We start from the raw sequence: 72089 nt of genomic DNA on the forward strand, positions 1-72089 counted from the left end.
ATGAGTGACAATTTACAATGTTGCTTTTGCGGTGTATCTGTTTTATATCTGCACAGTTTTTCTGAATTATTCTGGAAAGTAAAACATGTTTTAGTAGTAACTTTTGTGGTATAGCTACAAGGAGACAGCCTTTTCCGTAGCACAACAAAACGTTACAGCACAGTACTTTCTTCATCACAACAATAAGCGTAATAACTAAGATATCTATACGCAAAGCATTTCACTTTTGTTTATCATGAGGTAAGTACATTGACTTCTGCAGAACTTAGCTTTCGGAGGACGATAACTACGAGACTTCCACAGGGATTATCTTACAATATGACGCACAGTTTAGCGCAACAGTACACGTATTTGAGTGATTAATTTTGTACTTAAAACATTTATTTTTAAAGATATTTGAAGTACAATGATACAAGGGTTTTCCGTGATACATTTCATTCCATTGCTGTAATCTGTAACACCTGAGGGTATAATTACATTAATCCTCAGGGGGGTACACGTTTACTTTGTGTACCATGTGTTTGGCAAGCACAAGGAGCCCTAGCTAATATGGTATTTGCTTATACAACTTTACATATCGGTACCATATTTCTCTAACACACAAATTACACAGCTATCTCATCATTTAACTGAGAGATAAACATTTTTTTTACTACATCAGTGACACATGTTTACGCAATTACACAATTGGGTAACTTCACACTTATGAAATTGCATTTTGTCTGTACTTTGTGAACTGTTCATATTTTTCGGAACCATTGTGATACTATGAGAGCTTTGTATTTGGTAAGGGACCGTGATTTTAAAGTAAGTTTGAGGTAGATGACAATACTGAAATGAGCAGAGAATTTTTTTTAGGTTTTGAAGTTATTGCAGAAATCTACAACGATTTTGAGATTTGACTGAGGTGTTATGATGTTATTTTTACGACGACGATGTGTATTACGCTGTTGGGGTATGTTTATGATCATTAAGCTGATGCTATATGAGGAACCTGATTATGCTACGTATTTATTATGATGAAATATTGAAGTGTCGATGCAAGATTGACATGTCGACGAATATGTATATGTGTAATAAGGTAAGGAATAATGAGTAGTGGTTAGGGACTCTGGTTTGTGAAAAAGGTTGTTGGAAACCAAGAATCGTACTTTAAGAGTTATGAAATGTATGTAAATGCGTGAATGTATTACAATGCAGACGAAAATTTTTTGGGCACTGTTATATCAATAGAATTTGGTTTCTACAGATTTGTAACGCAAATTCAAAATTTTTTGGACACTGTTATATCAATAGGATTTTGTTTCTACAGATTTGTAACGCAAATTCTTGACCTGTGAAATATTTTTATATGAGACTGTCACTGAAGCGGAAACTGCTGTCCTAAATATTTCGGTAAGAAAGTTAAGTGACCACCTTCACGTAATGCGTCATGGGCACCCAGCTGCGCGACAGACGCCTGGAAAAAAAGCCACTAGTGTGTGCCTTTCAGAGGCACAGGTGGAAAAAAAAGAGAGACTATTAACCTCGCTAATGACAGTTCTTTGTGGAAAGCGTCGCAAATACGACACGCTCAAACTTGAAAACATGATTACACTGTGGAGCTCGTAATTTATTATATTTACTAAAATGCCTCATGAAATGATGAGAAACATTTCACATCTATTGTCTTGCTAGTTGAAAGATTGTTTACTGCATTATGAAATGCCATATGGCTAGTGAATGACGTTTCACGCCTTGCTTTGCCTATTTTGTTTAATATCTAGTTTCTAGCTGCACTGCAGCATTAGTTAAAATAAAATTTTATAGTTGTACTAATATAAATATTTTCTGTCTACAGATCTAGTATATAATAATTTTGTGATATACTTCCAAAAAAAATGAGGGAGCACAAAAAGACATTTCCCTTCACAGGAACTACATATATAATTTTATTTTCAAGTACTTGGTAATTTTTTGTAGAATTAGTTTTTGTGGTGTACCACTTTAATTACATAGACATTACGATGTGAATATACATTTCCATTGTCTGCATTGTTGTCTTTAGTGTCATATTTTTTTCTGCTTGAGCTATGTCATGTTTAGATATAAGTTATTGTATTTGCTGCTGCTGTTTGCCAGGCATAGTGCTACTAAATTTCACTTTACATTACTCTGTTAAGCCAGTTTTACTACTGATTTATTTTTCTTGTTTGCTGCTCATTGCCTTATATTAGTTGTAATATTGCAGCTTGCTTTGCCAATTTCCATTTTTTTTGTCATTGCTGTTTGTGTTAATTGTTTTGTGCTGCTGCATTGCCTCGTCCCTTAGTTTAGCAGCTCAGTAGATTTAAGTTAGCTTAAGATGGGGTAGGCTATATAAGAGAACGAGTTGTGATGAATTGGAAGAAATGCATTGAGAAGCTATAAGAAAATGGTTTGGCCAAAAAAGTATTTTGAAAGAGGATAAGAACAAAAAAGTAGGGTTTAGGGACAACAGGTTTAGGTAGGATTTTCTTGGAAGTAAATGATGAGGTAAGATAAAAGGAAAATAAATAATGAGGTAAGAAATATGTGAACATATAAATACAGAAAGCATGTTTGGATAGCATTTTTTTGGTGGAAACAAATGTTGAAATAAGACGAAAGATCTATGGAATGAAGTTTTGGGTTGGACTGCAGTACCAAATGTTACACTGAAAACAAACCCTGTCCTTTCCTCATGTGTTATTCTGGTATGTATTTGTTTACTCTTGTGTATTTGTGTTTTTCCTGTCTTTATGTGTTTATCTGATAAGAAATATGTTGTAGAATTTTTCTAATACTATGTTATTTACTTTGTAAAGATGTTTAGACATTATTTATTCTGTTTTGTTGCTCATATGTGAAGGTGATGCTTCAAAAGTTCTTCTGATCTTTATGGATGTACTTATGTCATTATTTTTGTAACACTGATCTGCATGTTAATTTCTATTCTTTTGTAAAGCCTGTGTTACTACAAATGTTATCTGTATTATTATGTTCTTTAATGATGTATTTTATACCTGTGTAATTGTATTCTTATGTTATAAAATTGTAATTGACATCAGTTCATCATATTATTAACTTTTAAGTTCCATTTCACTGCATACGCTTCTGTTGGTCATACTATATGGACAATATGTGAGAAGTAGGGACTGTTAGTGTTTGCACGTGTGTTAATATTTCAGCAAGTGACTGGATAACAGCATTGCTGGTTCTAAGGACAATTCCAAAAACTTTGTGAGTGCACAAGTGGTGGTTATGGACTTGCTATATAGTACAAGACTCTTTGATGGTGATTGTGCACCTGCACAGTCGCAACAGATGGCTGCTAGCCATCTCTACAAGGACTACAGTGGGTCTACACCTTTGATCACTCACCAACACCATTATTTCTACAATGACTGCACTGGGTCTGCACCTCTGGTGGCCCACCAATACCGCAATCTCTAACAAGACTACAGTGGGTCTACTCTGTGATGACCTACCTATCTATATTCTTCAAAACTTCCACTGACTCTGCGGTGGGTTTGCTCTGTTGTGGTCCATTACCTGTCTGAGTGTCAAGAGTCAGCACTGTCTTTCGGTTGGAGGGTCAACACTACTTCTTCAAGACTGCATGGAAATCCACTAATTCCATGTGCATTTTCTTTTACTGCTCAGACTTTGAGAAAAACACTGCTATTTTACTGTGATGAACGATCAGGACTGTCTTTATGGACTGTGAGAAAATTTTAGATTTGACCAACATTGTATCAATAAGTGTGTGCATTTGATTTCTTTGTTATTGTAATTGTGAAAAAAATTTTAACAAATATGTATTGGCCAGTGCCCAAAAAAAACTGTAAAATTTTTTGTGGCGAGAATGGGGGTAATGTAAGTAGGCTGTTTAGGTTTTCTAATTGGTAACGTCACGTAGCGCTCTGTATGAAAATCACTGGCTGTGCTGTGTGCAGTCTGTGGCTAGTTTGCATTGCTGTCAGCCACTGTAGTGTTGGGCAGCTGGATGTTAACAGCGCATAGCGTTCGGCAGTTGGAGGTGAGCCGCCAGCAGTGGTGGATGTGGGGAGAGAGATGGCGGAGTTATGAAATTTGTTAGACTGGCTGTCATGAACTGCTATATACATTATGACTTTTGAACACTATTGAGGTAAATACATTGTTTGTTCTCTATCAAAATCTTTCATTTGCTAACTATGCCTATTCGTAGTTAGTGCCTTCAGTAGTTTGAATCTTTTATTTAGCTGGCAGTAGTGGCGCTCGCTGTATTGCAGTAAAAATGGTTCAAATGGCTCTGAGCACTATGGGACTTAACATCTGTGGTCACCAGTCCCCTAGAACTTAGAACTACTTCAACCTAACTAACCTAAGGACATCACACACATCCATGCCCAAGGCAGGATTCGAACCTGCGACCGTAGCAGTCGCGCGGTTCCGGACTGAGCGCCTAGAACCGCTAGACCACCGCGGCCGGCTGTATTGCAGTAGTTCGAGTAACGAAGATTTTTGGTGAGGTAAGTGATTTGTGAAAGGTATAGGTTAATGTCAGTCAGGGCCATTCTTTTGTAGGGATTTTTGAATGTCAGATTGCGTTGCGTTAAAAACATTGTGTGTCAGTTTAAGCCCAGTCACGTATATAATTTTTCTAAGGGGACGTTTCATCTTGCCTCCTATGCAGAAATGCTAACCACTACGCCACCATAGAACAATGGTCAACACTGCTGCACTAACTACCCAAGTTCAGTGCCCTCCCCACCACAAACTTCAATTCATATCTTCTGCTTATTTTATTTATTTATTTATTTTCGACCTACATGGTCACTGGATAATTGAATGTAGTCGAATTAAATCGGGTGATGCTGTCGGAATTAGATTAGGAAATGAGACACTTAAAGTAGTAAAGGAGTTTTGCTATTTGGGGAGGAAAATAACTGATGATGGTCGAAGTAGAGAGGATATAAAATGCAGACTGGCAATGACAAGGAAAGCGTTTCTGAACAAGAGAAATTTGTTAACATCGAATTTAGATTTAAATGTCAGGAAGTCGTTTCTGAAAGTATTTGTGTGGAGTGTAGCCATGTATGGAAGTGAAACGTGGACGATAAATAGTTTAGACAAGAAGAGAATAGAAGCTTTCGAAATGTGCTACAGAAGAATGCTGAAGATTAGGTGGGTAGATCACATAACTAATGAGGAGGTATTGAATAGAATTGGAGAGAAGAGAAATTTGTGGCACAACTTGACTAGAAGAAGGGATCGGTTGGTAGGGCATATTCTGAGGCATCAAGCGATCACCAATTTAGTATTGGAGGGCAGCGTGGAGGGTAAAAATCGTAGAGGGAGACCAAGGGATGAGGACGCTAAACAGATTCAGAAGTATGTAGATTGCAGTAGGTACTGGGAGATGAAGAAGCGTGCACAGGATGGAGTAACATGGAGAGCTGCATCAAACCAGTCTCTGGACTGAAGACCACAACAACAACAACATTGTCAATACATTAATTATAAAATCCGTCACAGTTATACGCTTACTGACCATGGTCCTACACGACGGAAGTGGTTTTGGGGTCTTAGCCCTGTCATCAGGCGTATCTGACACCTGGAATTAAACAACGGCAACAATCTACTCTTTTAAACAATTAATAAATGTGCTTAAAATAAAAGATTAACAGTTGGCAACCGTTACCGTGGTTTTGGGGTCTTAGCCCTGTCATCAGGCGTATCTGACAACTGGAATAAAACAACAGCTAATATCTACTCCCTTAAACAATTAAGAAATTTTCAAAAAATTAAAGGTTAATAGTTACCAACTAAAAAATCGGATGAAATGATTGGAAAAAGTTTGCCTTCCTAGCAGTAATAGGACGTCATGTCCATAACCAAACAACTAATAGGCAAACATCTACAGTAGATGGACCATCAAACAATATCCCAAACTGTGGCTGCAATGAACCCTCTCATTCCATCGCGACATGGGAAATGCCTGTTGTTACAATATTGCCACCGGGAGTGCATATGGAAATATAGCCATCGTAGGACATTAGGTGGAAGTCACACGCTAGATCAAAGTTATGATTAGTATTGACCTTGTGCAACAGAAAAGGCATATCAGCTTTCAACATGATATGTCGAACCACAAGTTATGATTAGTAACGAGCTTGTGCTACAAAAAAGGCAAATCAGCTTTCAACCTGATATGTCGAACCACAAGCAAACGCCTACATTCGAGGCCAACACTTACGAAACGCCGGTGTTCAAAAATGGCTCTGAGCACTATGGGACTTAACTTCTGAGGTCATCAGTCCCCTAGAACTTAGAACTACCTAAACCTAACTAACCTAAGGACATCACACACATCCATGCCCGAGGCAGGATTCGAACCTGCGACCGCAGCAGTCTCTCGGTTCCAGACTGTAGCGCCTAGAACAAACGCCGATGTGACTCAGGCTACGGCAAGTGAATTGAGCAGTATCGATGCGGCCCATATTCAAATGGTGAGCACTGCAGAGGGGCGCGTAACACGGCACGGAGACAAACCAAGGTCCACGCACGTAGGATTTCCGAATAACTCCAGAAGACATGTAGGTAATAACCGAAAGTAGTAGCAGTCGAATACGAGAGGTCTACATTACCAGGCATACACTGATGAGCGCAACATTATGACCATCTTCTTTATAACTTGTTTGTCCGTCTTTGGAACGAAACACAACACCGATTCTGCGTATCAGCCATCCGACAGTTTTTTGGTAGGTTCGTGGAAGTATGGGGGATAGGTCATGTTAATAACGGGGCACTGATCTGCGTACGAGATGATGGCGCGTGATCGCGGCCCAGATAGGTTGCACAGGATTTACATCAGGTGAATTTGGTCGTCGAGACATCAACGTGAGTGCACTGTAAAGCGCCTCGAACCACTGTAGCACGGCCCTGGCTCCGAAACACGGGCAACTGTACTGCTGGAAGCTGACATCGCTTTAGGGGAAGACATCAAGCTTGACGTGATGGAGGTGGTTCGCGGCTGTCGGTGTGCTTTTGATTACTAGCACACGCACCATGCCAGCGCAGGAGAATGTCTCCCGTAGCATAATACTGCTCCCAGCAGCCTGCGTCCGTGGCGCGCTGCACGTTTCGAGCCGCCGTTCGCGTGAATGACGGGACTTATGGAGACGGCCATCGACCTCGTGCACCAAAAACGTGGTTCATTCGGCGAAGCGAGACGTTTCCGTTCATGCAAGGTCCAATCTCGACGATCCAGCGAGCACTGCAATCTTAATTGACGATGTCGTTGGCCCAACATGCGAACACGTAGGGGTCATCTGCTGTGGAGCTCCATGCACCAGCACTGTGCTCTTTCGGCAGAGATGTACAGGTTACCATCTATCTTACTTCACAAAACAGACAAGTCTCCAAACTCGTTTTGTGAAGAGTCGTGGACGTCCAACCATTTAGCGCCTAGTGGTAGTTTCACTGTCCTCCTACCTCTTTCCGTAGATGCTCACGACAGTAGCACGTGAACATTCGACTAGCTCCGCCGTTTGCGAGGTACTCATTCACAGGCCCCGTGTAATAATAACCTTCCCTTTCTCGGGTACATTTCCCAATCTGCAGCCCATGTCTTGGCTAGGGTGATCTCCCGTCCGTGTCTGCTCCGCTTATGCACTTTTGTCTCGGCGTCACGTGCCCGAAACGCCACCAAGCGACATCCACTGTCGCGGTGGGCAGTGGTCACAATATTTTGCTTATCAGTGTATAAGAAAAAGCAGCACGACTAATAGCAGAATAAGCACAACAAAGCAACTCACACGTGACATGGAATGCTAACATAAATTATAGCACAAGCCAAAGGCCAAAACACATAAAATTGCCAGAATCTGTATCTATTACCAGAAAACTCCAAACAAAGAAAAATGACAGATCTTGGACAAGTGAAATTAGAACCACAAAAGAGTGATAACGTGTGACGACTTCTGTCGTGTAAGACTTCGAATAAAAGTATTTTACAACTGTGGCGGATTTGTTTACAATGAAATTCAGTTTTTCCAGAAATAAAGTTTGTAAGCACCTTTCTCTGGCCTCCAAAATGTAGATGTTTGATGCTCCATAAGGCGATTCCAGGATGAAGATCTATACAGAGACGTCGGAACGTCAGAATACTGTAGTGAACTAAAGAAATACCTGCAGACGATCTTCGCTTTGTGCAGGAACAGACAAGTGACCTTCAGTTCCCTCTGCACTGCTTCAGACATTGGTCGAGTCCGTGCCACGTCTTGCTGTGGCACTTCTGCGTGCTTGCGGGGGTCCTACACGATATTAGGCAGCTGTAAAAGTTTCTTTGGATCTCTAGTGTACATTATTGATATAAACGTCTGGTCGTCGTTATTCCTTGACATCGTGGGTGTCGCCTTTGGCTACTTTGCCAGTCAGGACTCAGGACTCTCTTGGAACGACACGGAGATCACACGAAATACCTAATGCAAAAAATAAAATACGCAAAACATTACTTGTCCTCTAATAAATCCTCTTACCTAATAATTAAAACTTTGTATTCTGAACGATTATTGTAGATAAAGAAAAATGCTTATAATTGCACTAACAACGGTTGACAGCCGCGCGGAGTGGCCGCGCGGTTCGTGGCGTAACGTCACGGATTGCGCGGCCCCTCCCGCCGGAGGTTCGAGTCCTCCCTCGCGCATGGGTGTGTGTGTTGTCCTTACAGTAAGTTACTTTAAGTTAGTTTAAGTAGTGTCTAAGTCAGGGACCGATGACCTCAGCAGTTTGACCCCTTAGGAATTCACACATTTGAATATGTGAACTTTCAACAAATCTAAAATGTTGCGCACATGTCGGCGTAAACCGCACTTATTGTGGTACTGGCTTAGCACTCGCTGCTTGGTTCGCGTAGACGTATGACGCGCAGAGATTTATTTTTTTTTATTTAATCGAATTTTTATGTTGTTCGCATACTATAAGACCTTCTAAGCTTTTCATACTAATGAAGTCCATAGAGGCATGGTTTCTTCCGAATGTACTTTTGACCAAAAAGCGATTCTGGAGTCAAAAGTTTTTGTTAATAATGCCTTTTGCATTCTTGAGGAGATATTTCCCTAGCAACTTTCGTCCCCTAACAAATACATCTTTTTACCTAACAGAGAAGTGAAATACCAATTTTCATAAATGTATTTTTAAAAATGCTGTAATAGTTCTTTAGAAATGATTTACTTTCAAAAAAATTTTCACCCCTATTTTACCCCCTTAGTGGTTGAATTTCTAAAAATTTGTTTCTGACTGAGACACTAAATACCAGTTTCTGTAGTTCTAGCTTAAAAATTGCCTTCATAGCGACATACTTTCAAACAGCCTTTCATCCTCTTTTACACCTCTTTAGGAAGGGAATTTCGGATAGTCCTTTCTTAAACGACGTCTAAAGTATAAGATCTACATCCTCTCCAAATTTCAGATTTCAGTTCTTAGCTGTTTCGGCTGGTCAGTGATGAGTCACTGAATCAGTCTGGCCCTATATGAATTTCCAAAAGCAGTGAAACATATTTTTTCATCTCCAAATAAGAAGCCAAATATAAATGTTCATAGATTTAGCTTCAAAATGCATTCATAATAGAATATTTTCATAAAATCTCATTCCCTATTTCACCCCTTAGGTGACGAATTTCCAAAAACAGTGAAACATGAATTTTTTTATTTGGAGCTGAGAAGTCAAACACCAATGTTCACAGATGTAGCGTTAAACATACTTTGTTAGTTATAATAATAATGTTGTTGTTGTGTTCTTCATTACAGAGACTGGTTTGATGCAGCTCTCCATGCCACCCTATCCTGTGTAAGCCTCTTCATCTCCCACTACCTACTGCAACCGACATTCTTCTGAATCTGCTTAGTGTATTCATCTCTTGGTCTCCCTATACGATTTTTCCCCTCCACGCAGCCCTCCAGTGCTAAATTGGTGATCCCTTGGTTCCTCAGAACACGTCCTACCAACCGGTTCCTCCTTCCAGTCAAGTTGAGCCACAAATTCTTCTCCCCAATTCAATTCAATACCTCCTCATTAGTTACGTGATCTACCCATCTAATCTTCATTATTCTTCTTCTATTCTCTTCTTGTCCAAACTATCTATCGTCCATGTTTTACTTTCGTCATGGCTACACTCCGTTCAAATACTTTCAGAAAAGACTTCCTAACACTTAAATCTATTCTCGAAATCTTTTCTTCAGAAACGCTTCCTTGCCATCACCAGTCTACATTTTATACCCTCTTTACTTCGATCGCCATTGGTTATTTTGCTGCCCAAATAGCAAAACTCAGCTATTACTTTAAGCGTCTCATTTCCTAACCTAATTCCCTCAGTACCACCTGATTTAAATCAACTACATTCCATAATACTCGTTTCGCTTTTGTTGATGTTCATCTTATATCCTCCTTTCAAGACTGTCCATTCCGTTCAACTGGTCTTCCAGGTCCTTTGCTGTCTGTGACAGAATTATTTATTTCTACTCCATGGATTTTAATTCCTACTCCAAATTTTTCTTTTGTTTCCTTTACTGCTTGCTCAATATGCAGTATGAATAACATTGGGGATAGGCTAAAACCCTGTCTCACTCCCTTCCCAGCCACTGCTTCCCTTTCATGCCCCTCGACTCAGTCGCCATGTGCTTTCTGTAGAAATTGAAAATAGCCTTTCGCTCCCTGTGTTTGACTCCTGCCACCTTCAGAATTTGAAACACAGTATTCCAGTCGACGTTGTCAAAAGTTTCCTCTTAGTCTACAAATGAAAGAAACGAGGGTTTGCCTTTCCTTAATCTATCTACTAAGATAAGTCGTAGGGTCAGTATTGTGTCACGTGTTCCAAGATTTCAATGTAACTCAAATTGATCTTCCCCAAGGTTGGCTTCCACCAGTTTTTTCATTCACCTGTAAAGAATTCGTGTTAGTATTTTGCTGCCGTGACTTATTAAACTGATAGTTCGGTAATTTTCACACCTGTCAACACCCGCTTTCTTTGGGATTGGAATTATTTATTCTTCTTGAAGTCTGAAGGTATTTGGCCTGTCTCATATATCTTGCTCACCAGATGGTAGAGTTTTGTCATGGCTGGCTCTCCCAAGACTATCAGTGGTTCTGATGGAACATTGTCTACTCCCGGAGGCCTTTTTTGACTTCGGTCTTTCAGTGCTCTGTCAAACTCTTCACAATCATATCTCCCATATCAACTACGTCCTCTTCCATTTCCATAATATTGCCCTTGTATAGACCCTCTATATACTCCTTCCACCTTTCTGCTTTCCCTTCTTTGCTTAGTACTGGTTTTCCAGCTGAGCTCTTGAGATTCATACAAGTGGTTCTCTTTCCTCCAATGCTCTCTTTAATTTTCCTGTAGGCAGTATCTATCTTACCCCTAGTGATATACGCCTATAAATTCTTACATTTGTCCTCTAGCCATCCCTGCTTAGCCATTTTGCACTCCCTGTACATTTCATTTTTGAGACGTTTGTATTCCTTTTTTGCCTGTTTGATTTACTGCAGTTTATATTTTCTGCTTTCATCAATTCTTCAATTTCAATCTTTTTTTTCCCAAGGATTTCTACTAGCCCTCGTCTTTTTACCTACTTGATCCTCTGCTGCCTTCACTATTTAATCTCTCAAAACTGCCCATTCTTCTTCTACTGTATTTCTTTCCCCCGTTCTTGTTAACTGTTCCCCAATGCTCTCACTGAAACTCTCTACAGCCTCTGGCTCTTTCAGTTTATCCAGGTTCCCTCTCCTTAAATTACCAACTTTTTGCTGTTTCTTCAGCTTCAGTCTACAGGTCATAACCAACAGATTGTGGTCAGAGTCCATACTGCCCCTGAAAATGTCTTACAATTTAAAACCTGTTTCCTAAATCTCTGTCTTACCATTATATAATCTATCTGAAACGTTCCAGTGTCTCCAGGCCTCTTCCACGTATACAACCTTCTTTCATGATTCTTTATAATGTATTGTCAAAAAGAGATTTTACCAACTAATTCACTGCATAGGGTCAAATTTTGAAAAATGCTGAAACCCATATTTCTTTATTTCTAACCGAGAAACCAAATTACAAGTTTCGTAGGTTTAGCTTTAAAATTGTCGTAATAGCGACATATTTTGGAAAAGTCTTTCATTCCCATTACACACTCTTAGAGGTGTAATTTCGTAAAATCCCTTCGTAAACGACGCTTACAGTATAAGATCAGCACCTTATCCAAATTTCAAATTTCTGTCCTTAGCGGTTTGGGCTGGGCGATGATGAATCAATCAGTCAGTCAGTCATTCAGTCAGTCAGTCAGGACACCGCCTTTTATATTTATTTTATTGTGAGGTTACAGTGTAGCCGAACGAGCAATGAAACAAGTGACGTTCATCAAATACCGGGGACTAAGCATCCGAGCGATCTGTAGTTTAATGACCTCATTAGGCTAATCAGATGTAAGAGACATACCAGACTGAAATTCGCTGGATGAATCCTTAGGTAGCGTAGTCCTCCCACGATTGAGGTACCTTACTAAAAACTCGTTCCACAGGGACATGAACACCGCTTGTTAATCTGACAGCTGTAACAGAACAGATTGACAGAGGAAGTAGAAAGTTGTAAATAAGAGCTGCATGTTTCATCAGACTGTTGGTCACAAACAATTTGATATGCATGGCATCCGAAGCTGCTGAAGGTCATGACCTCTGGCAGCTGGTAGAACTTGCTTTTAATTGACCACAATAGTGGATTCACAGCTTAGAGCCCCAGCTACAGGTGCAATTTAAGAATCGAAATATACTTATAAACTGAATAACAATTATTTGTGCTATTGTAGAAAGAATATTTGAAGACTAGCAGTCACAACAATTATTACATTAATCCATCATAGGTTAGCCAAGATTTTCAGTCAAGATATTGCTATTCTGATAATACTGGTAGTATTTGAAAAATTAGAGGAACGAAGGATGATTGAGAAGATGGTCGATGTAATATCCTCTAATAATGTTGCCAGATAGATCGATTTATTGGCCATTTATTGCGTGTACTATAAGAGCAAGAAAATGGCGGAAATAGTGCAAGACCATGGTAGAGTCTGCAAAGAACACTGTAACTAGTAGCTGTGCAGACGGCAGGGAACACCTGGGGAGAGCGGGAGTGGTGGGGGCTAGGGGCAGGCGCTTTGGGGGAAATGCCGAGCGCTGGAGGGGAGGTCCCGCTCTAAACGGAAGCCTACATTCACATTTCTGTAAATACGACACTTCAAAAAAATTTGTCAGCTCTGCTTTGGTTAGTATCTAAAAAGAAGTCCATCAAAAATGCAGTCATTTATTTTCACCTACCTTCTTAACCATTTGCAACTTTCATAGAAGCGTCATGAGTGACGAAATTTGAGTGAAACGTACACATTTCTCTTGTTTTATGACAAAATTTGCTTGTTTTGCAGAAAAACAGCGCAATTTACGCAGTTTCATGTCACTAACATGTTGTGCAGGTGTAGTTATGTGAGAATTCTGAAAGAGTGGTGTATTAAGTTTATGAGGAACAGAGGAAAATTAAGGTCAGTATCCTACAAAAAAGCACATCCTCAGTACGAAATAAATAGGTATATTTTTCACTTACGTCCCAAAACGTTATACACTCCTCGATTCACTAGCTATTGACAGCCCTTAAAAATCATATTGTTTCATTAAAAAAGTCTCTACTTAGTGGATAACGCTTTAGATAACAACCACGTGGAAAAATACTCTCCTCTTTGCATTCTATCATCTGCCAAAATCTCATTTCGATATCTCAAACCGTTTATGACATATCAGGAGCGTTTCAAATATTTCACTCCGGCTTTATCGTTGGCGCGGCGCGATCGCAAATGAGTGTGCCACGTGAGATCAATTTTCTCGAGATCGGTGACAGATAGGGAACCCCACCCAAATCTAAAGAAGAATTTGATATGTTAGCTAAATGTCACATGCAGCATCATATTATGTAATCTGCACTAAATGCTAAATCATAGCGACCCCTGTTTTTCACTGAAAACTTTTTCGAATTTCGAGCAGGGCCTTACTTCCACGTAAATCTCACAGTAATTATGACCATTAACGAAATGATAAATACGTAATCATGAACCTAAAAGATAAAGCAACAGGTAAAACAGAAATGAAATTTTTTACAGAATAGTTTGTCTAAATTCGTGTGATTAAGACTGCGCGGCGTGAGCCTCGGTTCTGTCATCGCCGACCGATCGAGAGGTGGCGGACACTGCCGGCCTCCCCTTCCGAGCGAATGAATCTGGTTACTGTGCATCGTCCGCTGTGTCCTGCGTGGACAAGCACACCTCTTGACAACTGCTAAGGATCAATTGACACTTGCTAACGAACAACTCCCAAGTGCTGCGTAACTACCGGCAACTGCTACAGAACACCAAATCAATGGTAATAAAGAGATATATACGGGCAGCGATGCCTGTACACGAACGCTATTCGGCAGCTGATGCAGTACAATTTTTGACGAAAGCTGTTGTAGAACCAATTAGACCGACGTTGTTTATGGTACAGCAGCATATCTGCAAGACATCATTTCAGTACTTACGATCGTGTAACAGCAGCTGGAAGGCTTAAAGCCGGTCAAAGTGTCACTAATGTGGCCACAGTAATGGGTGTGTACAAAAGTGTCACCTCGCAAATAAACAACGCTGCTGAAGGCGTGTAAGTAGGCTGTTTAAGTTTTTGTGTTGGTGACGTCACGTAGCACTCTGTATGAAAATTACTGGCTGTGCTGTGTGCAGTATGTGGTTGGTTGGCATTGTTGGAATATTCTCTATTGTAGTGTTGGGCAGTTGGATGTGAACAGCGCATAGCGTTGTGCAGTTGGAGGTGAGCCGCCAGCAGTGGTGGATGTGGGGAGAGAGATGGCAGAGTTTTGAAAGCGGCCGATCTGGACATGTGTCCGTCAGAGAAAGGAAATTTGTAAGACTGGATGTTATGAATTGATATATATATATATATATATATATATATATATATATATATATATATATATATATATATATATATATATATATGACTTTTGAACACTATTAAGGTAAATACATTGTTTGTTCTCCATCAAAATCTTTCATTTGCTAACTATGCCCATCAGTAGTTAGTGCCCTCAGTAGTTAGAATCTTTTATTTAGCTGGCAGCATTAGCGCTCACTATATTGCAGTGGTTCGAGTAACCAAGATTTTTGTGAGGTTAGTGATTCATGAAAGGTATAGGTTTTGTAGGGATTATTGAAAGTCAGATTGCATTGCGCTAAGAATATTGTGTCAGTTTAGTGTTGATCAGAAAATGTAAAGAGAGAAATGTCTGAGTACGTTCAGTTTTGCTCAGCTGTTTGAAAATCATATAACGTAGAGGTTCAAAATGGCTCTGAGCACTATGGGACTTAACTTCTGAGGTCATCAGTCCGCTAGAACTTAGAACTACATACACCTAACTAACCTAAGGACATCACACACATCTATGCCCGAGGCAGGATTCGAAACTGCGACCGTAGCGGTCGCGCGGTTCCAGACTGTAGCGCCCAGAACCACTCGGCCACCCCGGCAGGCAAATAACGTAGAGGTTTTCCAGTACTGTCATTTATAAATTTTTCTAAGGGGATGTTTCAGGCGGAGGCGGCCGGTGTGGCCGAGCTGTACTAGGCGCTTCAGTCTGGAACCACGCGACCACTACGGTCGCAGGTTCGAATCCTGCCTCGAGCATGGATGTGTGTGATGTCCTTATGTTAGTTAGGTTTAAGCAGTTCTAAGTTCTAGGGGCTGATGACCTCAGATGTTAAGTGTCATAGTGCTTAGAACCATTTTTGCTGAAGGCGGAAATACTATGTGAAGCCATGGCGGTGGTCGCAGAAGGCAAGAGGATCGATACGTAGCTCTAATGCGAAAAGGAACAGACATCTCACTTCTAGCAAGATCGCTGCAGATTTTGCAACAGCTATCGATCGATACACGTCTCTCTGCCAGAACCATTTTGCAGCGATTAAATCAGGGTGATTTTCTATGCTCCAAAGCTTGTTAAACGTATCCCACTTCAACGACGCCATCATCGAGAAACAGTTTGTTGATGTGGGGAGCATGTTGCTTTGGATCAGCAATAGTGGTACAGAGTGTTCTCCGATGACTCCCGTTTCACTGTGTCAACTGATTCTGGCCACACGTTAGTGTGTAGAGAGAGAGAAGCATGTTACAGACCACAGAATGTTCATGAACGTCATCGGTATGGGCTAAGCGTTATGATGGGGGCAGGCATAATGTAAAAAACCCGAACACCGCTCCACATTTTTGCGTGAGGTGCCGTTACAGTACAGCTGTCTTGCCGGGAGTTTATGTGGGTCATGTACGTTGTTTACGGGCGCGGTAGACCCTGAATTTCCGTTGCTTGCCCACAAGGATCGCTGAGGTGTCGGACACATTGAAATGTGAAGTGTGGAATGGTCTTCAAACTCCCCGGACCTGAATCCTATAGGACATGCTTGGAATGCGCTAGGTAAACGTGTTTGACAATGAACATCCTCCCCAAATCCTCCCCAAACCATGTAAGAACTGAAAACTGCCTTGAGGGAGGAGTGGGACAACATCTCCCAAAAAGCATGAATTACGGGTCCAAAATGTGCATTAGTGCCCGAGGAGAGCATATTCCTTAATGAGATTTCGATATGGACCTTCATGTTGTGAGTCTGACCTTTGTCAAACTTGATCGTTATTTATCAGTGTTATCCCGCTTTTCCATGTGGTGAAATCTGTACCATTTGTCGTTATAAATATAGCACTACACATGTATTACGTATGTACCGCATTTCATGTCGTCCGTCATTACCTTTATTATCCCTGTCAAACGATGTCTCTGTTCCTTAACAACTGCCAAGCAGCAAGATAGGCACGCCGCTTTCTTACCATATCAAACCAGACATGGAATGTGCAGCTTGCTCAAATTGGTCCTGGTTTCACTGGTCATTAGAAAGTACTAGCTGCTATGGTAAAAGATAGCTACCAAGTGGACGCGGTGTCACAATGTAGGTGATGAAGAGCGCTGGGTAGCTCCTTTACACTAAAATTATAAGAGTGAATATTCTTTCTTGAATATTGTTAACAGTTTAAGCAATCAAATTTGTCAAAATATTATGATGCTTCGTCCAACTGACTATTCAACGTGGTTTGTATGCTATCTCTTTGTATCTAAAAAAATTCCAATTCGTCAAACAGATTCAAAACCTGACATTTTTCTTTTCTATCGAGGCTTACGAGATTTTCAACAAGACTTTGCCCCTCTTCCCGTGGGTGCGAGGTTAATGCAGGCCTCTAATTTGTTAAATTAAATTAAATGAATTCGCAGTCGCTAATACGGACAACAGTAAGGTGTACAATGGAACGACGACAATGAAAATTTATCCCGGACCAGGACTTGAACACTCATTTCTCGTTTTGCGCGAGCTGTCGCCGACCATTTTGCTATCCATGCACGATTCACTGCCAGATCCAAACTTCCATATGTCGCCAACCATGCGTCTACAAACTGTACTCATACATCCATTATGTATATTCTCGTACAGGAGAGACGTTTTACTTCAAAGTTTCTTGCCCAGAGTCGGCGGTTAAATACGAATTTTAGTGCCTATGTTATTCTGAATTACGGTGCAAAGTCCCTTCAAACATACATGCTGGTAGTTGTCCATATTCGCAATGGCAGATATACACTCCTGGAAATGGAAAAAAGAACACATTGACACCGGTGTGTCAGACCCACCATACTTGCTCCGGACACTGCGAGAGGGCTGTACAAGCAATGATCACACGCACGGCACAGCGGACACACCAGGAACCGCGGTGTTGGCCGTCGAAAGGCGCTAGCTGCGCAGCATTTGTGCACCGCCGCCGTCAGTGTCCGCCAGTTTGCCGTGGCATACGGAGCTCCATCGCAGTCTTTAACACTGGTAGCATGCCGTGACAGCGTGGACGTGAACCATATGTGAAGTTGACGGACTTTGAGCGAGGGCGTATAGTGGGCATGCGGGAGGCCGGGTGGACGTACCGCCGAATTGCTCAACACGTGGGGCGTGAGGTCTCCACAGTACATCGATGTTGTCGCCAGTGGTCGGCGGAAGGTGCACGTGCCCGTCGACCTGGGACCGGACCGCAGCGACGCACGGATGCACGCCAAGACCGTAGGATCCTACGCAGTGCGGTAGGGGACCGCACCGCCACTTCCCAGCAAATTAGGGACACTGTTGCTCCTGTGGTATCGGCGAGGACCATTCGCAACCGTCTCCATGAAGCTGGGCTACGGTCCCGCACACCGTTAGGCCGTCTTCCGCTCACGCCCCAACATCGTGCAGCCCGCCTCCAGTGGTGTCGCGACAGGCGTGAATGGAGGGACGAATGGAGACGTGTCGTCTTCAGCGATGAGAGTCGCTTCTGCCTTGGTGCCAATGATGGTCGTATGCGTGTTTGGCGCCGTGCAGGTGAGCGCCACAATCAGGACTGCATACGACCGAGGCACACAGGACCAACACCCGGCATCATGGTGTGGGGAGTGATCTCCTACACTGGCCGTACACCACTGGTGATCGTCGAGGGGACACTGAATAGTGCACGGTACATCCAAACCGTCATCGAACCCATCGTTCTACCATTCCTAGACCGGCAAGGGAACTTGCTGTTCCAACAGGACAATGCACGTCCGCATGTATCCCGTGCCACCCAACGTGCTCTAGAAGGTGTAAGTCAACTACCCTGGCCAGCAAGATCTCCGGATCTGTCCCCCATTGAGCATGTTTGGGACTGGATGAAGCGTCGTCTCACGCGGTCTGCACGTCCAGCACGAACGCTGGTCCAACTGAGGCGCCAGGTGGAAATGGCATGGCAAGCCGTTCCACAGGACTACATCCAGCATCTCTACGATCGTCTCCATGGGAGAATAGCAGCCTGCATTGCTGCGAAAGGTGGATATACACTGTACTAGTGCCGACATTGTGCATGCTCTGTTGCCTGTGTCTATGTGCCTGTGGTTCTGTCAGTGTGATCATGTGATGTATCTGACCCCAGGAATGTGTCAATAAAGTTTCCCCTTCCCGGCACAATGAATTCACGGTGTTCTTATTTCAATTTCCAGGAGTGTATTTAATTTGTTTCGTAGCAGCTGTAGTCGCCGAGGTTCATTTACTTTGCACAGTAATTTAGAATAACGCAGACACTGCAATATCTTATTTGTTACATTAAGATGTTCCCGGGACCTACCAGTCTGCCTATATATTTTTGGAGCAATCGGTACATTAGATACAATAAACACCCACTGCATTTGTTACAGGATGCCCTCTCTTTATGTCTAAGTTTTCCACTTTGGTTAGAAGAAATCAAATATATAGGAACGGTGTTTCTGGATCTCATACAATAGACAATTTTCTCCGAGATGGAATTAAAATACGGTAGTCTACTAAACAATACCGCTTCATTAGTCGTATAACACAAATACACTGAAGAGCCAAAGAAGCTGGTACACCTAGCTAATATAGTGTAGCGACCCCGCGAGCACGCAGAAGTGCAGCAACACGACGTGACATGATTTCAACTAATGTCTGAAGTAGCGCTGGAGGGAACTGACACTGTGAATCCTACATGACTGTCCATAAATCACCAATAGTATGAGAGGGTGAAGATTTCTTCTAAACAGGACGTTGCAAAGCCTCCCAGATATGCTCAATAATGTTTATGTCTGCGGTGTATGGTGGTCAGCTGAAGTGTTTAAACTCAGAATAGTTTTCCTGGAGCCACTCTGTAGCAATTCTGGACGTGGAGGATGTCGAATTGTCCTACTGGAATTGCCCATGTGCGTCGGAATGCACAATGGACATGAATGGATGCAAGTGATCGCGCAGCATGCTTACGTACTTGTCACCTATCAGAGTCGTACCTAGACGAATCACTAGTCCCGTATCACTCCAACTGCACTCGCTCCAAACCATTATAGAGCTTCTACTAGTTGGAACAGTCCCCTGCTGATATGCAGGGTACTTGGATTCTCTCCATATCAGTACACGTCTATACGCTAAATACAATTTGAAGCGAGACTCGTTCGACCGGGCAACATACTTCCAGTCTTCAACAGTCCATTGTCGGTGTTGACGGGCCCAGGCAAGTCATAAAGCTTTGAGTCGTGCAGTCAGTGTACACGAGTGGGCCTTCGGATATCGTTCATGTTTCGTTGACTGGTTCGCACTCTTGACACTTGTTGATGGCGCAGCCTTGAAATATGCAGTCATTTGCGGAAGGGTTTCACTTCTGTTACGTTCAACGATTCTCGTCAGTTGTCGTCGGTCCCGTTCTTGCAGGACCTTTTTTCGGCCGCAACGATGTCGGAGATTTGGTCGTACGGGAAAATCCCCACTTCATCGCTACCACGGAGATGCTGTGTCCCATCGCTCCAGCGCCGACCGTAACACCACGTTCAAACTCACTTAAATCTTGATAACCTGCCATGGTAGCAGTAACCAAACCTAACAACGGCGCGAGACACTTGTTGCCTTATATAGGCGTTGCCGACCGCAGCGCAGTATTCTGCTGTTTACATATCTCTGAATACGCAGGCCTATACTAGTCTCTTTGTCGCTTCAGTGTGCAGTCAGTCATGTCAATGACATTTGTCCATTTAGAGATTATATTTATTGTTACAGCTCTGATATCTCTGATACAGTTCACATATCCCTAAAGTTTTATAATTTTCATCTGCTCACTTTCAGTTCCTGTTTCGACAAACGAGGTTTGGAACTTTAATAGAGGCAACTATTTATTTACAGCTCGTACAAAATAGATAAGTGTTTCAAAGTTTTACTGACCTTCAAAGTAGTAAAGGGGAGTGCAGCTGATGGTATAGCACTTAGCAGCCCCATCACTCAAACAAATCAGTAATAAAACTTCCTGGCAGATTAAAACTGTGTGCCCGACCGAGACTCGGGCAAGTGCTCTACCATCTGAGCTATCGAAGCATGACTCACGCCCGGTCCTTACAGCTTTACTTCTGCCAGTATCTCGTCTCCTACCTTCCAAACTTTACAGAAGCTCTCCTGCGAACCTTGCAGAACTAACACTCCTGAAAGAAAGGATACTGCGGAGACATGGCTTAGCCACAGCAGTGTCCTTTCTTTCAGGAGTGCTAGTTCTGCCAGGTTCGCAGGAGAGCTTCTGTAAAGTTTGGAAGGTAGGAGACGAGATACTGGCAGAAGTAAAGCTGTGAGGAGCGGGCGTGAGTCGTGCTTCGGTAGCTCAGATGGTAGAGCACTTGCCCGCGAAAGGCAAATGTCCCGAGTTCGAGTCTCGGTCGGGCACACAGTTTTAATCTGCCAGGAAGTTTCATATCGGCGCACACTCCGCTGCAGAGTGAAAATCTCATTCTGAAACCAGTAATAGCTTGCACTGTACGTGCTTGGGTATTGTCCTGCAAAATGATGGTCAGGTACTGCACAAACTGGCATCACTTCTGTCTCTATGCTGTTCATTTTTGGAACACAGTCTACGACCAGATTAGAGACAGAGGCGGTGACACTTTCTGCAGGACCTGACCATCATTATGCAGGACAATGCTCAAGCACGTACAGTGCAAGCTGTTACTAACTTAAGCCCTCGAAAGTTCGACTCGATTTCTGAACTGAAGGAAACACTTCACGGCATTCGCTTCAGAAGTGCTACAAATTCGTCGGGCAATAGACCGCCCCGCTCGAACTGTCAACAGAACTGACACTGCTAAGAGTATCCTACGACTTCCATATCGCTGTCAACGGGTCATACACAATGCTGGTCACTACTCTGGAGGTCAGTAAAACTTTGAAACATGTATTATTTTGTACGAGCTGTAAATAAATAGTTGCCCCTATTGAAGTTCCAACCCTCGTATTTACGTCAATAACATTCAGGGGAAAAATGTTCAAATGTGTGTGAAATCTTATGGGACTTAACTGCTAAGGTCATCAGTCCCTAAGCTTATACACTACTTAACCTAAATTATCCTAAGGACAAACACACACAACCATGCCCCAGGGAGGACTCGAACCTCAGCCGGGATCAGCCGCACAGGCCATGACTGCAGCGCCTTAGATCAGGGGAAAAGTTTGGAAGGTTCGGCTGTGACGTCACAATACGCAGTATTCAAACTTAGCGTGCGAATAAGATTTGATGGTGCATTACAGTCGAATACCGACTTCAGTCCGCTGTTCACCAGCAACATCATTGAAATTTACGTATTGTTCCATCTCACAATGCATGTAATTCGCAACTTAGCTACATTGTTGCTGGCATATTACTGCATAGTCACGAAATGGGAGGTAACCAAAGAAGGACATCGTATGATGCTACTACCAAGCGCGAAGTTTTCCTGTATGCTGAAAAAATATGGTAACACAAGGACGGGAAGAGACTTCAGTGCAGCTGAGAAACGTTCCGTTATGGAAGAAAGTGAAACTGAAATTATTTACAACTACCGCTACTAGAAAGAAATTCAGTAGCGTTCGCTAAGGAAGACATGCTGACTTTAAATGAAAAGTTTCGGAATTTGTCTGTCAAAAGAGGAAGAATGATCAACCTGTGGCTAGTGACACAATGTGAAACAAAGAGGTTGCTGCAATTCGTAATACACCGAGTCAAGAGTTCATGGCTACCCGTGGATGGGTTGACCGCTTTATGAAACGGGCGTGCTTGTCTCTAGCACGCCGTTCTACAGTATGCCAAAAGCTTTCACAGATTTTAGAGAAAACACTTAAAGAATTTCAGCGGTCTGTCATCACATTGGCGAAGAGAAGAATTTTTCGATGGACCAAACAGGCAACGTTCATGAGACACCAATCTGGTTTCGTATGCCACGTAATAACACGATTGATGAGAAGGGAGACCCAAAAACGTTACCACCAGAACATCAGGGTGTAGTAAACAGCGCATAACTCTACTGCTAGCAAACACAGTAGATAGCCGCAAACTTGCCCTTTTCTCAATCTTCAAGCGGAAAACAAGCCCCAAGACCACTAAAAATGAAAAGTTGTTCACTGATGACGTCATTGTTCGAAATGAAGAGCAAGGATGTAGGACTGAAACTTTAACCCTTTCAGACTCGAGTTTTTTTCCTGGAGCAAGGAAGATTTTTGTTATGTGGTAGTGCTCTTAGGTGATATTTTAATGGTTCCACGTGCAAGGTTTATTCCAAAATGTGTGGACACATTTATGCATTTGGTTTCATTTTATGCATTAAAATAACTACTTACGAAACATTCTCTGCTGTAATAAATAATAAGATTGCATTCAGTAGTAGCCATGCAAAGTAATAATAACAATATTCAGTTATATAGCGGAATATAGCGAACCAAACACATCGGTGTATTCTGACCGATATTTTCATACTGATGCCCAACAGTTGGCAGCGCCTGCGCTTGATGAAAACACTGCACATTCACAAATGCAATCCACTGGTTTCCACTGGGAAAAAAATACTTCTGTTGCTTCTAAGACACAGAAAAATTTAACGTACGCTGTTGTAGCCAGAAGGTGTGAAATAGTTAATGCGTAACTGGCTCCTAAGCGTATTGGGACTAAGTACTGGTGGGTTTTCCAAATTATCATCAGCGTTTTATTCTACCAAGTAAGCGTCTTATTATTCCTAGATGAATGACTACTCTTTTACAACCCTAGGACGTTATTGTAAATAAACCTTACAAAGGTAACGCTCAGGGATAGTAGTAAAAATTGTTTTTCGAAACAAACCGTTTGCTGACTCCGACAGGAAAAAATTAAGGTTCCTACACTGCACATTATTGTACGTTTGGCTTCAGCTACCTGGAAAAATATCGTCGCACCAATGATAGTACAATTATTGAAGAAATACGGCATTTCAAGAACCCTGGACGCCAGTGAAGATGATGTGTTCTGGAACGCCACCGAGAACAATGGGGAGAAAGGAAATGTAACTGTTTCTGATGTAGACTCCTTCGAGGATACCAGTTCAAAATGGTTCAAATGGCTCTGAGCACTATGGGACTTCACTTCTGAGGTCATCATTCCCCTAGAACTTAGAACTAGTTAAACCTAACTAACCTAAGGACATCACACTCATCCATGCCCGAAGCAGTATTCGAACCTGCGACCGTAGCGGTCGCGGGGTTCCAGGCCGTAGAGCCTAGAGCCGCTCGGCCACTCCGGCCGGCGAGGACACCAGTAGTGAATAGTGATCAGTAACTCCTGTACTTAACGATATGCTTGTTTGCATGTCATATAGGTAATAAAGTCGGACGTTCGTTTGTAGTAATGACTGTGGACTTTAACTATAGTTCACTTAAAATTTGTTCTTGTTTCGATACCTAATGTACACTCCTGGAAATGGAAAAAAGAACACATTGACACCGGTGTGTCAGACCCACCATACTTGCTCCGGACACTGCGAGAGGGCTGTACAAGCAATGATCACACGCACGGCACAGCGGACACACCAGGAACCGCGGTGTTGGCCGTCGAATGGCGCTAGCTGCGCAGCATTTGTGCACCGCCGCCGTCAGTGTCAGCCAGTTTGCCGTGGCATACGGAGCTCCATCGCACTCTTTAACACTGGTAGCATGCCGCGACAGCGTGGACGTGAACCGTATGTGCAGTTGACGGACTTTGAGCGAGGGCGTATAGTGGGCATGCGGGAGGCCGGGTGGACGTACCGCCGAATTGCTCAACACGTGGGGCGTGAGGTCTCCACAGTACATCGATGTTGTCGCCAGTGGTCGGCGGAAGGTGCACGTGCCCGTCGACCTGGGACCGGACCGCAGCGACGCACGGATGCACGCCAAGACTGTAGGATCCTACGCAGTGCCGTAGGGGACCGCACCGCCACTTCCCAGCAAATTAGGGACACTGTTGCTCCTGGGGTATCGGCGAGGACCATTCGCAACCGTCTCCATGAAGCTGGGCTACGGTCCCGCACACCGTTAGGCCGTCTTCCGCTCACGTCCCAACATCGTGCCCGCCTCCAGTGGTGTCGCGACAGGCGTGAATGGAGGGACGAATGGAGACGTGTCGCTTCTGCCTTGGTGCCAATGATGGTCGTATGCGTGTTTGGCGCCGTGCAAGTGAGCGCCACAATCAGGACTGCATACGACCGAGGCACACAGGGCCAACACCCGGCATCATGGTGTGGGGAGCGATCTCCTACACTGGCCGTACACCACTGGTGATCGTCGAGGGGACACTGAATAGTGGACGGTACATCCAAACCGTCATCGAACCCATCGTTCTACCATTCCTAGACCGGCAAGGGAACTTGCTGTTCCAACAGGACAATGCACGTCCGCATGTATCCCGTGCCACCCAACGTGCTCTAGAAGGTGTAAGTCAACTACCCTGGCCAGCAAGATCTCCGGATCTGTCCCCCATTGAGCATGTTTGGGACTGGATGAAGCGTCGTCTCACGCGGTCTGCACGTCCAGCACGAACGCTGATCCAACTGAGGCGCCAGGTGGAAATGGCATGGCAAGCCGTTCCACAGGACTACATCCAGCATCTCTACGATCGTCTCCATGGGAGAATAGCAGCCTGCATTGCTGCGAAAGGTGGATATACACTGTACTAGTGCCGACATTGTGCATGCTCTGTTGCCTGTGTCTATGTGCCTGTGGTTCTGTCAGTGTGATCATGTGATGTATCTGACCCCAGGAATGTGTCAATAAAGTTTCCCCTTCCTGGGACAATGAATTCACGGTGTTCTTATTTCAATTTCCAGGAGTGTATATATCCATTGTGGTGTAAAATAAATTTACCATTCCAGTGATGGGCCAACAGACTCTTTGTTTTATTATTTTAATTTTTAAAGTGTGTGTTACATGCAATGGCCCATTAGATTCACGTAAATACGATATTTCGCCGGCCGTGTGTGGCCGAGCGGTTCTAGGCACTACAGTCTGGAACCGCGCGACCACTACGGTCGCAGGTTCGAATCCTGCCTCGGGCATGGATGTGTGTGATGTCCTTAGGTTAGTTAGGTTTAAGTAGTTCTGAGTTCTAGGGGAGTGATGACCTCAGATGTTAAGTCACATAGTGCTCAGAGCCATTTGAACCAAATACGATATTTCGTCCTCATTACCATCTCGCACGTTACGCCCCAGATCCATCGGCACATGATACCAAAGTGTGAGTACAGAATTTTGAGGAAACGGCTAACATGGCGCGAAAGAAAGGTGGAAGTTCAAAAGGCGTGTGCACAACACACAGTGGAAGAATCCTTCAGTCGAGGTCCCGGGCGTTCTGTACGCATGCATGTGCTGCAACTTGACATATCATATCGCAGAGTACGGCGAATATTGCACAATGAGCTGCAATAACATCCATACAAAATTCAAATTGTGCAAAAACTGAATGCTGACGACCTCCCAAAGAGAGAGTTTGCTGGAACTCGTGAACGACAACCCAAGCCTGTGTGACAGTCTGATCATGAGCTGTTGGGCCACTTTTTGTGTGTTAGGCTTTGCTAACAACCAAACCTTCCGATACTAGTCACGCGAAAATCCTAAAATGCTTGATGAAACGCAACTTCAATCAGAAAGTGGTATTGTGGTGCGGCGTATCATCGTTCGTAATCAGTTTAATTTTCTGAAGACTACCGCGCAAATGCTGTTACTGTGAATACAGAAAGTTATGTTCATATGCTGAACCATTTCCTAGAGCGACAGCTTGCTGACCTTCCTGCAGCTCCAAACATGTTCATCTAACAAGACGGGGCCAGGTGCCACACCTCCAGAAAACCTTCCCTCACCATGCCGTCTTCAAGAGTGGGGATATTTCCCGGCCTCTAAGATTCCCTGACTGTTGAGCGAGTGATTTCTTCCTATGTGGTCATTTTAAATCTTAGTCCTTTCGGCGTGACCCATCCCACACCATCTAGAAACCGGAGAATCAAATTCGGGAGGAAGTTAATCGAATTCCATTGCAAGTCCTACAAGATGTGACGTCTACCTTCCGTAAAAGACTTGAAATGTGTGTGAAGGAAGATGGTGGCAACGTACGTCATGTCATTTTCAAATGATGCACACTTTAAATTGTAAGCATTGTAAATTAATGTTGTATTTCTTTCGTACCGCTGTGATTCAATATATATCGCCGGCAGCAGTTCCAATGTCGCTCGTTTCACTGCCGTAACTGTTTAGAAAACTCTAGCTGCAGGCAGTTGGGGTACACTAATTCCTTCCTAAGGAGGGTGGAGGGGGGGATGAAGGGTGGAGGTTGAACACCTCAGACGTTTAGTTTTTTAAAAAACATAACCATACGTATTAACACATTACGTCATCCAAATTTTAGATACCATCCTTGAAGGGTAAAGTATTACATAATTATATAAGAGCATTTGCTTAGCTTCTGAATACAATGAATAGTCTGCAGGACACAGAATATGGATTCCAAGTAATTCACGTAAAGGTGAAATTACTGAAGAACAGCAGAAAAGGAATTCCCTACTTTGGAATAAAACCACTGACGGTTGACCATGCGTGGATGAAATAAAAAGCAGGCTACAACAGCAGTGAGGGCATTTCTAACCTAAAAAAGTGTACTGATCTGTCAGTTCTTTGCAGAAACGGTAAGTATTAAGCAAGAAGGGATATGATGATAAGATATGTGTTAAGTCTTCAGAAGGCTGCTTCCCTGATACTGGACGACCCCATCAACGAAGGGGAAGATGGAGTCTGGAATGTAAACAGCAAAAAATTAAAGATATAATTGCAGATATAGAGTGTAACTGCTTCCCTGAAATGAAAAGGCTGACACAGGGCACAGGAGAGGTGGTGGTAGCCGCATCAACTCAGTAAAACATTGATGATTTGGTTGCCTAAATTTCCATTAACATCAGAATGGAGACGTCCACATATGAAAGAGGAGAGAGATATTTGTGCGATTGTAATTGATCGAGAGGTAATTCACTGTCAGCAATACTTTATGAAAGAATGATGAATTAAGGGAACGATGAGTAAAGTTGAGAATGAGAATAACTTTTAGGAGTGGGAGTTCCAGAGTGTATTATTCAATTATTCATAATTAAGTAACATTTTAGATCTATGATGAATTTCGACATTCATTTTAAAAATAAGTGACAGTACGATTCCCACATGTCATTTGTCCCTTGTCTTCCTCCTTCTATTCTCGTACTGTAAGCGTCTCATTTATTCTGCTCATAGCCTATTTGATATAACAGTCTATGTTTTATCAAGAATAATGTTACTACCCTTCAGCAATGCAGGGTAAAGTTTTTTTGTTTTGTTTCAGTGCTAATCACGTTTGAAAGCGGTCAGTTGAGGACCAGTCAATTTGTGCGTCACCTGCGCGTCGTTATGTGCAGATTTACTCGAGATAAAATTTTGCTGTGTAAGTCCCGTTCCATCAATACGAAACATATCCACTCGCAAACAAAGATTCTGAACATGTCTGTTACTAAAGCAGGTAACATAATTAACTTAAATAGACCGTCTGCAGGATACGTTACTAATAACTGAAATTATCTTGTTATGCTTTCCATTTTCGTCCCTTTAGTGGTCACAATGATGCATGTGACTTCTAAATAATTAGACTTCAGAAGAATGAAACATCGTAATTTCAATTTAAATTCCAAAATGTTTGTTTGGAATATGTCAGAGTGGTTATACCGCGACAATACCACACACATGCAGATGTAAATTATATATCTGTGACATGCAGAAAAAACTTTATGTTGTCATATTGTTACCATCTGTGTTAATTGTTTTTCAAAAACATCAATACTGTGTCGTTACAGTGTAGCTTGTATGAAAAGACAACAAAAATAGGTTACTTCTGGTTTCACAGGTCTCCAATTAAAGTGTTAATATGCACCATATCTGATGCAGGCAGAGTACAACCTTCCTGTTACTGTCACTGGATCTAGCCTTGAGGTAACATCATACATTAAGATAGCACAAGCGTCTGGTATGGCAGGAAACACAAATGAGCTGGTCTGTATGGATGTGAGAAGCTGACATGTACACATCACAACCCACCAATGAATGTCATACGTGCAGGCAACAAACTCATGTATGTCTGTTGACAGCATTCCTTTCCACATAGTAATTACTGACTCTTGTCTCCTCATTAAAGAAGCGAAATACACTCCTGGAAATTGAAATAAGAACACCGTGAATTCATTGTCCCAGGAAGGGGAAACTTTATTGACACATTCCTGGGGTCAGATACATCACATGATCACACCGACAGAACCACAGGCACATAGACACAGGCAACAGAGCATGCACAATGTCGGCACTACTACAGTGTATATCCACCTTTCGCAGCAATGCAGGCTGCTATTCTCCCATGGAGACGATCGTAGAGATGCTGGATGTAGTCCTGTGGAACGGCTTGCCATGCCATTTCCACCTGGCGCCTCAGTTGGACCAGCGTTCGTGCCGGACGTGCAGACCGCGTGAGACGACGCTTCATCCAGTCCCAAACATGCTCAATGGCGGACAGATCCGGAGATCTTGCTGGCCAGGGTAGTTGACTTACACCTTCTAGAGCACGTTGGGTGGCACGGGATACATGCGGACGTGCATTGTCCTGTTGGAACAGCAAGTTCCCTTGCCGGTCTAGGAATGGTAGAACGATGGGTTCGATGACGGTTTGGATGTACCGTGCACTATTCAGTGTCCCCTCGACGATCACCAGTGGTGTACGGCCAGTGTAGGAGATCGCTCCCCACACCATGATGCCGGGTGTTGGCCCTGTGTGCCTCGGTCGTATGCAGTCCTGATTGTGGCGCTCACCTGCACGGCGCCAAACACGCATACGACCATCATTGGCACCAAGGCAGAAGCGACTCTCATCGCTGAAGACGACACGTCTCCATTCGTCCCTCCATTCACGCCTGTCGCGACACCACTGGAGGCGGGCTGCACGATGTTGGGGTGTGAGCAGAAGACGGCCTAACAGTGTGCGGGACCGTAGCCCAGCTTCATAGAGACGGTTGCGAATGGTCCTCGCCGATACCCCAGGAGCAACAGTGTCCCTAATTTGCTGGGAAGTGGCGGTGCGGTCCCCTACGGCACTGCGTAGGATCCTACGGTCTTGGCGTGCATCCGTGCGTCGCTGCGGTCCGGTCCCAGGTCGACGGGCACGTGCACCTTCCGCCGACCACTGGCGACAACATCGATGTACTGTGGAGACCTCACGCCCCACGTGTTGAGCAATTCGGCGGTACGTCCACCCGGCCTCCCGCATGCCCACTATACGCCCTCGCTCAAAGTCCGTCAACTGCACATACGGTTCACGTCCACGCTGTCGCGGCATGCTACCAGTGTTAAAGACTGCGATGGAGCTCCGTATGCCACGGCAAACTGGCTGACACTGACGGCGGCGGTGCACAAATGCTGCGCAGCTAGCGCCATTCGACGGCCAACACCGCGGTTCCTGGTGTGTCCGCTGTGCCGTGCGTGTGATCATTGCTTGTACAGCCCTCTCGCAGTGTCCGGAGCAAGTATGGTGGGTCTGACACACCGGTGTCAATGTGTTCTTTTTTTCCATTTCAAGGAGTGTATGTTTTCGTAGGTAATACACAAATCAGCTTTTTGTACCTGGAATTGTACTCGTAGTACTGAAACTTTCAGCAATATGGCATTGTCTTAATCATGATGAGAAACCAATGTATATTCGAGGATACACGAAGGAATATTTTCGTTGCACAACTGAAACAACTGTTGTGGTGTCAAAATATGGCTTTCATGAGGTCCATTGAGACTGGCTAATCTCTTTTCAGTCCCTGCAGCCTCATCACAAGATACTTTCCCATATGATGCAGCAAAAGAATGCCAGTGAAAATCTTCCTGATGGTAGGACAGATTCATGATATTCTTTCTGCTTTTGTATTGTGCAGCACATCCATCCGGAAGTTGTAAATGTGCTTTGGAGTTGGAGAGTGACATTTTAAGAGACTGTCGAGATTCTGCTGGAGCTGATGCATATAACTGTATCACACTAAGGCTATCAGATACTTCAACATAAAACACATGGTGTATTTCATCAGTGTTGTAGTAAGTTGCAAATCGGGGAATTGTAACCCGTGAATTATTCTTGTGAAATGCCTGTACTTCATCCTGTGATTAAGGAATAGTTCTCTACTAAATAAGACAAATAGGATATTCATTTACTTTGCGTTCACTTTAGTTATTTTAAAGATATGTGACTACTGCTGGGTGATACATGAGTGTGGTAGGACCTGTTTTATACTAGATACAAACATCTAAATGAAAACGTGTGTTGAGTTTGTCATACTCTATAGAAGTACCCTTCACGTAGTTGACCAACACTTGTACTTAATTTCGACAATGCAGTTCGTATCAATCACTTGAAACTGATAATCAGTCAGACTTGTCAAACTCCGACAGTAGGACACGTAATTGAGAAACATGCTGAAACTTCGGGAACACGTGTGACAAATGCTACACAGTGTTTGTGTGATACTAGCATATAATCTCGACACTTCGTTAGTTCTTTCAATTTATACCCTTACACTTACAGTTCGAGTGAGAAACACAAACAAACAACCTGGATCCTACTGACATACGTAAGAACACAGTGCTCTAGCCGCCATTCACCAAATTTTGACAATCCAGTATTTACATATTAGTATGTATCTTTGAAGTAGTCTTACAAGTCATTAAGAATATGCAACCCCAGCTGGTTCTACTTATATACTCTAATTCTATTTTCTGTCACAGACACACAGCCTTTTCTTTCTGGTCCCATAGCTCACATTATGCAAAAATTATGTAAAAATCATGTACACACTGAACACCTTTTTCCACAACATGAGCTACTTCGCTTTTGATTTGGTTTCACTAATACACCTGGTGCTGTTTTGCTGTTTCTTCCATAAAATATGAAGTGAAATATTCTTGTATGGTTTCCTTATACTCTAGCTCGTTGGAAGTACTTTCGGAATTTGTATTTTGTCATATATACATGCTACATTGTGAACCTTATCTTTCAGCTGAGGTTCGATTTCTCTTTCTCCATTTTTTTCTCCGTCTTCTACTTCCTTTTGTGCCACATAAATATGCTCCAACGCTGAGACAACCTGTCCCAGTTTTTTATGTATTTTTTCTCACGCTGAAGCCCCTTTTTCTTCACCGAAAATTTGCCTGAAGTATAGTATTTAAAGAACCCAGTGCCAGATCGGATTTTATTTCATTTTCACTTAACATCTTCTCTGGAAGTATCTAGCACAGCTGAGGCAACACCGGAAGGGGTTGATGGTTATTGTGATATTCGCTTGCTAATTTTGATGTAAATTTTTCCACCTGGCAGTACATTAGGATACTTGTTTACCTCCTATTCCTGAGCATTCTTCAAATACTTCTGTACTCTTGCATCACCTTCTTCTTGGATTGGATGCTACAATACAATTTTGACTTGAAATCCATTTTTTTTTTACAAACAAATTCTACACAGCACCTCACAGCACACGTACAATGCAGTTGGAGTAAAGGCCACACTCTTGAGACAGTCTAATGATAACTGTTTGGCTTCTCACAGCAAGAAACTTTCGACAGATTGTCAGAATAATAATGGCTGGTATTGTTCACTGTTCTGTAAAAAATAAAAAATAAAAACGCTTGCTGCATTTTGTTAGCACAGATATGTAGGCGAAGGAATTTTTATTTCTAATGCCTTTAGTGTGCCATCTTGATATTTTTGGAAGGAGAGACAGTACTGGTCGTATTTTTTTGTTTTGTTTTATTAACCGCAAAATCGATTTTCGGTCACTAAGTGACCATTCTCAGTGCTGTAATATACAATTTAAATTGGTAGGCAGTGGTGTCAACAAGCTTAGAGCGATCACATAAACTCAGTTATGTGATCGCTCTAAGCTTGTTGACACCAGTGGCTACCAATTTAAATTGTATATTACAGCACTGAGGATGATCACTTAGTGACCGAAAATCGATTTTGCGGTTAATAAAACAAAACAAAAAAATACGACCAATGCTGTCTCTCCTTCCAAGTATATCCATTATCTGGTCGTGGTGCACAGGACACTCCATGGAGTCGCCAATCACTCTTGATATTTTCCATGGATACAGTAGCATATTGGGATAATGCAGTATATTTCTTTCAAAAAATATGGGGTGTTTTGAGATAGTCGAGGTCGAGATAGTCAAGGTCGAGATTTAACTCAATGGCTTTGAAAGTGAAAATTCCTAGAAACCCACCAAGTTGCATATCATTTTACCCTAATTAGTGAGAACATTATGACCGCCGGCCAACTATCAATATACAGGGTGATTCAAAAAGAATACCACAACTTTAAAAATGTGTATTTAATGAAAGAAACATAATATAACCTTCTGTTATACATCATTACAAAGAGTATTTAAAAAGGATTTTTTTCACTCAAAAACAAGTTCAGAGATGTTCAACATGGCCCCCTCCAGACACACAAGCAATATCAACCCGATACTCCAACTCGTTCCACACTCTCTGTAGCATATCAGGCGTAACAGTTTGGATAGCTGCTGTTATTTCTCGTTTCAAATCATCAATGGTGGCTGGGAGAGGTGGCCGAAACACCATATCCTTAACATACCCCCATAAGAAAAAATCGCAGGGGGTAAGATCAGGGCTTCTTGGAGGCCAGTGATGTAGTGCTCTGTCACGGGCTGCCTGGCGGCCGATCCATCGCCTCGGGTAGTTGACGTTCAGGTTTCAGACGATTAGGTTTCATAACTAACCCTTTTCGTAGGACTCTCCATACAGTTGATTGTGGAATTTGCAGCTCTCTGCTAGCTCTGCGAGTCGATTTTCCTGGGCTGCGAACAAATGCTTGCTGGATGCGTGCTACATTTTCATCACTCGTTCTCGGCCGTCCAGAACTTTTCCCTTTGCACAAACACCCATTCTCTGTAAACTGTTTATGCCAACGTTTAATACACCACCTATCAGGAGGTTTAACACCATACTTCGTTCGAAATGCACGCTGAACAACTGTCGTCGATTCACTTCTGCCGTACTCAATAACACAAAAAGCTTTCTGTTGAGCGGTCGCCATCTTAGCATCAACTGACGCTGACGCTTAGTCAACAGCGCCTCAAGCGAACAAATGTACAACTAAATGAAACTTTATAGCTCCCTTAATTCGCCGACAGATAGTGCTTAGCTCTGCCTTTTGTCGTTGCAGAGTTTTAAATTCCTAAAGTTGTGGTATTCTTTTTGAATCACCCTGTATATACGTTCAGGCAACAGCAGCAACGCTTGGCGAGGAATGACTACTACTCAGACACCCGAACGACGCATGTAGTATCGGTGAGCGTGCTGTCCATGTGTAAACTAAGGAAGGTGTGCGATCTATCTGAGTTTGTCCGAGGGCAGATTGTGATGGCCTGGAAGCTCGGCACGAGCATTTTGGAAACTGCAAGATTTGTCTAGTGTTCGATGAGTGCTTCAACTCTTGGCGAAACCAAGGTGAAATCACTTCCAGACGTCGTGGGTTTGGGCAGCCACCCCTCATTACAGATGTCGGACGTCGCAGGCTGGGCAGACTGGTGAAAGAGGACAGGCGGGAACTGTGGTGGACTTAACTCAGACTGTAATGCTGGGCGGAGTGCAGCTGCTTCCGAACACAAAGTGCACCGAACACTCCCAAGGCTGGGCCTCCGCAGCTTGCCAAATGTAACACCACGACATCGGCAACTACGACTGAAATGGCCACGTGACCATCGACACTGGACGTTGTCGCAGTGACAGAGCGTTGCACGGTCTGATGAATCCCGATACCATCTCTATCATGCCGAAGGGAGGGCGCGAATCCGTCGTCTTCCAGTGGGTCAGCTTCTTGACGCTTCTCCTGCCGGACAGAGACAAGCTGGAGGCGGCTTCATTATGCTTTAGAGACCTTGCAAATGGTCATCCACGGGTCCAGTGGAGCTCGTGCAAGGCACCATGACGGCCAAAGAGTATCCTTCACTGGTTACAGACTCATGACGATCGTCTTTCCAGGCGGCAGTGACGTTGTTAGCAAGATTATGCACGAGACCAAGAGTGTGATGGAGTGGTTCAAGGAACACAGTGGCGAGTTACAGTTGATGTTCTGGCCCCCCAACTTGCCAGATCTCCCATCTGTGGCATCTGGGATGAGACTGAAGTGGCGTCAGAGTTCATCGCCCCCCGTCCCCGGAATTTACATCAGTTAGGTGACTTGTGTGTGCGGACGTGGTGCCAACTCTTGTAAGTAGGCTCTGTATGAAAATCACTGACTGTGTTGGGTGCAGTCTGTGGCTGGTTTGCATTGTTGGAAATTTTGCTATTGTAGTATTGGGCTGTTGGATGTGAACAGCGCGTAGCGTTGTGCAGTTGGAGGTGAGTCGCCACCAGTGGTGGATGTGGGGAGAGAAATGGCAGAATTTTGAGAGCGGACGATCTGGCTGTGTCTATCAGAAAGAGTAAATTTGTAATACTATATATCATGAACTGATATATATATGATGACTTTTGAACACTATTAGGATAAATACATTGTTTGTTCTCTATCAAAATCTTTCATTTGCTAACTATGCCTATCAGTAGTTTGTGCCTTCAGTAGTTAGAATCTTTTATTTAGCTGACAGTATTGGCGCTCGCTGTATTTCAGTAGTTCGAGGAACGAAGATTTTTGTGAGGTAAGTGATTCATGAAAGGTATAGGTTACTGTTAGTCAGGGCCATTCTTTTGTAGGGATTATTGAAAGTCAGATTGCGTTGCGCTAAAAAATATTGTGTGTCAGTTAAGTGTTGATCAGAAAAGGTAAAGAGAGAAATGTCTGAGTACGTTCAGTTCTGCTCAGCTGTTTGAAAATCAAACAATGTAAGGGGTTTACCAGCACAGTAATTCATTAATTTTTTTAAGGGGACGTTTCACTCCCTCCAGTGACCTACCAAGGCCTCATTGATTCCATGCCACGACGTGTCGCCGCTGTTAAAATGGTTCAAATGGCTCTAAGCACTATAGGACTTATCATCTGAGGTCATCAGTCCCCTAGACTTAGAAGTACATAAACCTAACTAACTTAAGGACATCACAGACATCCAAGCCCGAGGCAGGATTCGAACCTGCGACCGTAGCCTCAGGGCGGTTCCGGACTCGCCGCTGTTATCCGTGCCAAAAGTGGACGTACATGCTATTACGTAGGTGGTCATAATATTCTGGCTGATCAGTGCAAATCTCTGGTCATTAGCCTTCCGGTGATACAAGTTTCATTGCTGTATCACTCTTAGCGCCAGAATTACATTTACAGTATTTATGTTGAGACAGACGCATGTAAATTGTACACAATTTCCAAATTTTGTAGACCTGTAACTAACTTCCCAATTTTCATATATCTCTGCAAATTGGTAGGTTCCCATCTCTTACCTGGATCATTGAATCTGAAAGAAATCCGAATAGGTCGGATTGAGTGCTGTTTTGAATATTGACGTAGAATTAACCCTATAGCTGTATCTATTCTCTCTGCAAGCTATTTCTGGACCACTCAGTAATGTCACCAACACCCAGCTCTCTCAATTATGATAGAATGGTACTGGCAGTTGTGGAGGCTCTCTTTATCTTGATATTTCTTGACTTGTTGGTATTGGATAGTGTTGTTAGTATTGGCTTCTGTTTGATCTCAGGGCGTGATAATTGTTAACTTTCTTTACGAGAAGACGCCGCAGTTTACTGTCTAAGATTCGTCGTAAAACAGGGTTCTTTCTGGAAGTTGATATTTCGTAGTATCTTTCTCTCTTTAACGTTGGTAGATTAATCAGTGAATACACACGATAATTAATTTTACATTCTTGGAAGTAATTTAAATTCACGTTAAAAGTTATTTTTGCGAGTTAGTATAAAGTCAGTGTTCATTAATGCTGGCAGCTAAAGATCCTATGGTTATGTTAACTTTCGTTCGATTTGATGAAAAAAACGACGATCGCTGCGCTGCGTAATGTAGCGATGAAAAATAATTAAAGTTTTCACAGCTTCAGTTTTGAATTAATTCCTATCCTCTGAAACTCCCTATCTCACTTCCCTCAATTCACTTAAAACAATTAATTATCACTTCTTTCTAATAATAAAACTTTTCCCTTTCACAAAGTTATTTACTTTCAGATAAGGTGCAACGTACTTCAGAAATTAAAATTTTGAATATCTTCACACTAAATATTTTCACAGTTAAAAGGCATGAGCGCTCACACGTGCTAACACAATACAGACAACATGAGACAAGATGAGCTGAGACAAAACAATAAAATGAAAGAATGACAGAAGGCAGAAAATGAGAGCGAGACACAATTGTCTCGATTATTTACAGACTTATAGAAAAGAACTGACGTAACTATAACAACTTACGCCTAGAAGAAAAATATTAAGGGAATTATTTAAATTCATGGCTTCACATCGACAGTGCTACCCACAACCAAAGGTGAAGCTGATTGAACTCAGAACCTCTGTGGCGCAAAATATCGACTGTTGAAGAATGCCGTTTGAAAAACGCCCGGTGTGATGTCACCGCCAGACACCACACTTGCTAGGTGGTAGCTTAAATCGGCCGCGGTCCATTAGTACATGTCGGACCCGCGTGTCGCCACTGTCAGGATCGCAGACCGAGCGCCACCACAAGGCAGGTCTCGAGAGACGTACTAGCACTCGCCCCAGTTGTACGACGACGTTGCTAGCGACTACACTGACGAAGCCTTTCTCTCATTTGCCGAGAGACAGTTAGAATAGCCTTCAGCTAAGTTAATGGCTACGACCTAGCAAGGCGCCATTAACCATTTGTAACGTTGCATGTACCTCAAGATAGAGTCTCACTTGTATCATCCAGAATGCTGTATACCAAAGGACAATATAAAAGTTAAGTGTTCTAGTAGCTACGTTCTTTTCTTTACCACATTCATTACGAATCCTGTTCCAGACTTAACGCCAGACGGCGTGAGTTGACGCGTGCCCTTTCGGCTACTTCACTGTGGACTGGCTGCCTTAACAGTCCACTACACTATTGATCTGAGTTAGAATCACGTTTTCTGCGATTAGAAACACAGTTGCAGCACGCAGTTTCTCACGCACCGATGAACAGGATGACAATTATTGAACTACACGAAGAAAGGTAATTTGGTTACAATCTACGGCATGCACTCACTTTATTCAATATGTAAACGTCACTACAGATATTCGGGTTTTGGTTGTGACATGCTCGATATGCCTAACGTCATTGGTGATGATGTGGGGCAGACAAATAGCGAAATTCTTCATGACCCGCTCCAGTGTCGTAACATTGATGGTGTTGATGACTTCCTGAATGACGGTTTTCAGCTCAACAATGGTGTTGTGGTTATTGCTGTACACCTTCTCCTTAATATAGCCCCACAAAAAGGAGTCGCATGTGTTCAGATCCGAAGAATGTGGCGGCCAGTAGACCCTTGCCAGTGGCCTCTGGGTACCCCACAGCCAGAATGCGGTGCCCAAAGTGCTCCTACAGGACACCAAACACTCTCCTGCTTCGATGGGGTCGAGCTCCGTCTTGCATTAACCACATCATGTCGAAATCAGGGTCACTTTGGATAACAGGGATGAAATCATTTTCCAAAACTTTCCGGGAATATCGGAACGATAATTCCGTGACTGACATAGCAAACCACACAGTAACCCGTTGAGGGTGAAGAGACTTTTCCATCGCGAAATGCGGAATCTGTCCCCGAAATGCGCCAATTTTGCTTACTGACGAACCCATCGAAATCAAAGTGGGCTTCTTCTATAAATCAAACCGTGCATGCGCATATTGATTCCCATCATGCCCTGCGGCCAACTGTGCAGTTTGAACATCCTAACGCAAACCGTTCAGAAGTTATGACCATCTTATTTCCTGTACTTCAATAACTGTCAGCCTGTGTTTACGTTGAATACTGCTGTGTTAGACGCTACAATTCGGAGCCACCTAGAGCCAGCGAAGCGGGAAAGTAAAGCGAGTAATAAGCGTGTCGCGTAACACCCCAACCGATACTGAGAACAGAACAAAAAATTCGGAGGCATTACCTTCCAGCAAGCCCTCGTAAGTCGCCCGCTGGAAGGCTGTGTGGCAGTGTGCGAGGGAGATGACGGTTCTCACGCAGACATGAGCGTTGGCCTTCTACACACGACAGACAACATGTGAGCTCGCAAGGTAGGTATCCCGTCGAAATAACTAACTTGCAGGCGAATGCGCTTTGCGCGACCTTTTGTATTATGAAAAATCGCTGTGTGTCCCGAGGAAACCTTAATACAGCTACTAAATAAGGGAACGTGTCCGCGGATTCTACGCAGACCAGTACATGATGCACCCTGAATTCTCAATGCGCGCTTCAATATAATTAACTTCGCTTTGCCTTCCGTTCCGCAACCCACTAAACGGGAACAATAGCAGCGTGTGTAATGAAACGCTCGCGTAAACAAGAACTGCAAAATTTAGCGGCGTCGGCCTCGTATGCAAAATACCCGGAGCTTTTTCCCCGCAGAAGAAATGTACAACCCGCGCTCTACCTGCGACCTGAAAAACGGGCCACGCTTTTCTTTTTCTCCTTTTTTTCTGTTTCATCTCTCCTTTTTTTTTTTCCTCGTGAGCTCCAACCAGCACACCTGCACGTTATGCTAAAATATGAGAGTAAGGAGATTAGTGAGGGCTGATACCCCGTGATAGCGGAGAGAAACACTGGCCCCGCCGGCAGAAAGGGACGAAAAAAAGTCTTCGTGCTGTGCCACGGTTGGTTCCATTCGCCTAAAGCCAGTTTACTTTCCAGATACCGGCCAGTGGTACATTAAAATAGTGAACGCAGTGACCCGGAAACAATGTACAGAACGTGAGCTGCAAATCGCCCTACGAGCGTATCATACACAAAAATGTTTCGAAAAATAAGGGTGACCATAAAGTCCCGATGTTATTTCAAACAACCGTAACTCAGAATCTGTTAGGGATGGAGCATCGTGGTTTGTCGTCAAACGTGCAAAGTTTCTACTTTATTTTTGGCATTCAAACAATGTGATACGAGCTCGATGTGTCATACTTCATATCCGTACTCCGGGTGTAGTGTCGGCAGACTTCCCAACACTACGCACACTAATTGAAAGAGCGCTAACTCACGAAGGATGGAGTGAGGTCTGAAACAGGATTCGTAATGAATGTGATAAAGAAAAGAACGTAGCTACTAGAACACTTAACTTTTATATCGTCCTTTGGTATACAGCATTCTTGATGGTACAAGTGAGACTATCTTGAGATACATGCAATGGTACAAATGGCGCCTTGCTAGGTCGTAGCCATGGACTTAGCTGAAGGCTATTCTAACTGTCTCTCGGCAAATGAGAGAAAGGCTTCGTCAGTGTAGTCGCTAGCAACGTCGTCGTACAACTGGGGCGAGTGCTAGTACGTCTCTCGAGACCTGCCGTGTGGTGGCACACGGTCTGCGATCCTGACAGTGGCGACACGCGGGTCCGACATGTACCAATGGACCGCGGCCGATTTAAGCTACCACCTAGCAAGTGTGGTGTCTGGCGGTGACACCACAAATAGAATAATGGAAACTGTTTACATTGACGAATATATAGACGCCAGTAACGTGCGATGTTGGGTTGTTCGTGCTCGTAATGAAGCGGTGGTGGTGGTAACCTCAACGTGTGTGTCAGAGCTCGGAGTGGACAAGCCATACAATAACCGACGAGTGAGCCATGCCCGGCTCACGTTGATGCCATTTGTTCTTTGGCATTTTGTCGCAATCGAGTGGCGTCTTATTTCTCCATGAGTTACTACCATAAAGAGTTGCTGACTTGCCTCCGCCAGTGGCAGCAGCAGCACTTACCGATACAAGTACTGCTGTACCATCTTTGGTGTGACTTATATTTCCGTGTGGTTGTGTGTGTGGCAGACGGTCGGTTGGGACCGAGCAGCGAGGAAGTCAGGCCAGGACCGCTGGCGGCGTGCACGCACGGTCGGATTGTGAGGCGCTAGCTGCGAGAGCGACAAAGTTCGTTGCCCACCGAACCTGGACACTGAATTTGAGTGATCAGTTAACATGTTATGAAACCTCAACTGCTGTGACATTTCATTCCTTGCTGGTTGTTGCTTTCTGGGCTGTTCCAGCTACCAGCAACATACACTCCTGGAAATTGAAATAAGAACACCGTGAATTCATTGTCCCAGGAAGGGGAAACTTTATTGACACATTCCTGGGGTCAGATACATCACATGATCACACTGACAGAACCACAGGCACATAGACACAGGCAACAGAGCATCCACAATGTCGGCACTAGTACAGTATATATCCACCTTTCGCAGCAATGCAGGCTGCTATTCTCCCATGGAGACGATCGTAGAGATGCTGCATGTAGTCCTGTGGAACGGCTTGCCATGCCATTTCCACCTGGCGCCTCAGTTGGACCAGCGTTCGTGCTGGACGTGCAGACCGCGTGAGACGACGCTTCATCCAGTCCCAAACATGCTCAATGGGGGACAGATCCGGAGATCTTGCTGGCCAGGGTAGTTGACTTACACCTTCTAGAGCACGTTGGGTGGCACGGGATACATGCGGACGTGCATTGTCCTGTTGGAACAGCAAGTTCCCTTGCCGGTCTAGGAATGGTAGAACGATGGGTTCGATGACGGTTTGGATGTACCGTGCACTATTCAGTGTCCCCTCGACGATCACCAGTGGTGTACGGCCAGTGTAGGAGATCGCTCCCCACACCATGATGCCGGGTGTTGGCCTTGTGTGCCTCGGTCGTATGCAGTCCTGATTGTGGCGCTCACCTGCACGGCGCCAAACACGCATACGACCATCATTGGCACCAAGGCAGAAGCGACTCTCATCGCTGAAGACGACACGTCTCCATTCGTCCCTCCATTCACGCCTGTCGCGACACCACTGGAGGCGGGCTGCACGATGTTGGGGCGTGAGCGGAAGACGGCCTAACGGTGTGCGGGACCGTAGCCCAGCTTCATGGAGACGGTTGCGAATGGTCCTCGCCGATACCCCAGGAGCAACAGTGTCCCTAATTTGCTGGGAAGTGGCGGTGCGGTCCCCTACGGCACTGCGTAGGATCCTACGGTCTTGGCGTGCATCCGTGCGTCGCTGCGGTCCGGTCCCAGGTCGACGGGCACGCGCACCTTCCGCCGACCACTGGCGACAACATCGATGTACTGTGGAGACCTCACGCCCCACGTGTTGAGCAATTCGGCGGTACGTCCACCCGGCCGCCCGCATGCCCACTATACGCCCTCGCTCAAAGTCCGTCAACTGCACATACGGTTCACGTCCACGCTGTCGCGGCATGCTACCAGTGTTAAAGACTGCGATGGAGCTCCGTATGCCACGGCAAACTGGCTGACACTGACGGCGGCGGTGCACAAATGCTGCGCAGCTAGCGCCATTCGACGGCCAACACCGCGGTTCCTGGTGTGTCCGCTGTGCCGTGCGTGTGATCATTGCTTGTACAGCCCTCTCGCAGTGTCCGGAGCAAGTATGGTGGGTCTGACACACCGGTGTCAATGTGTTTTTTTTTTTTTTTTCCATTTCCAGGAGTGTATGTTGAGTTGGAGTCGGCGAAATTTCGCAGCCGTCTTCCTGTATGGTCTTTAATTATTAAATTATTTATTACTTATCAGCGAAGTGCACCAGCAGTATTGTCTGCCTTGAGGCCATTAACGCTTAAGTTATGTGCCTGGTCGTTAGCGTAGTCTTCCAGCAGTGTGTTTTTCCTCATCGCGTTGGTGCTGTCCAGCACGGCGTGTAGTTCGACAGCCTTTTAAATTGTTTAGTTCATTTTTTTCTCAAGAGTGGTTATTGTACCTTGGCTGTTCTTATACGCCAATTTGGAAGATGTAGTGCTGCTGGTATCTTCGTCCTCAGCTCATATTTTCTGTTGTCGTACCATTGGTCAGGTGGAAGGGAGTTGAGTAGATTGTTGGTCGGTCCTTCAGCCACCCCTGCGTCGGGTTGCCATCTGATTATTTAACCTTACTCTTGGCTGCATGGCTCACCCCACCTTACGTTAGAGCTACCTCCTCAGACCGACTCTTGGAACACTTCTGAGCACCAAAGTTCTGTTGATTTTAGATTGTGATTTTCATTTTAGTTTGATGCACTGTGCCTTCAGCCGTTCTTATTTTGGTGTGGTTTTGGGCCTTCAGCTCAGGAGGTGTCGCAAGTTTTCTTAACTACGCCTTCAGCAGTACTGTTTTAATTTGATCCTTTTAAGGCAATGTGCAATTAAGTGGTTCTTAGGAAAATAAAAGTTTGTGTGTTTTGTGCAACTAACAATAATTGATTACAACCATACCCTGATCCACTCCATCCTGTGTAACCAGATTGTGTAATCGGGTTGATGAACTCAACTCCAAGAAACAAATAGCACAGACACAGCTCTCTGGTAGGCGAGGAATATCACGAGAGCATGTACAGGGCATCATTGCAAACCCACAGTACAGCAAATTTTGTGCACGATGGGTGCCCCAAATTTTCACTCCTGACCTGAAATAGAGGAATTGGAACGTCTCTCAATTTATTTTGCGCTTTGAGACTGAGGGTGATGGTTTCCTCAACAACTGCCACACGGGGTAGCCGAGCGGTCTGACGCGTCTTGTCATGGTCCGCGTGGCTTTCCCCGTCGGAGTTTCGAATCCTCCCTCGGGCATGTGTGTGTGTATCGTCCTTAGATTCAGTTAGTTTAAGTTAGATTAAGTAGTGTGTAAGCTTAGGGACCGATGACCTCAGCAGTTTGGTCCCATAAGACCTTACCACAAATTTCCAATTTTCCTTAACAACTTGTGACAGGTGATGGAAGGAGAGTTCACTATTTTGGCCCCGAAAAAAGAGAGCAGCAATGGAATATCGTCAGAAAGGATCACCGACGCCAAAAAAGTTTAAGACCGTGCCATCAGTAGGCAAAGTCATGCTCATAGTGTTCCGGGATGTTCAAGGTGTGGTGCATTTGGACTTAGTGCCTAAAGACACCACCATAAACTCAGCAAGATGCTGCCAGACCCTCTGAAAACTGAAAGTACGGATTCTAAGAGTTCGTCCCTCTCCTTCAGTGTCACACTAGAGCGCTGCGATATCTGAAACAGTCAAACGCCTTGGGTTCACTGTATCCGATCATCCTCCATACCATCTCGACTTGGCCCCATCCGAATTTCATCTGTTTCCAAAACGTACAGAATACCTTCGAGGGCTTCCCTTTGGTAGTGATGAAGCAGGGCAAGCAGAGGTGAGGCTGTGGAACCGCCAACTAAATTAAATATTCGACAATGAAGGTATCAAAAAACTGGTCTCCTAATGAAAGAAATATGTTCGTCGCCAGTGTAACCATGTTGAGAAATACATATGTGGACATGGTGAGTGAAGACGTAGATTGTTAGTGATGTTTGTGTTATTTAAGAAACTTGAAGAGTTGTCACATTAGAAAATTCGGAGGCATTGCTTTTCAGCACACCCTCGCAATTATAGACCTGTAGCAAGTCAGCTGGTAATCCTGAAACATTATACAAACAAAGCCGTAGCCCTCGACTCTTTAAGGAATCTAATTCCAGCGTATAAAAGAGCTTCAAAAAATGGTTCAAATGGCTCTGAGCACTATGGGACTCAACATCAAGTCCCCTAGAACTTAGAACTACTTAAACCTAACTAACCTAAGGACATCACACACATCCATGCCCGAGGCAGGATTCGAACCTGCGACCGTAGCAGCCCCGCGGTTCCGTACTGCAGCGCTAGAACCGCACGGCCACCGCGGCCGGCAAAAGAGCTTCAACTACAATATACTTTACAAATACACTCCTGGAAATGGAAAAAAGAACACAGTGACACCGGTGTGTCAGACCCACCATACTTGCTCCGGACACTGCGAGAGGGCTGTACAAGCAATGATCACACGCACGGCACAGCGGACACACCAGGAACCGCGGTGTTGGCCGTCGAATGGCGCTAGCTGCGCAGCATTTGTGCACCGCCGCCGTCAGTGTCAGCCAGTTTGCCGTGGCATACGGAGCTCCATCGCAGTCTTTAACACTGGTAGCATGCCGCGACAGCGTGGACGTGAACCGTATGTGCAGTTGACGGACTTTGAGCGAGGGCGTATAGTGGGCATGCGGGAGGCCGGGTGGACGTACAGCCGACTTGCTCAACACGTGGGGCGTTAGGTCTCCACAGTACATCGATGTTGTCGCCAGTGGTCGGCGGAAGGTGCACGTGCCCGTCGACCTGGGACCGGACCGCAGCGACGCACGGATGCACGCCAAGACCGTAGGATCCTACGCAGTGCCGTAGGGGACCGCACCGCCACTTCCCAGCAAATTAGGGACACTGTTGCTCCTGGGGTATCGGCGAGGACCATTCGCAACCGTCTCCATGAAGCTGGGCTACGGTCCCGCACACCGTTAGGCCGTCTTCCGCTCACGCCCCAACATCGTGCAGCCCGCCTCCAGTGGTGTCGCGACAGGCGTGAATGGAGGGACGAATGGAGACGTGTCGTCTTCAGCGATGAGAGTCGCTTCTGCCTTGGTGCCAATGATGGTCGTATGCGTGTTTGGCGCCGTGCAGGTGAGCGCCACAATCAGGACTGCATACGACCGAGGCACACAGGGCCAACACCCGGCATCATGGTGTGTGGAGCGATCTCCTACACTGGCCGTACACCACTGGTGATCGTCGAGGGGACACTGAATAGTGCACGGTACATCCAAACCGTCATCGAACCCATCGTTCTACCATTCCTAGACCGGCAAGGGAACTTGCTGTTCCAACAGGACAATGCACGTCCGCATGTATCCCGTGCCACCCAACGTGCTCTAGAAGGTGTAAGTCAACTACCCTGGCCAGCAAGATCTCCGGATCTGTCCCCCATTGAGCATGTTTGGGACTGGATGAAGCGTCGTCTCACGCGGTCTGCACGTCCAGCACGAACGCTGGTCCAACTGAGGCGCCAGGTGGAAATGGCATGGCAAGCCGTTCCACAGGACTACATCCAGCATCTCTACGATCGTCTCCATGGGAGAATAGCAGCCTGCATTGCTGCGAAAGGTGGAAATACACTGTACTAGTGCCGACATTGTGCATGCTCTGTTGCCTGTGTCTATGTGCCTGTGGTTCTGTCAGTGTGATCATGTGATGTATCTGACCCCAGGAATGTGTCAATAAAGTTTCCCCTTTCTGGGACAATGAATTCACGGTGTTCTTATTTCAATTTCCAGGAGTGTATATAACAATAACCATGTAAGCGAGAAAAAGTTTCAAAAAGAATTGAAATTACGTTTAAAGTGGACTGTAAGTTGTTAGAGCTCTCGCTGCCAAAAACTGGATGGGTATAAGAAACTTTACATCATAATTCAGAATAACACAGGCACTGCAATATCGTATTTATCCGCCGACATCGGACAAGCGATTTAAAATAAAATGTCTCCCCTGTACTGGAATATACTTAAAGGATGTACGGGTACAGGCTGTACATTCCTGGTTGACGACATTTGGAAGTCACATCTGGGCGTGAGTCGTGCACGGATAGCCAGTTGGTATGGCGACCGCTAGCGATAAGCGGGGAATCCGTGTTCGATTCCCAGGACGGCACAAATATTCATTGTCGTCATTCAATTCTACATCTGGTGGTTTGTCCATATCCGCAACCGCGAATATATTTAATGTGCTTCATAACGGCTGTAGTCGCCGCAGTGGCTGTTCCTTTGTGCATGCATTTACGCGGAAAGCTACGACAGTAAGTCAATTATTATCCGCAATTTAGTTATATTTTTGTCTATTTTGGTAGTACTGTCGTTTTACGTTGATGACACATGCTTTGTTTATTTGTTGCTACATCTTTGTAGTTTTCAAGCTGCTAGGTTAGTTTCGTCATCGCTGCCGTGCTGTTAATCATGGCTGCTCCGCTGTCTATTTGGACGAAAGAAGATCAACGTTCAGTGATCCGCTTTTTGTGGTCGGAAGGCGTATTAGGGGCCGAAATTCATCGAAGGCTTTCGGTACAGCACGTGTACAGTCTGTTGCCGCAACGGAGTGTCCACGAAGGGACTGAAAAATTCCAAAATGATCGCACAAGTGTTACGCACGACGATGAAGTTGCCGGATGACCGTTGATCGCCGCAAATGAAGAAAGCATTGAGCTTTCACGTGAAATGATTCTCTTAGACAGACGATAAACTATTGACGAAGTGGCACACCGTCTGCAAATTAGTCACGTTCTGCCTACGAAATCATCCACAACAGACTTGGATTTCATAAAGTTTGTGCTAGATGGGTCCCAAAACAACTCACACAGTTGCATGACCAAACGCGCTTGGACATCTGCAAAAAACATTTGGATCGCCACGGTAACGAAGGGGACAACTTCTTAGAGAGGATCATTACTGGTGACGAAACATGGGTCCATCATTTCGAGCTGGAGGGGAAACGGCAGAGTATGGAATCGAAACATTCAAATTCGCCGTGCAGGAAAAAGTTCAAGACCCACCGTCCGCAGGAAAACTGATGCTTACGGTTTTTTGGGACGCTCAAGGTCCAGTACTGGAACATTATGGTGAAAGGGGCACAACAATAAACAGTGTACGTTACAGTGAGACGCTTACTGCCAGGCTAAAGTCTGCAGTTCGAAGGGAATGCCGAGAGTTGCTGTCAAAAGGTGTTGTATTGTTGCACGACAATGCCCGTCCACAAACTGCTGCCCACACGGCTGAAACGCTCCAGAAACTCAAATTTGTTTGGTCCACTCAAACAGGCATTAAGGGGACGTAGATTTGCCTCGGACGAAGCAGTGAAACAAGTGGTGCATTCCTGGCTCGCAGCTCAGCCGAGAACCTTCTTTTATTAGGGCATCAGGAAGCTTGTACAACGATGGACCAAGTGCGCTGAAACTCAAGGAGACTATGTCGAAAAATTATATTCTTATAAGTTTCCAATTTGATTACAATAAAATTTTATATCTACTTTGCGGATAATAATTGGCTTACCCTCGTACATTGCATCGTAATTCGGAATTACTCAGGCACTGAGATATCGTATCGTAACATACGGAAGAGTAGAGTCTGGTTAACCTGCGCTGCGTGTTCAGCAATGTCCTGTTCTTCACGCCTCTCAACGTTGATGACGTTATGTCTCCTGTACTATGTGTCTTGCAACTACATAACATTTGGCTGGTACATTCAGTGGTAAAGAAAAGTGGAGTAAGACTAGGTAGTGTGGTGAAACCGGCTACCATGTTTCTGATGAAACTGTTTATGCCGTCTGGTGGAGACACACAGAATTAGACTGCACTAGAAGAACGAGCGACCATACTGGCGTGCTGTTGCTGTTCGGTGCACCACGTCTTTGGAGATGAGTGTGCTTTACAGTGTAAAATGCCTAATGTTTTTTGTTTTAATCTATCATTATTTTGTAATCGTTAGACTTATAAAAACTCTATTTAATCTTGAATAATTATATCATTACTAAGTATTTATAGAAGGGCACATATTAGGGACTGGGTTAAAATAGCGTGTTTTTGTTTTGTTTTCAGAATCTCTCCATCTGGGGTAAGGTCGGATACGCTGATTGCGGCAAGACAGGGAATGCCAATTATAAGACAAGAAACAATTAAATGAGAAAATGTTATCAAGGAAGAGAAAGTTGTTTTCTAGAGACGGACAGAGGACATAATCAAAGCAAATTAACCAAAAAGAGACGGGTGTGAAGAACCGGCATAAAAAAGTAGTGTATCAAAAAGTTCTCAGTCCAGCAATGATTCTGTAAATGCCACGATAAAAACAAATCAGACATTAAGTGCTGGTATGACGTATTTTCAAACTCAGAAGAAGGGGAAGGCTGTATTCAATGCGGACATGGTCTGCAGTGGAGTAGATGAGGAGACTGTCACTTTACATGCGAATTTTGTGAAAACTATTGGCATTTCAATAACAATTTCTGATGTTTTTCTACATTCGCGTAAAGATAGTACATGATCAATTTAATTAGATCTGTAGATTAAATAACTTAGCTCCAAAGGGCATTGGAGTATTAACTACCCGATCTTGCCCCATTTCCCCTATATGTGGATTGGCTCAAATGGCTCTGAGCACTATGGGACTCAACTGCTGAGGTTATTAGTCCCCTAGAACTTAGAACTAGTTAAACCTAACTAACCTAAGGACATCACAAACATCCATGCCCGAGGCAGGATTCGAACCTGCGACCGTAGCGGTCTTGCGGTTCCAGACTGCAGCGCCTTTAACCGCACGGCCACTTCGGCCGGCACATATGTGGATTCTGTGAGCCCAATGTGTTAGGAATAGAGATAGGAGTAAAGAAGTAATTATTTAAAACTTTAGGCCTGATACGCCGGCTTTTACTGCATGATGAGCGATAGTGTCGTAAGTGACAAACTTTCCTCCTTCCATCATTTTGTCCGAAGTGCCAGAGAGAAAATATTTCGTAAGGGGCGAACATTATGTGTAAAGTTTGTTGCAAGTCGGTAAGTGCTTCAATTCTCAAAGACTGCATGAAGAAAGTTGGAGCATTTGCACACCAGCTAACGTCCCTCAAGACATTCATATGGATTCTAACCGTAATAGTTATCTTACTGTGAAATTGGACATATTAATGAGAAGAATATGACAGTATTTTAGATTTTTAAATTCGATCAGTAATTATTTGAAATACTGAAAATCTAATCCCTCCTCAGCTGCATGTTAGTAGATCGATAACCTGCAACTTTGGTTGTGCACCAGCACCATGAACCACAAATAGGCTTAGTTGTTCAATAATATACACTGTCCAGTCACAGTAATGTGACAATCTCTCACAAGCCTGAACAACCACCTTTTGCGCTGCAAGACGTGCACGAAGAGAGCCACTGAGTTTCTGGAAGTATCGATAGTGACATGGAGCCATCCATGCTGACTCCAGTGCCCTCGTCAGCTGCACTAGATTTCTCGGCTGATGATCCGCAGTATATACAGCCCTATCGAGGTGGTCCCACAGATTCTCAATTGCGTTTAAATCCGGGGAGTCTGGTGGCCAGGGGAGTACAGAAGTCATCCGCGTGCTCTTCGAACCACGCAGACAGACTGCGACCTATCGAGCATTCTCGTGCAGGTAGATGCCATCACGCCAAGGAACAACGAGCTGCAGATAGAGGTGGAAATGGTCCCCAAGTATAGATGTATACTTGTGTTGACCCACCGTGCCTTACACAAAGACGAGACCATCCAGGGAAGGCATTCCGGCCTGGATATTTGCGACGATTATCGCAGGGTGTTTGCCTTCAGATGTCTAACACCGTACACGTCAACGGTCAACTGACGGAGCATCAGAAGAGGCCAACTGTCGCAGCATAGTGGACGTCCAATTGCGGTATGGAGTTCAAATTTCAGCATTCGTCACCAGTGAACTCATTCACACCAACGTTCGCTGAACGGTCATTGACAAGACGCAGTTGGTAGTCTCTAGGTTCATGTGGGCGGTCAGTTACTCAACAGTTACATGTCTCTTCGCCGGTACACATCTCCAACCTCCATTGCCGTCGTTGAATCCAGTGACCTGTAGGCCGAGGTGCACCAGCGTTGGCTCGGCGCGATTTTATCACATGGTGTGTACTTTAACCACGACGGCACGTGAACAGTTAACAAACTTAGCCGTTTTGAAAATGCTTCCACCTTTGGCCCAAATGCCGATGATCATGTCATTCTGGACGTCAGAAATAGTTCCATTTTCGCATTATGTCAATGACTGCACCATTGTCCTCGTCGCCGTGAGACACTTCATATACTTTCGACTGGCAGTGCTGCCACCTGCCATCTGTGAGTGGTTATTGCACGTTGACGCCGAGCATAGGGGATAGTCACATTAATGTGACTGGTCTGGCTAGATTAACCACTACATAAGTGTCTCTGTTGATCCGTCATGGAGTTGTGCAAAGTTCCTATGGGACCAAACTGCTGAGGTAATCGGTCCCTAGGCTTACACACTATATAATCTAACTTAAACTCACTTACACTAAGGACAACACACACACCCATACCCGAGGGAGGACTCGAACCTCCGACGGGGTGGGGGAGGGGGGGGGAAAGGGGGGAGCCGCCCGAACCCTGGCAAGGTGCCTGGGACCTCGCGGCTACCACACACGGCTGGACAATCAGCTGGTCAAATAATGTCAATATCAATAAAATTCTCCAAGAGCCGTCTAACTTAGATGTTATTTTATTTTATTTTGTTCTTACTCTCAGTTTCGGCATTCCACAATGCCATCTTCAGGCCCCATACGCACCTCTCAGAAACTCATGTTACTATCAAGTCTTCGAGTAAAACACTTGTGGAACGGTTTGAATTCACGACATCCAGGAATATATGGCACTGTAATACAGCATTGTTTGTTTTGAGAGATACATAAAGAGCCTGAAGATGGCATAGTGGAATGCCGAAACTGGCAGTCAAAATTTAAAAAAATAACATCTCAGTTACACGTCTGTTGGTGAATTTCATTGATACTGGCAATTACATGAGAGAGTCGCCACTAGCTTATGATATCTGGGCTGGTTTTCCTGCGAAGGTCTGAACAGAGAACCTCTCGTCTAATAACGTCTTGTGATGATGATTGTGAAAGGCATGAGTCAAGCCACCTTTCATATAATTTTCTGTTTCTGCAGAGTGTGTACTCTCTATTTGTCTCATCTTTTTTCCATGTCAGGGAGAAAGAATGCTCTGGGAACCGATACTGAGTGTGTTTTATTTTCAGTTTTATCACATTTTATGTTCAGTACACCATGTAACTGTAACCACCTGTCCTAAGCATCGGTGATTGCTGGACAGAACGAATGTGAGTGTAACTGCAATCGCATGTACTGGTAAACTGAGGAGGGCTTCCTTGCTTCAGCTTTGAACCAGAGCCCTGAGGACGGCAGATGAATTTAGCTTTTAAGGCTGGACCGAGTCGCCCACTCAGGCGAAGCGTCGGGTCGTTAACTGTGCGTGGTTTTGTAACAGGGCCCCCGGAAATTAGTTACTTCAGCCCCCGAGCGAGGGATGTGTTTGTTCAAATTTTAGGCGTTGAACCAATGTAAAATCGTGTGGACGAGGAAATGCGTCGACTATCCTGTCTTCTGACTGGAGTAGACGCTGGCACCACTGAAAAAATCGCCTTGGTGAGTGGTCACTTCATCCCCTTCGAGAGACGACAAATAGGCCGCACGAAACATACGTGTTACGTTATTTTTTATTATTTGTGTAGAAAATGATTCTTTCAGTTTCTACATCTTCTGTAATCAAGCTTATTCACTCCATGTTGTACCCCCTGATTCTACACTTCCGAAACCTCATAAAATAATGTGTCCTCATTCCGCCATACACCGACTTGTAATTACTATCTTACCGCCTGGCAGTCAGCTAAATGAGTTAAAGCTCATTCAATTGATGGCAATCAATAATATGTATGACCAGGCCATAGTCGATCACATCTTCAAAAAGAAAACCTTTAAAAAATTTTCGACGTTTTGCAACAACCTTCCTCCACAATGAAAAATACATATGTATTCCCTTCCTAGGATGGTTCAAATGGCTCTGAGCACTATGGGACTTAACATCTTAGGTCATCAGTCCCCTAGGACTTATAACTACTTAAACCTAACCAACCTAAGGACATCACACACATCCATGCCCGAGGCAGGAATCGAACCTGCGACCGTAGCAGTCGCGCGGTTCCGGACTGACGCGCCTAGAACCACTCAGCCCTTCCTAGGAATTGTTTCTTATAGCAATAACGAGTTCTAGAGAATAAATATAACTGGAATGTCTCTTCCTCTAGTGAAAAATGTCTGTAGAGAAAGCTTTTGCATACAGTGGAAAATACAACTCCTTTTCCAATTCAGGTGTCTACTAGAACCTGCAACAGTTGCCCATGCTATTACGTTCATCAAACAGGCGGAGCTATGAGGACATAATACACTCCTGGAAATTGAAATAAGAACACCGTGAATTCATTGTCCCAGGAAGGGGAAACTTTATTGACACATTCCTGGGGTCAGATACATCACATGATCACACTGACAAAACCACAGGCACATAGACACAGGCAACAGAGCATGCACAATGTCGGCACTAGTACAGTGTATATCCACCTTTCGCAGCAATGCAGGCTGCTATTCTCCCATGGAGACGATCGTAGAGATGCTGGATGTAGTCCTGTGGAACGGCTTGCCATGCCATTTCCACCTGGCGCCTCAGTTGGACCAGCGTTCGTGCTGGACGTGCAGACCGCGTGAGACGACGCTTCATCCAGTCCCAAACATGCTCAATGGGGGACAGATCCGGAGATCTTGCTGGCCAGGGTAGTTGACTTACACCTTCTAGAGCACGTTGGGTGGCACGGGATACATGCGGACGTGCATTGTCCTGTTGGATCAGCAAGTTCCCTTGCCGGTCTAGGAATGGTAGAACGATGGGTTCGATGACAGTTTGGATGTACCGTGCACTATTCAGTGTCCCCTCGACGATCACCAGTGGTGTACGGCCAGTGTAGGAGATCGCTCCCCACACCATGATGCCGGGTGTTGGCCCTGTGTGCCTCGGTCGTATGCAGTCCTGATTGTGGCGCTCACCTGCACGGCGCCAAACACGCATACGACCATCATTGGCACCAAGGCAGAAGCGACTCTCATCGCTGAAGACGACACGTCTCCATTCGTCCCTCCATTCACGCCTGTCGCGACACCACTGGAGGCAGGCTGCACGATGTTGGGGCGTGAGCGGAAGACGGCCTAACGGTGTGCGGGACCGTAGCCCAGCTTCATGGAGACGGTTGCGAATCGTCCTCGCCGATACCCCAGGAGCAACAGTGTCCCTAATTTGCTGGGAAGTGGCGGTGCGGTCCCCTACGGCACTGCGTAGGATCCTACGGTCTTGGCGTGCATCCGTGCGTCGCTGCGGTCCGGTCCCAGGTCGACGGGCACGTGCACCTTCCGCCGACCACTGGCGACAACATCGATGTACTGTGGAGACCTCACGCCCCACGTGTTGAGCAATTCGGCGGTACGTCCACCCGGCCTCCCGCATGCCCACTATACGCCCTCGCTCAAAGTCCGTCAACTGCACATACGGTTCACGTCCACGCTGTCGCGGCATGCTACCAGTGTTAAAGACTGCGATGGAGCTCCGTATGCCACGGCAAACTAGCTGACACTGACGGCGGCGGTGCACAAATGCTGCGCAGCTAGCGCCATTCGACGGCCAACACCGCGGTTCCTGGTGTGTCCGCTGTGCCGTGCGTGTGATCATTGCTTGTACAGCCCTCTCGCAGTGTCCGGAGCAAGTATGGTGGGTCTGACACACCGGTGTCAATGTGTTCTTTTTTCCATTTCCAGGAGTGTATAATGACCATCTGCTGGGAACGAAAGGAGCACATATACATAACTCTACGTTTGCTGAGCATCTACTAACCACCAGTCACACTCCGAAAAATTTGGAAGACACAGCTATTCTTCACAGAGATGTCAAAGGGCGTAGGATGGACCCTTGGGAAGAATTAGAGCTCTATAAACATCTAGAGCTCCGAGATGGGAATTTACTAAATGACCAGCTACAGCTAGCCTGTAGACAATTTTTCGATGGCTTCAAACCCACACTGTTCACAAAAAAAATATTCATGCGACTGTTGGTAGCCTATACAAGTGGTTTATTTTCTAAAAATTTTATTGTGCAATTTTTTGTGCATGCAGTTTCCCTTGTCGGTTTTTGTTGTATTAAGACGTTGATGCCAGCCACTATCGTCACGTGTGCCACTATGCAGGGACTAACGAATTTTTACTCTCTATTTTCATTGTGTTCAATAGCATGTTTGTACATTGGCATTATTACTTTTCGTACAATGATATACGAGTACTGGAGGTCATTATAGTCTGTTTAATCTCATTATGCTTGTAACAACTTAACCTACTTATGCTTTGGCATCATTATCTTCGTCCGATGGCCCTATAACGGTCTTAACATATGCTAGTATATTTTATTTTTTACTTGTGTTTTTCTGCACTTTATTCTATACTCGCTTATTCGTGTGATGTATTTCTGTAAATATGTTACTAATTTCAATGTACTGACGCTTACGGGCTGTTTATGTCGCCAAACGTACATGTTCCCTAGCGCATGCGCCTCAAGTTTTCTTTCCCTGCCATCAATCCTTTCAATTCTCCCTTGGTCGGCATGTAGCCCTTGACATGGTCTGGTATTTTCTGTGACTGATTTTGCCGATGTGACAAGCACTTGATTTTAGGGCCTGAACTTTTACAAATGGCTGTACAGACAGTTGCCGACACGTTTCATGTGGAGATGTTAGATCGCTTCGCTAACAGACTGTTCCTAATGTGAAGTTTCTAAGTACTACTTTTCCTGTGTTGGTATATATCGTGGGCCGGCCGCGGTGGTCTAGCGGTTCTGGCGTTGCAGTCCGGAACCGCGGGACTGCTACGGTCGCAGGTTCGAATCCTGCCTCGGGCATGGGTGTGTGTGATGTCCTTAGGTTAGTTAGGTTTAAGTAGTTCTAAGTTCTAGGGGACTTATGACCTAAGATGTTGAGTCCCATTGTGCTCAGAGCCATTTGAACCATTTATATATCGTGCTGCTTGTGACACGCCTACGCTTGTTCTGGTTAGTAGTTCCTCTATGACACGTAATATTGGTCCATGATGTTTTGATTGTAATTTATGCTGTCGCACTGTATGCAGACTTCCTATCCTTCTGAAAAAGACGAGTTTAAATCCGTTGAAACCACTGTTAAGGGTAATGGGAAACCACCATGTATTGCCGCTGTTTGGCTGTCTTACTCACCTGCTATTCGGTAACCGTTGCTCAAGTGCAGCCAAGTTCAAAATATTTTTTTTATTTTTTTACTAAATAATCACCAATTTGTAAGAAACCAATGTTACAAAATGAGCAGATAACGCTAAAAATTAGAAAACGAATATTAATTCTAACTCGCAGGCATACTATATAAAAACTGTTAAAGAAACTCCTTACTTCCATTCAATTTTTATGAAAAAACCAGAGATACCGAAGCAAGGACTTTTTCTTCTTGTGAACTTTACTTAAATTATCTGATTTATCGAATAATTATTATTATACTAGGAATTAATAGTGTCTGTGTAAATTATTTCCACCCTTTATCTCTACCATATTAATTTTTCTTAACGAAATCTAATATTTCAGTCGACTGTACCAGGAATTGCACATACATTGTTTGGAAACAGAACGAGCAATTCCTCATCGTGTCGTGTCGTTCATATATCGTATTCTTAAAAAGTAGAACTTGCAGATCTATTTTTATTAAGTCCTATCTAATACGCATGACCACTTTTTACGTGGAAGTCAATACAGTATTTACACTGTCAACGCGCAACAATAGCCACCAGGGCCTGAAACATCGAAAAATCATATTACGTTATGGGCTAAATGAAGATGATTCAGTGTAAAAAAAAGAATTTGATGTGTGTTCTAGTATTAACCACATCGAGTCATCGTGCCTGTGACGTCTCCTCCCCCAGACAAACCTTTACTCATGCATTGCATACTTTCTGCACGACTTACTTTGATATCTGCCAGATAGGAAGGATACACTACGTCAGTCAGTTGTAGAAGAGTCATCGATCTTTTGTGTGGTTAGTATGATGTGCCGATCCTGTGCAAATTTAAACGGAAATTTTGGATGGTAATTATTTCAGATTTCTCGTGTTACGAAATTTCTATAATTTTAACGTAATCTGCAAAGAGAGTTAAGCAGTTCCCTTCAGCAATAATTTTGCTAAAATTTAACTGCTGCTCACCCGATCATGATAAACTTCTTGTGACACCGACTGAATTTCGCAATTCTTTCACTGTGAGATTGAAGCCAGTTTTGACGACTCAGTTTTCGCTAGAAAAGGGTAAACATTATCTAAGGTTATTCTGCAAATGTTTGAGTCTTTGCATGTGAGCGCATGGGCGTCTATGTTGCGTCCATGAGCCAACCTGCTCCTCGCTGAGTAATGATGATTTATAGAGTTTACCCTTACGGAACCATAGTGTTAGTATTTTGTACATGTTCCATGTTAAACGAAGTTTAGGTGTACACTCCACTGTGTGAATAAATGTCCCGTAAGCAGCAATACATTTAGTTAAACATTTCCCTGATGTGCATACCAGCACCCTTTCCTCGTCGTACGATCACTGATCTAGAGGTAGTTGTTACAAAGCAGTCAGTAATGTTAAATCCCTGCTCCATTCATTTGAAGCTCATTTTCTTTGTGATAGGGCGTGGCTAAAATCTTTAAATATCTCTGGGGTTTCACATGGCTGCACCCTGGATATTTTATTTCATTACGTTTCACGCAATTAGTTGCATCTAAAGAATAATGTGGATCGTAGTGCAACCAACTGCACAAAAGAAACCTTATTTATGTATCTGTTTCACGCACCTAATGCTTTCCTTCAGAAAAATGTGGATCACTGTGCATGTTCTATGATCCCCACTCTTCTGAAGAAAGGCCCTAGGTACCTGAAACTGGTAAAGAAAGAAAATTTCTTTTGTACAACTGGTTTCCGATTTTGTTTCAACAAGAAGACATACTGTTGCTAACTAACTCAGCTAAATATGAGTCTAGCTGACATGCTATGTATCAGAATTAAGTGTCGATTAGTAAAGAAAATATTCAAAGTCCCACACTAGCGAACTGAGGAAGTTCAAACTCTGTCCAACAAATTCAGAATCCAAATCAACTTCACACATGAAAGAAAACGTTTTGCTGAACTATCAGTAGAAATAATAACAGAATCTTGAGTATTACTGAAAAACTCGATGTTCCTAATGAACTCATGCGAAATACTTCGAACTGTCGCAAACAACGAAGCGAAAAGTTATATCACCGAAAACATGGGTGGCTGGATCACCGCTCAGATCAGCATAGATCTTCCTTCTTTAACCTCGTTCCAAACTGTGCGAGCTAACAAGATGACCATAAGGATTTTTAGCATCGGTCCTCCCCTTACGGAAATAACATGCATATACATCATTTTGTGCTTTCGTCAGCCTTATTCACAACTTTTTGTTGATACTTCATATCAAATATCTGAATGCGGCATGAGCTGCACGAAAAAGTTGTAAACAAAACTGATAACTTTGCATTTCAGTTTACATGCAATATTTTAGTTAAAATTTAATCGTAATCAGATTCAGAGCCTTACTAATGCTGAAAAGCAGTTCATAATGTACGTGCCATTAATTATTACAACAAATGTGAATAAGGAATCTATGTTATCGAAATCAGAACTGTGGTTTTAAGCTATGGGCAAAACCATGCAAATCAACAAACAGTTAACTGAGAAGCACTATAAAAGTTGTAGACAATTAATTAGAATGCACAGTAACAATCATAAATCTTATGAACTAAATTTTCGTGTAGTGTATAATTTTGTCCGCCAGTGCATGCTGCCTTGCTAGTTACCTATCTGTCGTGTATGAGTATGCTGAATTTTGACTAAAAATTGTTTAAACTTGCCTAACACATTAATTAATTGTGATATGATACGTGTGAGTAGTTCAATCAATGCTCATTACTTAGAGCTAAAATCTGAGGACCTTACATCGTTTCTACCATACACATTGTAAAAGTTAGTAACGATTTGTAGAACATCGATTTCATATGTTTCCTTGGTGCTGTAACTTCTCACATACATTAATTAATATGCATATCCGCATATTAGTAGAACTGACGATACTCTTCTTAATTTCACGTATCATACTCTCCTGTATCTATCGTTGGAGGGAACTGACACAACGAAATCCTGCAGGGCTGTCCATAAATCCGTAAGAGTATGATGGAGTGGAGATCTCTTCGGAACAGCACGTTGCAACGCATCCCAGATATGCTCAATAATGTTCATGTCTGAGGAGTTTGGTGGCCAGAGGAAGTGTTTACACTCAGAAGAGTGTTCCTGGAGCCCAAGTCCGTCAGGATGCACAATGGACATGAATGGATGCAGGTGATCAGACAGGATGCTGACATACGTGACGCATATCAGAGTCCTGCCTGGACGTATCTGGGGTCCGATTTCACTCCAATTGCACACGCCCCGCACTTTTAGAGCCTTCACCAGTTTGAACTGTCCTCTGCTGACATGCAGGGTCCATGGATTCATGAGGTTGTCTGAATACCCGTACATGTACATCCGATCGATACAGTTTCAAACGAGACTCGTCCGAGCAGGCAACATGTTTCCAGTCATCAATAATCCAATGTCGGCGTTGACGCGCCCAGGCGTGCTTTGTGTCGTGCAGTCATCAAGGGTCCAGCAGTGGGCCTTCGATCCGAGATCCCATATCGACGACGTTTCGTTGAATGATTTGCACGATGACACTTGTTGACGGCCCAACATTTGAATCTGTAGCAATTTGCGGAAGAGTTGCACTTCTGTCACGTTGAACGATTCTCTTCAGTCGTCGTTGGCCCCGTTACTTGAAGGATCTTGTTCCGGCCGTAGTGGTGTGGGAGATTTTATTATTGTTACGGGATTCCTGATAGTCACGGTACACTCGTGAAGTGGTTGTACAGGAAAATCGCCACTTCATCGCTACCTCGGAGGTGCTGTATCCCATCGCTCGTGTGCAGACTACAACACCAGGTTCAAACTCACTTAAATCTTCACAACGTGCCATTGTAGCAGCAGTAACTGATCTAGCAACTGCGCCAGACACTTGTTGTCCTATATAGGCGTTGCCGACCGCATCGCCGTATTATGCATTTTTTTATATCTCTGTATTTGAATACACATGTCTATACCAGTTTCTTTGACGCTTCAAGGTAGTATGTTGTGTTCAAACCGATCTAATAATTCTTGAAATTAGCAATAGTTTGCAACAAAAAATTAACAATAAAAGATAATTATCACATACTAAAAAGTAGTAGTCCAAGGAAAGAAATGTACTAAGTAAATTCACGTTGTTCTGCATTAAAACACTATTTCCCACAAGAAAAGACTGTGTAAGTAATCACCCCTTTCCCTCTTCCTCTCATACACACACACACACACACACACACACACACACACACACACACACACACATTAAACATGCTGAATGGTGATAACTGCAATCGCGTCCCAGTCGTCAACAAACTAAATAGTTAAACGGTTTTAGTAATACGCTAGATGACAAACTGAAAACATGAATTTTGACACAGAGTGATAAAGAAAATGCCTGTGTAACCACCAAAACTTCCGTTAATAAAAGAAATAAGTGTGTCAACACGTCCAATAAAAACGAGGCTACAAATATAATAGGCTATCATTCTAGATAATGCGATTTTTGATATATTTTATTAACGATATATGTAAACAAACACATAATTGAGACGTCTATTTATCACATACAAATACGTACACACACACACATACACACACACACACACACACACACACACACACACACACACACACACACACACACACACATGAGTAGATGTCTGTTTAAATATTTACGAGACAGACCGAAAAAATAACTTTTGGGAAAAGAAAAATTATTTTCATTTTCCTTCAATGTCTGTCATAGTTGCTATAATAGTCACTTCTTTGCGGTGACTAGTTTCAAACAGTCACGTCCATTTTCAAACCATGACCTTAGACCAAGTCTAGTCATACAGTTCCCATAAAAATGGAACTCTATCAAAATTAATATGTACGATTTGTCACCATTAACGATAGCACACATACAACATGGCCAGTTTTGTATTAACATACAGTGTGAATTCTTTCTCATCAGCATCTTGGAACTTCATAGAGGAAACTTAAGCACACGGTGTCCGCATAAAGAGCAATATTTCTTCCATTTTTCGCAGCAAGTAGAGAAAACAAGAAGAGGGTCAATGTCCAAAAGATAATAATATTTTATTATATATTCCTTTCGTCTTAACATTTTTCGGTTACAGCTGTTATAGCCGCCACATGTGCCACTATATAAGTAGTGAATTGTTGCGCCGAAGTTCAAGGACAGTACGGAGCCCCTAGTAAGACACAGCATCGTCCAGCACTTCAAAAAACCAATCAGCTACAGAGAGACGCGTGAGTCTCTCAATCTCTTGTGTTTTGCTTGTGCACCAGGGCACACGTATTTAAGTGATCCACCTCTGAGAATCGTGTGTTTTTGCACAGACCCACAGCCCCTGTCTCTCTCATATTTAGTACCTGCCACTGACTCTTACGTTTCGGCTCTGCTGTTTTTAGCATTAAGTTCGCTGCCTCTGTCTATCTCGTGATTTGCACCTCCACTCTGTTTCTCTTGTATTCCAGCTCTTAAGGTTTCAGCCTAAAATTATCAGCCTCGGTCTCTCTTGTATTCTGCAGTTATCTCTGTGGCTCTTGTATTTCAGCTCTTGTGTTTTCAGCCCTAATTTCACTGCCTCTGGGTCTCCTGTAATTTGCACATACCTCTACTTCTCTTGTTTTTCAGCACTCGCGTTATCTGCCTATGTTTCTCTTGTATTTTGCAGCTCTGTCTGTGGCTCTTGTATTTCAGCTCTTGTGTTTTCAGCCTTAAGTTCTCTGCTTCTGGGTCTCTTGTAGTTTGCAACGCCACTCTGTTTTTCTTGTCTTTCAGCTCTCGTTTTTGTAGCTTTGTCTGCCTCTTTTGCATTTTGCACGTATTCCTGTGTCTCCTGTATTTCGGCTCTCGATTTTTCAACCTTACGTTATCTGCTTCTGTCTATCCTGTATTTTGCACCTGCCTCCGAGTCTCTTGTATTCCAGCTCTTGTGTTTCCAGTCTGAAGTTGTCTGCCATTGTGTCTCTTGTAATTTGAACCTATCTCTGTGTCTCTTGTATTTTAGCTCTTGTGTATTCAGTGTAAAGATGTCTCCCTCTGTCTCTCCTGCCATTTGCGCCTATCTCTGTGTCTCTTGTATTTCAACTCATATACTTATCTCTCGTATTTTGTCGCTCTCTTAGTATCCCCTGCAGTTCAGCTGTTATGTTTACAGCACTATGTGTCTGCCTCTGTCTCTTTCGTGACTTCCATCTACCCCTCTCTCCATTACACTGTATTTGCTCTTGAAATGTAAGTTCCTTACCATTTGGCCACCTTTCCCTGTCCCCCAGGCGAACGGTGTGTTGTATTACGTCCTTCTTGGAGGGTCATTTTTCAAACACTCTTGTAAACGCAGATGTGTTATTCGAATTTATGATTGGCAGTCGCCTCTGCCAGCCACGACCTCCCTTAGACCATCATCCCACTCGCCGTCCTGGTCAATAATGACTCTACGGTTCATTCTGGATTATAGATAATGAGCATATTGAAGTTTTTAAACTGCTGTTTATCGTTTCTTGAACGCTGTAATTGCCGTTTACGGCCGTTAAAATACTTTATTTGTATTGATTCAGATTTATATTATATGTCATTTTGAATCAAGTATCATAAATGCAGTTATGTATAAATACATCTGGTATTCCCGACGTCAGAAGAGCACAAGTCTTTTCCCAGGTAATTCAGTAGACAGGCATAAACAAGACGATGACGGAACCACGACCGCGAGCTTTGACTGATCAATCACAAATGTAAGAAAAATGAAATACATTAAAAATAATGCAATAACAATCAAAATTACCATATTAGACAATAACACAAGGACCGTGGTACTGTCCCCTGCGGTATGTTGCCTAGAAATAATATTTAATAGTATGAAGGCGTCAGGTGTGAAACACAGAGAGTGAAATGTGATGTGCAACTACTGTCATAAAACTCAAAGGACACGACAAGAAAGAAGTTGTTGAAAAAGGAGCGAGATAGCCTATATCCGATATTATTCAATCTGTACACAGTGTAAGAAGTAAAGCAACGGAAGGAAACGTGTGAAAAGAGTATTATAGTGCAGGAAGGAGAAGTGAATATTTAATATTTGCTGATGACGTAATTTCGTTAGACAGGACAAAGTGCTTGGTAGATCAATTGAACTGAATGGATACTGCATTGAAATGTTATAGGATAAACCATATTTTAAAATTTACCGATCAAAATGCAATTCTGTCAGAGACATTAAAGGTGTTAGAAGATAAGTTGAATAGAATGGATATCTTTACTGAAATGAAATTACGACAAGTAAAAGAAGGGTAATGTTATTTAGTCGAATTAAGTCGGGTGATGATGAAGTTATTAGACGAATTTGTTATTTGGTCAGCAAACTAACTGACGATGGAGGACGTAAAAAGTAAATGAAACTGAGGCTGGCAATTGCAAGAAATACGTTTCAGAGAAAGAGAGATATCACAACATTTGATATAAGGGTAACAAACACAGGAAGGATAAAGCTAGTTTGAAAAATATATTACTTACAATACAGAAAGCGAGAAAGCTACTGGTACATAATTCCTTAAGAGCCTGTTTTAAACCCATTTTCTTTTCGCTTTAAATACACGTAAGGGACAACTGTCTTAAAAAAGTAAAATATGCTTAATATGAAGATCAAAGGTGAAACGTTATTCAGCTAATCGTTACTTCACTCAAAGAATCAAGGACGGGCATTAAATTTCATGAGGAGCTTCTGATAAACATTATCGCCTCTCTTGGTGTTTTATTAAACTTGTGCGGAACCACATTAATTATTAAGGGCTTGAAATCCGATCAGAGTAAATTGATGTACCTTTTCTTTTCTGAGGGAAGCAAGTATTTACTCATGTTTGATGAAATATCTTTTGTTTCCATTAGAAAAGAGCGGGCCTCCGCTACGAAGCTTATGGAACAAATGCAAATCCTAACGCTATCGACGACCGGAGAAGGGAAGCAGTGTACAGTCACCGCAACACAGAGGAAACAATAGCAGCAGAAGACGACGGCAGGCACAAGCTGCAGTTGTGACAGAAAAGAGTGGGGCAGACTTCATCCGCGTACGCACACAGAGTATTTATGTAGGAATGGTAAAAAGTATTGGAGGAGCTACTTCTTGTTAAGGAACACACAAAAACTAATTTCCTGTTGTCAGTAGTTTTTAAATTACAGCTCTTTTAAAGTTGTGCACAATGGAAACCCAAAAATAATTGAGTAGCAGAATACAAAAATATTTCTAATAGTAGTAAATGTAAAATTTTATTCACCTTTTCGCTTGAACTATGATATGAAGGTACAATGGTTGTTCAATAAACCCCACAATATTTTCTTAGACGTTCTTGTTGTTGGAGTCAGAATTTGTTTAGAAAATTAATAGTCTAGAATTCTATGATGCGCGGAGAATGGGCAACAGCTCCGTCAACCTGTGAGACTAAGTGTAGACCCGACGGTGAAAGACCTCTTTCAGTGGTATTTCATTTCGCAGGAAGTCTCCGTAGTTATGACGATTCGCTAATACAGCGTTACGAATTGATAGCTTGTGAATGGGGTGGTATCGCATATTTACGACGTTACAGTGTTGGATATCCGTTTACGTAATGGGATGGGGTTGCAGGCCTTGTTGATTGAGCTCCGCGACAATGTAATTAACGTGAATAAAATTAGTATATAATGTATTATTGATCCTAATTATGGTGTTTACATATCTCGAATATCGTACCAATTTACCTTGAATAGCTACGTATTAGGTAGATTTGAGATTCCTGAACGTGGGAATGGAAGAAGAATTAACCTTTCATTAAAGACCTGAGACACATTTAGTCTTCAGATGATATCTGTTTCCCTCTGGTGCAGATAAACTTCATTAATGAATGGAGGAACGTAGTGAAGCAAACCGAAAGCCTGCCCGCACCCTTGAAACCGACTTCCACTCGACGCGCCAAAGTTTCCGAAAGAGAATGTTTTTGGGCTGAGTGGTGGTAGCTGATAGGGTCAGATACTGCTCCCTATAGTGGAACAGTATAGCGGAGACACCCATCTGCTTCTCGACGGACGAGGACATCAAGGAACGGCAAAGCATACTCACTCTCTTTCTCCATCGATATTTTTGATGTGATCAAGACCTCTTCCAGCCTTTGACTCTATGAGACCAGACAGCAAATGCGTCGCCGACGTAAACAGAAAGGCAACTGTGCTTAGCAAGAGCCGTGTCCAGGGCGATGTCCTCAAAGTACACAGTGAAAATGTTGGCTACTGGGATTCCCGTCGCGATGCCGTCCATCTGGGTAAACTACACTCCATCACGTAAGAAAGAACGATGCAACTAGAGTATACTTAAATAATTTCGCAACATTGGACTCAACTGGAAGAGTTCTAGAGCATCCTCAATATAGCTGTCTATCTTAACGTGAGACGGTTCGCCTATGATCACCGTAAGTACGTTATTTTAATCCTCATGTACATCATACGGACTGGAGTTTTTATCGATCAATATTGCTGAGTGACCAGGCGAAACAACAAGTGGTGGAGGTATTTGTGCTAATGTTGGTGAAGAACCATTGCAGGCAGGAGTTTATTGTAACGAGCCAGGCAGTATCCAGAGGTGCTGGTGAAGATGAAATTACCTGGCATCCGGATACGTGACAGCAAGGAGACTGTATCGGCAGGCAAAGCACGTCGGAACGTCGCTGCTGATCAACAGGATACACAAAAAAGTCTGACGAAATTGCCGGCCGCTGTGGCCGAATGGTTATAGGCGCTTCAGTCTGGAACCGCGCGACCGCTACGTCGCAGATTCGAATCCTGCCTCGGGCATGGATGTGTGTGAAGTCCTTAGGTTAGTTAGGTTTAAGCAGTTGTAAGTTCTAGGGGACTGATGACCTCAGATGTTACGTCCCATAGTGATCAGAGCCGATCATTGACAGGAAAGTTTTATGTTCGGCTATTTGGAGACCATCTGCAGCCATTCATATACCTCATGTTACGAAATAACGATGGGAATTTTATGGATGACAATGCGCGATTTCACCGGGCCATATTGTTCCCGGCTGGTCTGAAGAACATTCTGCACGATCCGAGACTTGACCCCTCAGATCACCAGACAATAATCCAGTCAACATTTATGAGCCATAATGAAGATCTCAGTTCGTGTACAAAACTCTGTGCCTGCAACACCTTCGCAATTATGGATGGTTGTAGAGGGAGCATGGCTCAGTATTACTGCAAGTAGCTTCCAGAGATTTGTCGGGTCCATGCCACGTCCGATGGCTGCATTACGCGGGTCAAACGGAGGGCCGATGCGATATTAGGAGGCATCCCACAGCTTTTGTCGGGTCAGTGTATACTTCCCTTGCTGCTTCACTTGGCCACTACGCCGCCAAGCGGGATTCATACCGCCATGAGCAGTGGTCATAGTGTTTACTTTCATCAGTTTATGTAAAATTTTGTTATGGTTGTACGTTTGGAAGAAGGTCATTTCGTGAGCTACTGAAGAATAATTTTTCTTCCTATTCACCTCGTAATGTTTTCTACCGAATTCTGCTTACGTCCAGATGCGTCGTCAACACACTCATTTTTCGAGTAGTCTCGACTCCGAAAGTCATCTTTATGGTGTACCTTTTTTTACGTTCATATGCAGTGTTTGTGACATTTCTCCTATCGTCGACAGATTTGTGTAACTGTAAATTTTGAACTATCTACCTGCGCACACACACCGAAATGTGTGGTCCGTGACGAATTCCTCTCCTGTACTAACCTTTTTATCTGAGAGTAACATTTGCAAGCCACGTCGTCATTTACTGGATGTATTCCAATCTCTGTATTGCTCTATAGTTTTTACCCTCTACAGCTCTCTCTAGTACCACGGAAGTCAATCCCTGATGTCTTAACAGATGTCCTATCATCCGGTCCCGTCTTCCTATCAGTGTTTTCTATAATTTGCTTTCTTCGACAATTTCTTCCTTTATCAGTCCACCTAATTTTCAACATTCTTCTGTAAAATCACATCTCAAATGCTTCGATTTTCTTCTGTTCCGGTTTTTCCACACTTCATGTTTCACTACCACACAATGCTGTACTTCAAACGCACATTCTCAGAAATTTCTTCCGCGAATTAAGGCTTGTGTTCGATACTAGCAACTTCTCTTGTCCAGGAATGCCTTTTTTGCCAGTGCTACTCTGCTTCTTATCTCCCCCTCGTTTCGCCTATCATGGTTTATTTTGGTGCCTTCTTTTTCTTTTGGGTCATCAGTCTTCTGACTGGTTTGATGCAGCTCGCCATGAATTGCTGCCTAGGAAGTAGAATTTGTTAACTTCGTCTAAATCATATTCCCCAATTCTGATGTTAAGTTTACCGCTGTTTCCATTTCTGCTACTTCACATTACTATCATCTGCCTTCGATTTAATCTCAGTCCATACCCTGTACTCATTAGACCGTTTATTCGACGCAGTAAGTCCTGTAATTCTTCGTCACTTTCACTAAGGACTGTAGTGTCATCAGCAAATATTATCTACATCTACATGATTACTCTGCAATTCACGTTTAAGTGCTTGGCGAGGGTTCGTCGAACCACAATCATACTATCTCTCTACCATTCCACTCCCGAACAGCGCGCGGGAAAAACGAACACCTAAACCTTTCTGTTCGAACTCTGATTTCTCTTATTTTAATTTGATCATTCCCACCTATGTAGATTGGGCTCAACAAAATATTTTCGCATTCGGAAGAGAAAATTGGTGACTGAAATTTCGTAAATAGATCTCACCGCAACGAAAAACGTCTTTGCTTTAATGACTTCCATCCCAACTCGCGTATCATATCTGCCACACTCTCTCCCCTATTACGTGATAATACAAAACGAGCTGCCCTTTTTTGCACCCTTTCGATGTCCTCCGTCAATCCCACCTGCTAAGGATCCCACACCGCGCAGCAATATTCTAACAGAGAACGGTGTAGTGCAAGCTGTCTCTTTAGTGGACTTGTTGCATCTTCTAAGTGTCCTGCCAATTAAACGCAACCTTTGGCTCGCCTTCCCACAATATTATCTATGTGGTATTAACAACTGAAGTTGTTCGTAATTTTAACACCCAGGTACTTAGTTGAATTGACAGCCTTGAGAATTGTACTATTTATCGAGTAATCGAATTCCATTCATATCTTAATTCCACTCTTGAACCTTTCTTTTGTTTCCGCCATTGCTTCTCCGATGTGTTTGCTCAAACAGTGGGGGTGCAAGACTACATCCCTGCCTTACATCTTTTCTTTCTTTTTCTTTTTCTTAAAAAAACCCTAGCAGTTTATTCTTAGTCTTCCAGTCTTTTCGTTCCCTCTTGGAATTTGTTCATATTATACATTGGGCGTCATTCCCTATAGCTTACCTCTGTTTTTCCTTAAATTTCGAACATCTTGCATCATTTAATGTCACTGAACGCTTTCTCTGAATTGAGAAATCCAATACTTGTAATATTGTACTACGTTTTATTTACGTTGATACATGTTTATTTAACTATGCGAGTGGGATAAGGAAGGTGTGGGAGTTATTGATCTAGATTATGAGCTAGAGTTTAAGGACGAATACAAGTCAGTAAACAGTGAATACAAAGAAGATAAATGAGGAGTAGGAGCTGATCAGAACAGAGACGAAATGGAGAGAAACAGTAGAGAAAGAGGGAGAGTAGATGTTTGTTGTAAGCCAGGCCTATGTAGTTTGTCTCAAATTTGTATCCATGAAAGCGAAGGTATTTTCAACATTTTTTTCATTCATTTGATGTGTTCAGTGATGTTTTGTTTCAAATGTTTATTTAGTCACTAACTACGAGGGCAGTTCAATAAGTAATGCAACAAATTTTTTTTCTGGAACAGGGGTTGTTTTATTCAGCATTGAAATACACCAGGTTATTCCCCAATCTTTTAGCTACGCAACACTATTTTTCAACGTAATCTCCATTCAATGCTACGGCCTTACGCCACCTTGAAATGAGGGCCTGTATGCCTGCACGGTACCATTCCACTGGTCGATGTCGGAGCCAAAGTCGTACTGCATCAATAACTTCTTCATCATCCGCGTAGTGCCTCCCACGGATTGCGTCCTTCACTGGGAAATTCGACGGTGCGAGATCGGGGCTGTAGGGTGCATGAGGAATAACAGTCCACTGAAGTTTTGTGAGCTCCTCTCGGGTGCGAAGACTTGTGTGAGGTCTTGCGTTGTCATGAAGAAGGAAAAGTTCGTTCAGATTTTTGTGCCTACGAACACGCTGAAGTCGTTTCTTCAATTTCTGAAGAGTAGCACAATACACTTCAGAGTTGATCGTTTGACCATGGGGAAGGACATCGAACAGAATAACCCCTTCAGCGTCCCAGAAGACTGTAACCATGACATTACCGGCTGAGGGTATGGCTTTAAACTTTTTCTTGGTAGGGGAGTGGGTGTGGCGCCACTCCATTAATTGCCGTTTTGTTTCAGGTTCGAAGTGATGAACCCATGTTTCATCGCCTGTAACAATCCTTGACAAGAAATTGTCACCCTCAGCCACATGACGAGCAAGCAATTCCGCACTTATGGTTCTCCTTTGCTCTTTATGGTGTTCGGTTAGACAACGAGGGACCCAGCGGGAACAAACCTTTGAATATCCCAACTGGTGAACAATTGTGACAGCACTACCAACAGAGATGTCAAGTTGAGCACTGAGTTGTTTGATGATGATCCGTCGATCATCTCGAACGAGTGTGTTCGCACGCTCCGCCATTGCAGGAGTCACAGCTGTGCACGGCCGGCCCGCACGCGGGAGATCAGTCTTGCTTGACCTTGCGGCGATGATGACACACGCTTTTCCCAACGACTCACCGTACTTTTGTCCACTACCAGATCACCGTAGACATTCTGCAAGCGCCTATGAATATCTGAGATGCCCTGGCTTTCCCCCAAAAGAAACTCGATCACTGCCCGTTGTTTGCAACGCACATCCGTTACAGACGCCATTTTAACAGCTCCGTACAGCGCTGCCACCTGTCGGAAGTTAATGAAACTATACGAGACGAAGCGGGAATGTTTGAAAATATTCCACAAGAAATTTCCGCTTTTTTCAACCAAAATTGGCCGAGAAAAAAAATGTGTTGCATTACTTATTGAACTGCCCTCGTATCTGTTGAATATGTGTTAGTGCTTCAAGTTCGTGGTAGTTATCTTTAAATGCGTGGAGGTGTTTTTTGTTATCGTTTTGACTATGCTTACATAGTTTCGTACTGTGGTCTGCTTGAGGTATTCCTTTTTAAGGCGGCCTGGAAACGTTAAGTTGCCTGTACTGTATTTCCATTCTCTGATGCGTCGCTTGTATCCTTTGTCAAAGATCCTGCGAATCGTTTCGATGTTGATTTTGTCACAGTCCCTACAACTGAGATTGTTATTGGGTTTGATCTACACCGCCTTCGATGTCTTTAATCGATATAATGAAATACTTATGGCAAAATACATTAGTATTGTAGTACTTGCACAGACTGAATAGTTGCGTAGTTGACCTACAATACCTTAACTACCTGTACTGCAACTGCAGATTCCATAGCCTGAGAAACGAATAATCTATTTCCAGAGATTTCTGCTGTGATAGCAATTCTGCTATTACGGAAGCCGTGCACAGTTAAAGATCTGCATAAACACGTGCCTACAGGTTTTTTCAAACTCTCACTTTGTCTCCGTTAAATGCGTAAATAATTTTCCGTGACATTTCTATTACAAGATAATGGCGTACGCAGTTTAGCGAGGTCAGAATTCAGAGCACAACGAAAACGCATTAATCAAATGGTGTCGAAACAAAGGATAGCAATTTGCCGACTACCGCTTAAAGCATATTGAATATTCGACGCTAACGCGGTAATTGCACACAGGCTTTGTCGATAAAATCGCTTATTTCCTTGTCGCCTAGCAATATCCTTCTCTTTACGCGTCGCTGCTGTTACTGTGGAAGTAACAAAAGGCAACAAATACAGTGGGACAGGCTGGCCGTGTTACCTCAGCAGTAATAACAATATCTCACGCTCGATAAAATTCGTCGGAAAAGAATAGCTCAGAGGCGAGCGGAAATGGAAACAATGAACGCACGAATTGGTAAAATCAGCTGTAAAAACGTAAAGAACACCTGCATGTTTATCAGATTCATAGCAAGCAGATGATAAAATACTACCATGAAAATACCAACAATAATGTAAGTTAATGTTTGATTGAGGCTGCACTCTGCGGTTATGTATAGCATAAATTTCATCTCTATCTTTTTTTAAAAAAGTTTTTTTACGAGTTGTTTTACTATGAGCACTGACTAGGACCACCTCTATGCGATGCAGTTAGTCTTCACTTACGGCACAACCGTTACCATACGTCGCTATTTTATGTTCTGACAGCAACCGTACTCGCAGTACAAATAACAGGAATTGACAGCGACAATTATTTTTATTAGCTAGATGTATTCCGGTCGATCTGTACAATCATCTGCGTATTGTTACTTCAGGTTATGACGTCCCATGGCCCGGATTAGGCAAACTATAAATTATCAAATATTTTTCCACGATATTAAGCAATTATATCTATCGTATGCAAAAGAGACTCTACTGAAAGTCAAGAAATCATACCATTATAAAAAAATTATTGTCTATTAACATTAGTATTATTACTATCTTTGTTCTTTTTGGTATCGGCGTGAAACAAATAGCGCCAGACCCTCTTTCGGTTGGTCTTGTTCGGATAGGACGCCATTGTGCGCAATCTACATAATAGGGTGTGTACATGTCTTATTATTTGAGCAGTGAGCTCCAATATATGTGTAAAATATTGCTGGTGTCAATTTTAACTGTAACCTGCACCACATATCCCGTTTGCTTGACCCATCATTTTTAAAAGAATTTCAGCAAGCTGAACATCGCAGTACGGCGACATTTGGCCGCCACTAAGGGGCAATTTCAAATTATGGTAATTATTGTCCCGTTCTTTCCACAGGCGACGCTGGAGATCGGCGATATTATTTCTGTCATTCACGATCTGTAGGAAACTGACGTTTTCAAGGAACTGAACGATATATTCAGACGATTTATGTTACGTGCAATAGGACACAGGCTTGTCCTGGACTAAGACGTAATTAAATCACACTTCGGTCCTTAATTATTGAAAATGGTGAAATACTTTTTTGTATGTGTATGTAGCTTATAACGATTAACTGTTT

This window comes from Schistocerca nitens, chromosome 10 (assembly GCF_023898315.1).
Source record: "Schistocerca nitens isolate TAMUIC-IGC-003100 chromosome 10, iqSchNite1.1, whole genome shotgun sequence".
Classification (NCBI taxonomy): domain Eukaryota; kingdom Metazoa; phylum Arthropoda; class Insecta; order Orthoptera; family Acrididae; genus Schistocerca; species Schistocerca nitens.